This window comes from Pinus tabuliformis, chromosome 8, assembly GCF_031772625.1.
Source record: "Pinus tabuliformis cultivar Carrire ecotype Pingquan chromosome 8, CPIR1, whole genome shotgun sequence".
In the NCBI taxonomy this organism is placed as follows: domain Eukaryota; kingdom Viridiplantae; phylum Streptophyta; class Pinopsida; order Pinales; family Pinaceae; genus Pinus; species Pinus tabuliformis.
In genome coordinates this window covers 664422926-664495014 of record NC_142294.1, presented here as the reverse complement: position 1 = coordinate 664495014, position 72089 = coordinate 664422926, and the positions used below count along the sequence as shown (strand labels likewise).

Genomic DNA, 72089 nt, shown 5'->3' with positions numbered 1-72089 from the left:
AAGCTCTAAGGTACTAGAAAGGAGTTTCTAGATCAACTTCCTGGATAATGAGCTGAAGTTGACAGGAAGCGATCCGCTGAAAGAAGGTCATAATGAATCCTTCATCATCGACATGAAACAGGAACATAATGAATGAGAGTAATCCAAGATGATCAGACAATGTACAGGTAGGAAGACTTCTCTTGAACATATGGATGACACGACTCCAGAGTTTGGCAGCATTTGACATCATAGGATCAAAGGTCATGGTGACATGGCAGAGATCATATGAGAGGTTTAAAATGGATAACCCAAAACCCAGGGAGGCAAGTGACAGAGTGAGGATGTCCCAAAACCCGACATGAACAGTAAATGAGTGTCAATGTTCAAGAGCGACAGGCTGCCTCAAGTGAATACAACTGATGAAATACTTCCAATTTTCCCTCACCATTTCTAGCGAGTACCCCAGTTATTTTTACACAAGCTTGACGGGGATAGCATATGCTTGTAATATAAGTCCATCATTTGGATGAATCCAACCTAGTAAGATTAATAAGCCCTAGGAAGGATAAGCTCATGTTTGTCATGGTGATGAATCTGATGTCATTTAATGTTTTAACGAGTCCGACAAAGCTTTAACTCGGTAGCTTTTTCATGTTTAGAGAGTTTGAAAAAGACACGTAAAAGGAAATTCCACATTGTCCCTTTTCATACATTTGTGTCTCTCGAGCATGAAAAAGGTAGAAAACAATACTTGAGAGAACCGCTTGACCATTTCATTCAAGGAGTACCCTTTTCGTAAATAGTTCATCCCAGCTTGAAAAAAGGGTAAACGTATACTAGGTAAACGATGTTTCACAGCCTTTAAGGAGTTCAAAATGACAAGAGCTCGGCAGTCTTTTCGTGTTTAAAAAGTCAGAAAAGAGCTTAAAAAAGGACCCCCCATTTTTATTCTCTTTTACGAGTCAAAAAGGTAAAATTACTCAGCGATATTTTCATTTGAGTTTTACAAGTCAAGAGAAGAGCTTAAGGGTGACTCGTCTTGGAGGAACGAGTGGTATAAAGGGTAGCAATTGGTTTTGGAAATGGAGCAAATTCTCAAAACATGTAATGGGCAAGAAGCTGGCTAATAAAACCACTCATTTCTGTGGATCCTTAGGAAAGAAAAAATCAACCAAGTGAAAGCATATGATCGGCCAAAGAGATGGTGGAGATGGAATAAAACAACCAAGGCTCATCTAGCAGAAATCAGTTGATTAAAATGGCAATCATGAGATGTAAATCAGTCATGGGTTCATTTTTACACAAGCTTGAAGCATGGGGAAATCTGTTTGAATTCGGTTTCATGTTTACAAAAGCTTGAAACAAAAAAATATGCTTGAGTAAGGTTGCATGCCCCTAGCATAATGACTCAATTCGAGGTACATGCCCCCCAAACTTCATTTCATTCAACTAGGTGAATGGAATGAAGGTTCACTTTCGAGATATAAGAAAGAATTGACTAGGATTTTATGAGATATTAATCAAATACTCGATTCGGAAAAGGGAGGTGGTTCATTTCTTAATGAGGTTGACACAGTAAAAGAACTATCCTTGAGGGCCTTGTTTCATTTTTTAACGAGCTTCACACAAGACAAGGAACCATGTTCACACTCCTTGATTCATGTTTTAATGAGGTTGTCACAAGACAAGGAACTATGTTCGCACTCCTTGATTCATATTTTAACGAGGTTCTCATAAGACAAGTAACTATCCTCATGACTCCCTGTTTCACGTTTTAACGAGGTTGACACAAGACCAGGAACTATCCTCATGACATCCATTCATGACCCATAAGATAACATGGCTCCCAAGAGGTCTTCACTAAACAGAAAGAACCATGCTCTAGGAGGAATACATTTCATTTGGTACCAAAGACAAATCGGGTTCCAATGCTGCCAGTACAATTATCGACTAATAGTCAAATATACGTAAAATTTAGTCGTAATTTTTAATCGCAAATTTATCATTTGCAGTAGTCACTAAGACTCAGACTTAATAAAGAATCATCTAGCCTGGGACTCAGCAAGACTCAATAACTTTAGAAAGACTTAACAAACACTTTGACCAATAACAAGTTTCAAGGGAAGCCCTTATGCAAGACTCACAATTCTTAACCAACTCAAACTACATTGTTCTGAATTACTATAATCATCAATTTCAAAATCTTGGTCAAATTCAACAATGATAGAAGTGTGAAAAAAAAGTAATTACACTTTGATGTGCCACATATAGAGGTAATTTTATATAACGAAAGTGAATAACCATGATCATATTAACCTAGAGGAAATAATCTTACATATATCTGCATCATTGGTTACCATTAGGTGTAAACTTCAATCTCTGCACTTTCTCAACAATTGGGAAACATATCATAGAATAATATTGTACGTACTTGAAATAAAATTTAACAATTTCCAAACCAAATTATAAAGTACATGCTTAAACTAAAAGTACAATTTAACTAGCAGTCACCTACAAAGTCAGATTTAGACTGAGTTTTTTTTTTTATCTTAGAAAAGGGTGGAAGAATAATATGCATGTATTCATCGGGAATCTTCAAGCTACCTTTTTTGAATTTCATGTATAGATCTGCCAGATATCTTTGGTTCTAGACTTAATGAATCCTCATTTATTTATCAATTTGACCCCTCTACATGCCATGTGGAACATGTACACATTTAACATCCAAGTTAATTTGTTGCACCTTGTATATGGTTTTTGGTGATGCTCTTATCAGATTTTGATGTCTTTCATTGAACCTAATCTTGGTCACTTTGTATCACTAATCACATTCTTTTTTAAAAAGTATAATTCAGCCTTCCATTGGACAAATTCTAGCCTCTCTATAACTCATAGATTTTACCTCCTTTAGTCTTGTAGAAGACCTTAGCCCCAATAATTTTAGGCTTGATATTCAACATGTGGAAATATGTGAATTTAGCCCCTCTCTGTGAATTTTCGGCTCAGGATCGGACCTGTGGAAGGAAAAGAAATTGGCCCTCTTACAATGTGGACTTTAGCCATGTGAAAGAAGCATCCTAGGCCTATCTTTTACAAAAAATTTGGTAAATATTTGAGGAGACATGAGGACATTCTCTGAGCAGGATTGTAGACACCTTCTGGAATAGGATTGAAGAATTCTTTTAGAATACTTGAAGATCCTTGAAGCAAGAACCTTGGACACACCTTTTAGAGCATATTTGAAGAGTCTTGGAGTAGACTTGAAGAATTCTTCAGTAGCTTTTGAAGCATATTTGGAGTAGACTTTGGAGAGATTTTTGGATAAAATATTGAAGTAGTGTTGGGGTAAAGTTTTGAAGTATATTAGAAGTGTTTGTTTAGGTTAGAGCCTAAGAGGGTTGGTCTCCTCATTAAGACCAGGTTGATGCCTAGATTTCTGTTTGAGCATTAAAGTCCTCATTCCATATTGGTTCCTTGAAGAATTTGCACAAGTTGGAGCGTGAACTTTTGTACAAGAGGATTGGCCTCATTATCTTCATTAATAAAATTATTTTCTTATTCTACTTCTTCTTTTCTAGTTTAACTTGAGATAAAATATTAACTGACATAATATAACAATTGAAAGAAATACTTATTCACCCCCCTCTCATTATTTCAAACAAACCCAAAGTCTATCAGACAAATTGACTTCATTCTATATCTCTTTGAGACACTTAAAATTCAGCTCAAAGGTAATATAGGAAGAGGAATAAATAACCCAGGGGGAATTCAAATCCTTATATACTAGTTACCAGAATATTCTCTGGATAGAATCACAGAAGGATTGATAAGCTTTAGGTCATGGGAAAATATTTTATGATCAATAAACTGGATGAAGGAGGCTTTCAAGTTCAAAATAATTATCTTCTTCCACTAGCACATCCATTAAGGTTAATAACTAATCAGTTTCTTCAGGTCATCTACACTCATATTTATAGAGAGCACAACAAGAATGCACATGATATCTCAAAGGAACTTCAACTACATGAGAATTATGGTTACTTGGAAGAAATACAACATGGCCATACATTAGTCTTACAACAATTTTCATTTAATGATTTCTCAATGAACTAGGTGATCCTTTTTGGACAACACCTAGACCTGAGTATAGCATTATTGTTTATCTCCAATAAAAATACAGTTTTCTTCGAAAATACAAAACACTTAATAAAAATGATAAAAAACATGGTGAGAATAACAAAAATTTAAGTGAAACATTTGCCTATACTATTAGCATAAGCTTCCAGGAATCTATAAGAAAAAAGATAAACAACAGAAGAAAAATAATTGCATGCAAAAAAATTAATCTCTTTTCATAGCAACATAAAAGGAAAATGACATCTCTAATGTCCATCACAAAACTTAAACCCTGAGCAGAAGAAGTGTAACAAAACAATAGCTATTGTCATTTGTACAGAAACATGACAAATTATAGAGAAAGACTATACCCACAAACAAACCCATGAAAGGGAAGTTGTAAATAATTGACGAGAAAGACATGTGCAACAATTTACAACCATACCCATATCCTAATTTAAGATAGTAGTTTTCAATACATCTAGCACTAATTCACCACAATAAATTTTCTTACCACAGGACAAAAATATACCAAATGGATGATTCTTTTCTTTGTATATACACAAAAAATGTGTCCTTAAATTCTTCTTCTAGAATAATAATTTTCATCAAATTTGGACTATGAAAAAAAAAGAACCCATATTTTGGTTCACAACAAGACCAGATGAATATATCTGTCAGTACACATGATCTTGACATGTTAGGAAAAGCATACACAGAGGCATAGTATGCCAACTTATTTCCATTATTTCCAGATTCAGATACCAAGGAGCTCGGTAAAACTTAAACTAAATTCCAATCACTGTCTCAAACCCTCTCTGTTGAATACACTTATCACATACCCCTATATGTATCAAGCATGCCCCCTCTCGGATACCTCACACTACATTCTTTCTTGTGATTTTTTTGAATCAATTGCGGAGGGTGATTTAGATAGTACCTATTGTCACATTGACTACTATGAATAAGTAGTGGTCTTCTCACTATTTGGAGTATTGAAATCGCCTCCCTCATTCAACCTCCAACTCATCCAAGACAAGCAAGAAAAGTTTAGATCTATAATAAAGAGAAGTATAGATTCATATCTCATGAACCTTGTAGAAAATTGAAGAAGATACTCTTAGGATTTGGTTTCTATTTTTATGGAACTTGGGATATTGTTTTTGGTGATGTTATTATCATATTATGAAGTCTTTCATAGAACCTAATCTTGGTCACTCTGTAGCACTAATCACAAGTATTTTTTAAAGAGTATAATTTAGCCTATCGTTGGATAAATTTCAGCCCCTTTACAACTCATAGATTCTTCCTCCTTTAGTCTTGTAGCAGACCTCAGCCCCAATAATTTTAGGCCTAAGATTCAACCTGTGGAAATACATGAATTCAACCCCTCTCTGTGAATTTTGGCCCATGATCGGACCTGTGGAAGGACTAGAACTCAACCCTCTTACACTGTGGACTTCAGCCCTGTGAAAGAAGCAGTCTAGGCCTATCTTTTGGGGAAAATTTGGTAAATCCTTGAGTAGAGATGAGGACATTCTCTGAGTAGGATTATAGACACCTTTTGGAATAGAATTGAAGAATTCATTTAGCAGATTTGAAGAGCCTTGAAGCAAGAATCTTGGAGACACTTTTTAGAGCAGATTTGAAGTGTATTGGAGCAGACTTGAAGACTTCTTGAGCAGCTTTTGAAGCATCTTTGGAGCATACTTTGGAGATATTTTTGGATAACATCTTGAAGTAGTGTTGGGGTAATGTTCTGAAGTATGTTGGAAGTGTTTCTTTAGGTTGGAGCCTAAGAGGGTTGGTGTCCTCATTAAGACCAGGTTGATGCCTAGATTTGTGTTTGAGGATTGGAGTCTTCATTCAAGATTGGTGCCTTGAAGAAGTTGTAAAATTTGGGGCCTGAACATTTGTAAAAGAGGTTGGCCTCACTATCTTCATTAATAAAATTATTTTCTTATCCTACTTCTTGTTTTCTAGTTTAAGTTGAGATAAAGTCTTAGCTGGCATAGTATAATAATTGAAAGAAATATTGATTCACACCCCCTCTCAGTATTTCCAAGAGGCCCAAATTTTATGAGTGAGATTTACTTCATTCTATATCTTTCAGAGACACATAGACTTCAACTCATGGATAATATAGAAGAGGTATAAATAACCCAGGGGGAATTCAAGGCCTTATATACTACTTACTAGAATCTTCTCTCAATATAATAATAGAAGGATTGATAAGATTCAGGTCATGGGAAAATATTCTATGATCAATAAACTAGATGAAGGAAGTCTTCAAGTTTAGAATAATTCTCTTCTTCCACTAGCACATCCATTAAGTTTAATAACTAATCAGTTTCTTTTGGATAGCTGCACATATTTATAGAGAGAAAAACAAGAATGCAGATCATATCTCAAAGGAAGAACTTCAACTACATGAGCATTATGGTTCCTTGGAAGAAATACAACATGGCCATACAGTAGTATTACAACAATTTTCATTTAATGATTTCTCAATGAACTAGGTGATCCTTTTTGGACTGCACCTAGACCAAAGTATAGCATTTTTGTTTATCTCTAATAAAAATATAGTTTTCTTGGAAAATACAAAACACATAATAGTCATGATAAAAAAACATGGTGGGAGTAACAAAAATATCAGTGAAAAATGTACCAATATTTTTGACATAAGATTCCAGGAATCTCTAAGAAAAAAAGATAGACAATAGAAGAAAAATAATTGCAAGCAGAACAGTTCATCTCTTTTCATAGCAACAGAAAAGGAAAATGACATCTGTAATGGCAATCACAAAACTTCAACCCTAAGGAGAATAAGTGTAACAAAAGAATAACTATTTTCATTTGTACAGAAACATGACAAATTACAGAGAAAGTGTATACCCACAAACAAACCCATGAAAGAGAAGTTGTAAAGAATTGATGAGAAAGACATGTGCAACAATTTACAACCATTCCCATATCCTAATTTAACATAATAGTTTTCAAGACATCTAGCACTAATTCACCATAAGAAAGTTTCTTACCATAGGACATAAATATACCAAATGGATGATTCTTATTCTTTGTATATACAGAACAAATTTTTCCTTAAATTCTTTGTATGGAATATGAATTTTCATCAAACTTGGACTATGGACTAAAGGTAACCAAGATTTTGGTTCACAACAAGACCAAATGAATATATCTATCAGTACACATGATCTTGACATGTTAGGAAAATCATATACAAAGGCATAGTACAACAACTTATTTCCATTGTTTCCATATTCAGATACCAAGGAGCTCAATAAAACTTAACCTAAATTCCAATGAATGTCTCAAACCCTCTTTGTTGAATACATTTATGAGATACCCCTATATGGGTCAGGCCTATCCCCTCACTCATACCTCACATTTCCTTATTTCTCGTGATTTTGTTGAATAAATAAAGGAGGGTGATATAGAGAGTGCCTGGGGTCATAATGACTACTATGAATAATTAATGGTCTTCTTACAGTTTGGAGTATCAAAAATGAATGAGTTCAAGGAGGGTGTTCAAAATGAACACGAACTTTGTTTTTTCTTACAATTTTTACATCTTTGTAAATGTGAAGTTTGTGACTTTCTGAACTAATGTTAAAATAGATTTTGATATTCTTATGTAATGGCATCATGCCTTAGTCAAGTTTTGATGTATAGTTTATATAGTTTTCCAAGTGGGTCTTCTTTAGGATCATGGCGGTTTTTATACTTGTCTTTGTGCTACAAGAAATTGCTAAATGTACAATATTTGATCTAAAATAAAAATATTACTCTCTATCCCATAGGAAAAAAAACCAACACCTATTTATTTGGGATTAGGGAAATATTTATTAGGTAGCATTCCTTCTTTTTCATATCCATGAGGAGGATTGAACATTACATCATGAAGGACTAGGAATTTCTTTGTCTATGAGCTATTTGCCTTTAATTATAAAACTCACCAAGAAATGCATCTCATTTTGACTTGAAGGCAATAGAGAAAATCAAAGGCCATAATGTTTTTCTGAAATCTCTATAATGAAATGACATTGTGCAAGATCTAGCACTACTATGCATTTTCAATGACATAATGTGAAATGGGGCTTACTGCTACCTCTAAATTTTTCAATACTTCACAATCAAACATAATTAAAAATTCGTTTAACATGGAATTTGTTAGGATCCTATACCAATAGGAGTCATAATTTTTGAATGGTTGAGGTCAAATCTGTAATATGTACATACCTTTGCTTTCTACAAATGTTTTCCATATTCAAAAAATCAAAAAATAAAAAAAATGTAAAGAGGGTATGTCCTAAAAGAAAAATCAAAGGACAAAAAGGAATGAAGAAGGTCAAAAAGGATGAAAAATGAACCCCAAGAAAAAAAGAGAAAGACCATGAAAGTGTGCAAGTACAAATGCCACTACCATTTACTTTTATGCTTAATAATGATTGTGTGCAACTTGTTATTCATGCCACAATCGATGGTAATCAAACAGTTTAATCTTGGTTATTCCATGCATTGAATTTCACTCTTAGAGATAAAAAATAAAATCTGACCAAACTATTTAATCTTGGTAGATAAGTAGATAGGTAGAGTAAATAAAAGGAGCTCAACAGTTTAATCTAAGCCCTTGGATGTAATAAGGATAGACTTAGATTTTTATTGTAAAAGAAAATAAAAAGTTTTGATGAGGGTTTGCCAACTTAAGTGCACCCTAGTAAAGAGTAGAAAAAGTGGTAGGATGAGTAGATGGGTAAGCAATTGCATGGTTGTAGAATTATGATGACTGATTAGATAAAATCGTATCATTTACTTTCATCATCATGTTGCTAAAGTATGGATGATAATTGGGCATTTACACAAAGTTAAGTGATTAATTTCCCCATTCATTTTACCCCTAATTTTACTAATTTCCCATAAGCAAAGTAAAAAGTGCCTAAAACCTTAAGTTAAAGGGGCTCAAAGCATTTCTCTGACTTCTGGATGGACCGGACCCTCGGCCGAATAACTTATAGGTCCTAAGTACTAAAAATCCCCTCACAAACATTCACCCCCTTGAATTCATTCATTTTCCCTTAAAAATCCCTTTTCCTAAAGTAAAACCATCATTTTCCTAACGAGAGTAATCACCCCCAAGCAAACCCCTTTTCCACAAAAACCCACAAATGCACATTTAGCCTAAGTTATAATGTTCTATGTGAAAATGTAAATAAACTTAATATACATTATACTTAGTGCACTTCATTTTCCTCTTTTATTTCATATTTACTTCTAACATTATTTATTAATTCTCAAATAATCAACCATTTTCTGTATATTTTATTTAAAACCCATATGTTAATATCCCACCTTAAAGTTTGAAACATAAACTTATTAATAAACTAATTAATGGGATTAATTAAGTCAATTAGTGACTAATTAATAACCATGACCCACCACCGAAATAAAAATATTAATTAGTCAATCAGTGATTAATTAAATCTGTCCCGGCCAATGAAACCATACTCGACATCATTAAACCTTCGTAATCCTTCATTAATTAATCCCTCCGCACATTAAAACCCCATGAGCCCCTCCATTAAACCTCACATCAAATCATCGCCTTGATTGATCCAACAGTTGACACTCATATCGGGTGGCCTCCAAAGGCCGACCTTTACCTGCCCGATATGGGTGGTTTCACTATTCACTTCGCTGCTACATGGTGCCTGATGAATGGGATCGGGTTGCCTCTGCCCAAAACCACTTCATCCCAAAAGCGGTGCGATACGATCCCTCTTACCACCTCCCGCTAAATGACAAAATGTCACATCTCCCGTGTAACTCCAAGTGTCATTTTTCCCGTGTACCCACCAAAATCATTGACTTTATGAATAAAACTAAAAAAACTCATGGTTTTTTGTTTTATCGTGAAAAAAGAACACTCTGACCTCCATGCAAGCACCAGAGTACGTGCAACCATCAACCTACGTCCAACTGCCAATTTACCGAAGCTGCTGAAACTCTAGACCACCTTGCAGTCCTGTGCACTTCCAGCAAACAGTGCACAGTCACCATTACTCCGTCCAAAAGCTGAAACCAGGTATTTATCCCAATTCGCTGAGAAACCTTGTTTTTTTCCACAACCTGGACTAAATTTCTTCTAATTCCTAAGTAATTTAGTAAGAAAAATTGCCTGGTGACTCCAAAACACCTGAATTGGACCAGTTTTTCCCAAAATTGACTAAAATCCCTTTGCCCCCGTCCTTGTATCCATAAGAACCAAGAATGTTTGCCCTAATTGCATTGAATATCATGCCCATTTCTACTCCTTATAGGGATTTAGATCACCTCCCACTGGTTGATAAAGATTTCTAGATTAAAGATACCTCTCTCTCAGAATCCCCTTTGAAATTATTTTGCAGGTACAGAGACCAATACCTAAACCATGCAGACAATATAGGACTTTGGGAATCAGGATTACCCAAATACTAATTCCCCGGAGTTCACATCTTCCTAGAGATTGTACTTTACTGCCACATGAACTATGATCCCAACCAAAGGGCGGTGAGAACCCCTGACCAGTTTGTATTATTTACCATCACTAATGAGTCGATAAATGAACTACTGCAATTACAAACAAGCCAAAGCCTGACTCCTCTTTCTATTGGAGATTTGCTAAACAGATACCCTACACTCACCTCAATCCAACTTGCTCGGTTATACTAGACCTTCATCAGGGAAGAACAATACACTCCAAAGGACTCTCCCCCTTACCTGTGGACTATATTCTCTGACCTTGGCCGAGACACCATAGACATGATATCCAGTGTGTTAGGTTATACTACATGTGAATTTGTTGATGAAATCATTATAGCCTTTATGTCCATCTACTCTCCTGGGCAACCACCAGCCATCATGTTTGACTATGCTAAGTTCATTGCTGATAAAATGCATGATCAATTCATGAGGTTGGATAATGAAAGAGTATTTAAATATTCTTTAGTTATATATCATTTTTTCTTATATTATCAAGCTAATAAATTTCTAGTCACCCTCCAAAAGCTTGATACTAGAGGCAAGCCCAGATCAGTGGTCTTCTAGAGTTCATTGATCCACTAATTTAACTCTCAATATTCTTATACCGATTTCATAGATCTCTTTATGTACCCAGTAACAAATATGCTATTAGGAAGCCCTCCCCCCAAAATCAGTGCAGACATTAGGAGTGTCTTTCAGTTATCAAAACAATATAGAGTGGGGGATTGGTACCTATACCAAAACCACACTGAAATCAAAATCTATGGAAGTGAGCTAGCTCCCTACAAACTGCCCAGATACCTCCCTATGAGATTTTTTGTTCTGGAGTACTACAGATGAATGATTAATTCAGATAAGGTGCATTCTGTGAAAGCCAAGAAGAAAGCTCAGCTTAGGATAAATATCAGCTTGGTCCTTTCATATGTGACAGGAGGGAAGTAGGAAAGGAAGCAGAGGAAATCCTTCAAAGGTTGAGACTAAAACAAAGTTTCATCTGGAATTATGACCCCTTAGAGTTCATTTGCAATAGGAGGCAAAAGAATAAATTATCTCCTTATATCCACCATAGAATCCTTGAAATTGAACAATATGCAAATCAGTTTGAATGGATGGAAAGAACTTTGGTAGACTGGGATAGCACAGAAACTACTGTCAACAATGTATTGATTGATTTAGATAGAAGACTTGATGAGGATTCATTTGTACAGGTGTCAGGAGAAACTCAATCTCAAAGGCAATCACAAGGAAACAGTGGGCAAACAGTAGAAGAAGGACCTTCAGAGCAACTAGAAGCATCAAAGCACCGACAGGAAACAGAGCAGCTAGAGGAATCTGAATAGCCTGAGATTTCAGAATAACTTGATCAACCAGAGAAAATCATGAGAAATCCTCCCATTTTGTAGACTCCTCTAAATGAGGAGAGGAATCTAAAAAGAGACAGAGAGAAGGCCACCCCTTGTAGTAGACCTATTGCCCAAACCTATGTCAAGAGGCAAAGGTTGAACCCATTTTCAGAACAGGAGTTTACCGAGGAGACAACAAGAACTGTAGGAGTAGAAAGCAGGCAGACCACTCCTTTAGGAGGTACACAAGAACTTTCCACCTCACAAACTCAAATGCTAGAAAGGAAACAAAGTGTGGAAGTATCCTCCTTCAGGGATCCTACTGGCTAGAGCCAAGATATCAAAGAGAAATACAAAGAAATCGAGGCAAGAAATGAAAGATTAAAAGCCCAAAGTTATGCACACTACCTGAAAATGGCTCCAACAAATCAAACAAGGCTAATGTCAGCCTCTAACATAAAGGAAGGTAAATGCAAATGAGTTTTTTGAAACCAACTACACAGCAACCCAGATGAATGGCAGAATATCTAAAAACATATTTTGAAGTATTGGCAAAGGATATCCATCCTATTGACCAAATTGAGTTACATAAGAAAACTGGGGAAATGATCTACTCCACCTTGACCAGCAAGGCAATTGTAGCCCACCAGCTCCAGAATTCGCTGAATAATATTTCAGCACAATTCTAGTTGGAGAAGGCTTCTTCACAGGCCAATGACAATAGAATAAAGTCCTTAGAGGACTTGGTCATAGAGTCAGGACATGATCCTAAGGATGTGAAAGCTGTAGAAAAGCTTATCAAGAAGAAAAATAATGATATAGCTGCACTGAAGAAGCAACTCAAAATTCCTCTTCTACATCATCCTCAGACAGCTGAAGTGTTGGAAACACAGAAGGAGGAAGAGCTTATGGACTTAGTCCTTAAGCTCAATGAACAATTAAAAGAGACAGAAAATGAGCTAGATAACTTGATACAGCCTAAGCAAAGTGAGTTTGCCGCCACTCCTTAGATTTTAATTCCTACAGTCTCCACTACAGTACCCTCCACATTGGCTGCTGCCTTAGCACCCACAATTCCACCAGCTACCGCTTTGCTAGTAAAGGGTACATCAGCAGGCATAGGGGCATCTACAAGTGCAAGTACTTCCATAGAAAAAATAGCTGAATTGGTAAGGGCTAGGGAGGAAATGAGCATCAAGGCCAATGAACTTAAGAAACTTAGAGAAAAAGTGTCAAATCTAGAGACTGACTGTAAACTTGCCCAGATACAGCAAAAGGAAGAAGTTCAGAAGAACCAAAGAATGGTAGAAAGAATAAAAGTCCTTGAAAAGGACTTGACATTGCAAGAGCCACTGGGAGACATGAAAGAAATTCTTTGGGCCAACATCATTGATTCCATCAATGAGGTTTGGCCTTCTATTCAAGTTATTTTTGAACAGACTGAACTAGTAAAAGTGGCTACAGAAGCAGTCCACAAGACAAGAGAAGAGTTGGGAGATAAACCTGAAGAAGCCAACCAATTGATAACATTCTTGAACAGCAGAAATAGGTACCAGCTGGATGAACTAGAAATAGAGGATAGAACGGCAACCATCATAGAAATAAAGAAGGTTCTCACCAAAAGGAACCTAATGCTCAATCTAGAGAAAAGGTGTCAAAGCATTCAAGCAGACATTGACAGTTTTATGACAAAGTATGGAATTTTGAGAGACAAAGGACTTCCCAGTCCTATGGTAATAAATGACAAGCTGATGACTCAAGATGATTATATTGAAAGGCTAAACAAGCTAGCCAGAAGCCAAGCTAGTACCTCAGGAGTAAAATCTCTGCCCACTGGAAAGGTACTATATGACAGTCTTGAAAATTTGTTTTATATAGAGCATGAGGTAAAGCATTTGTTTACCAGTAGACCAAATTTTGCTAAGTATACAGAAGCTGACGAGATATACAGGAAAATGATAAGGATAAAATTACCTGACAGTGAATGGTGGACAAATCTAACTGATTTACTATAAAGTTACTGCAGTAAATCTATATGGTAAAACATTGCTGCCAGGTGAAACAGGTAAGACAGAGTCAAAGCAGAACAGGTAAAGAGTATCAGTAGGTAGAATATAGAAAGTGATTCCAGCACACAACTACAAAGCAACTGAAAGAGCCAAATCCAAGTTATAACAACCAGCACAGTCATAATAAAAGGGACAATAAGAAGAAAGTTCTCCATCTGTCTCTATATTCATGTTGAAGATATTTTCTAGTTTCCTCAAATAATTCTCATATTGTTATGAGATATTTTGTAGCATATTTTGTATAAATACTTCATATTTTGAGGTAATTCGTGCGGATTAAAATACATTTCTGTAGACATTTTATTTTTGAGCCAAGGAGCTATTGTACTCAAGACTGGATTGGTTTTGCTGGATATGAAATAAAGCTAATGACATTTCACTGGATTCTTGTGCACAGTTGGAACCAATAAGTATTATCTCTTTGTGTTTAAATATTGTTTTCTCTTCATGTTATAAATATTCATATGTGTCTCTTATGAAATCTATAAAGTAAACAAGGAATAATATCTCAAAGTTAGCTTAGATTCTCTCTGTTTTAACTATTTACTTTTTATATGTTTTCTACTAAACTATCTTGGTCTGGGAATTCTTAATTGCTCCCTTACTTCTGTAGTTTAACCCCCCTTTGGTCCATAGTAAAGGATTCTTCATTGCCCTTTGCTACTGATCATCCGGTTAAGGATTCTTCATTGCCCTTTGCCCTGGTGAGGACTACTTCATCCATTTGAACCCCAGATTTGCATTTTGCTATGCTAACCTACCCAATGGAATCCTACGTTAGTGTTTGATCAGATCCAGTTAAGCCACTGTTGATTCACTCCATAGCCTAATGGACTGAAAATTTGCTCTGCCCATATGTTTTCTTAATTCCACCACCCAATCAAAACAAAATACCTTGAGCACTAAGAACTAGCCTGAAATCTACCCAAAACAATGTTAAATTATAAAGAGAGAGCCCTCTCTGGACTTAGGTTACCTAGAACCCGAGTTTAAAAGATTAGGTTTGTGGTTACCTCAGACTATTGCTTCTTTGATAACTTCTAGGGAAGACATCTAAGTGATAACATAGTGGCGACCATACTGGGGACTCAAACCCCCAGTCTTAATAAACCTTTGAGAAATTCAAATTTTTATTTTTAATCATCTTAAAGGGTTTATTAGAAGTTATTTCAAAATTTCATAAAAGAAAAGAAGTAGAAAAAGCTCAAAATCTGGCTTCAGGGAGAACTCACTATACCAGGGCCAATCCTGATCCAAATCCTCCCCCTGTATTTGACAATCCCAACCTTATTCCGAGAATAATTAGAAGACAAGAAAGTTCAGTAAGCCCAAGACCTTTATTCAGATCCAATTCATGCCCTGTTGAGTGGTTGTTCATAGAAGACCTCCCTTTTGATGAGTATTTTGATAATTCCCTATTTAGAACTAAGTCTGAAAGTGAACTTGAGGACATAGTTCTAGATCCAGAATTCACAGTTGAACTTGAAGTCCAAAGAGAAAACTTGTCAATTGATCAGTACCTTCTGAATTCCCCTCAGTCATCCCTTACTTCTGATAGAATCCCTGAACTTTCTGAAACTGCTTCGACTTCTTTTAGCTCACCATCATTTCCCCACATTTCTAAAGATCGTCCCTCATCTCCATTCATACCTTCACTCCCTGTTGGGTGAAACTATGTTCGTTTAGTTCCGTTGTAGTACTTACCCAACTATTTAATTTATCAATCCGAGGTCCGTAGACTTACGAGACACATGCACTATATATGCAGGACTGAAGTGGAACTAATCTAATCTAATCTAATCTAAATTACTGAAATCAAATTAAAGCATTGAAACACTAACTAGGAAAGCATGAAATTGCATAAAGGAAAATAAATACATGTGAAGAAGTGAATGGCAAACAACGGATATGAACTCATAACAATAAAACTATGTCAAATTATATTACAATAACAAAATTACAAATCATGAAAGAATCAAAGTTAATCTCCATTCTCTATTATTCATTATTCCAATGAAGAGAGAGCACTCTCTTATATACATGAGGAAGATAACCTTTCCATAATTACATATCCAATATTCTCTCAAGCACTCTCAACTAGTTTCCCGTTATTACAAGATATCATCGCACAAATCTCTCTCATATCTTGGATAAGATATGTCTTCATGATTTTCTCCTTAGGATAAGATATGCCTCCATGATTTTATCGATATGCCTCCATGATCTTCTCCTTAGGATAAGATATGCCTCCATGATTTTCTCGATATGCCTCCATGATTTTCTCCGTAGAAAAAGGCTTGCATAATTATCTCCTTGATATGGTGGAGGAGATATTAATTCTTCACATATTTCCTACATCACAAAACTCACATATTCTTGAGATATATATAAAAATATGTACATTTTCTAATAATTAATCATAAATTCACTTATAATACAAAAATGAATAAAATGGAAAATAAGAAGGTGAAACCCAAGTGTATGTAGGAAAGTGATATGATAACAGGTTAATGGGATGATGAAATGTAAGGAAAAAGGTGGATGAAAATATGACATTTCTGAGTCCCAACATCCTCCCCAACTGAACTTGTTGCATGTCCTCATGCAACCATGCATGGGTATCTTTTAAGAACATTTGGCATATTGAACTTTGGCTTTACATGATGATGTCTTAAATGTTTCCAGGATATGTGAGAGACATTGGTAACAATTTACATTTTCTTATGGTTGGTTCTTGTGTGACAACCATGAATATGGTTGGTTCTTGTGTGACAACCATGAATACAAAGAATGTTGGTTCTTGTGTTAACAACATTCATTTCATTTTCTGTTCTCTTTTCTTCAATAATGTAAACATTCACTGGAAATCATAATGTGCATAAGAAAGCCCTTTTTGTAATATTAATAAAGCATGCCAATATTGTGTATGAAACAAAGTGCAACAAAGTATCATTGGAAAATAAATGTTTGTGAATGGTAAATGGAGTGATAGTGGTGAAGAAATGGAATCATGGAAGTGAATATGTAGTGAATGTAGTTCCCCCCCCCCCCCTCAACTGAATTGGTTGCATGTCCGCATGCAACTTAACATGGCACATGAAAGGAAATGTAGCATGGTGAGGGAATTTTCCAAAATATTCAAGTTAGCATATAAGGAATTGCATGATTAAAGATTAGAAAACAACATACCTCTACTTACCCAAGAATGATGAAGTATGCAATAGGAATGTAGCTGCTGCTGCTGCTGGATCAGGAAAATGTGACTAATGTAACTGGATCCTGGAGAATGAAGGAATCTGAACTGCTGATGCTGAATCATGGAAAAGATAAAAGCTGAAAGTGGTACTGTGGTACTCTCATAGATCAGAATGCATACTACTGTAACTGTTGAGGGAGTCATGAAAAAGTGTATAGTCTTCACCCGCTACAAACCCGATGGTACAATTCTAAACATGCGAATGAATGTGTCGATGTCGAACATGAATAGAAATCATTGGATTACCAGCCATTGATGTATGCCGTTAACCAATGCGAGGCAAATCACCATTGATGTCAATGAGTGCCAAGGTACCGGAGTACATCTTGCAAAGTGCGAATGGATGTGTCGAGGTCGAGCCACTTGCAAGATCTGAAGATCAAGGGACATTGATGTATTCCCATGATCGCCAGCGAGAGAACTTGTCATTAAGGCATGCAAGCCTCTAGGTACTCAAAATGAACTCTAGTCTATTTCCTAGATAAGGTGCTGGTGTCGATGGGGCAAGACTTGTTGAAAGGTGGGCCTTAAGGAATCCCACATCAGTCAACGCGAGTTTGTACAAAAAGATTTGGTAGGACTATAAATGGAAAGAACTCACGGATAAGCAGTGTGGATCAGCATGGCTAGGAAATCAAGGTAATGTGATCATGGAAAGGGAATGAGTTTTATTCAGAAGGCAAACTAGAAGGAAAAACTAAACTGAAAAGGATAAATGGATGTATGCGATTCAGAAAAATAGGCGTGCATGAAGTTGTGAAAGATAAGGAAATGGAAGATGGGTTGCAACACAAGGATGGTCTAGGTATGTGGAAGGAAAAAGTGAAGTAATCATGATGCAAAAGGTGTGTAATGGAAAATGTCATGATATGTGCAGTGAAGAATTTGTTCCTTCAAGCATCCAATGATGCATGTTTCATTGTGATTTGGAAAAATCACTTTGCATACTCTGAAAAACTTAGCACCATTCTTGCATAAAAATTGTCATCTTCGTGTGCCATCTCCATCGATCATTCCTGTATGAAGTGACTCAAAAACAAATTAGCGCATTTTCAAGAATTTACAAAATGTCCATTTTTTTAATTATTTTCCGAAATAACTCTAATTGTGGATGAAAAAGGTGTCGCATCGTAATGTTGAGCTTTCTGCATAAGCTTCTTGTTGTCCTACACATAACACCAATCTCATTTCACTTGTTAGTATATACATCCTACTTTTGCCCACAAATTCACAAAAAGTCCAACATACTTTTATTTCCCCCCAACTTAGAAATATTGCATGTCCCCATGCATTGTACATATTGATGGTGCAATACTTTTTCAAAATGTTTTTAGTGGCTTGCAGAAAAATTCATTTAAAACATTTGAAAAAGCATTGTATTTGTTAAGGAACAAGTAGTGAGTGTATGAATGAATGAGGGCAATTATTATTTATTTATTTATTTTTCTTTTTATATTATGTTTTGTGTTTTTTTTTTTATTATTATTATATATATTTTTTTATTTTATTTTTTTTTTTGTTACAGAAAACAATTTCATAAATTTGGAACAGAATAAACAATGAATGGAAGAAAGGTTTTCATAAACGAGATATCATTATCAAAACCCCAAAGGTGTACAAATCAATGATGATAAAAATGAAACCAAGAAATATGGAACAACCACTCCATTGATACCAAGCACCATGCCGCTTTAGCATTAATGAGAATTTGTTGCTGCGCTAATATCATTATTTGTCTGGGCTAGTGCTTCAATTGCGAGATTTCTATCAAAGCTCATTATAACCAATGTGGAAACAGCTTCTTTAGATGGATCTATAGTTACATGAAGAAGTGGAGTTGCAGCAGCAAACTCATCCTCAAATTCCGTGTCATATGAAGTAACAGCCTCCCTTGTAACATTCTCTCTTGAAGAGGTGTTAGATAGCCCCATTAACAAAGTCGAAAAGGAAAGGCGAGAAACAATAGAAGCTAATTGCTCAGGGAACTCAATTCTGCGAAGCCCAAAGACATGCAGTCGATAAGACAATCCAGCGATGATTTCACAAAGACCTGATATTTTCCATGATGAAATAAGTGGCTGAGGACCAGCAAGGTAGACAAATGATTTGTCAGAGAATTGGATCCCAAAAATACGAAACCATGTTGAAACCGGTATATCGAAATAAAAATGTATAAATGAGGAAAATATCAAGCACTATCACTCACTAAGCACTCGTAATGGAAATTTGATTGGGAGCAATTAAGTGAAAACCTCTGAGAACTTTTGGTCTGGACATTATAGCAACGATTGTTTTTGGCATCCATGCAAAATCAGTGGCATGATACTATGATGAAAGGTTCTTTAAACGCTGGTATAAGGAATGTAAATACTGAAATGTCAAAATGGCACGCTGGTTTGAATCACCACAAACATGACTAAAATTAACCATCATCTCTACTATCAACTTGACGAGTAAATTCAGCTTTTAAATGAGAGTAATAGAGAGTGTAAGGAGGCATTGGGATTGCGCTGAAGCATTGAACATGACCATATAAAGGAGCCATGGTAAAAAGGGACAGCGCCAACGCTAACCTTGCCAATGGAGGATGCAATTATATCCGTCAACAAAAGGCTATGCATTCAGTCTCGAAACATCAACATCACATGAATCATTTTATTGATAATAGGCAGAAGTAATAAGCATAGTTGTGCATCATCCTCAGGAAATTGGGGCATCGAACGTACATTGCAAATACACCAAAAACCAAGCAGTGTGGTAAAGTGGCTCTCAAAACGCCGGAGTCGGAGCTCGATGATCATGCAGGACTTGAGGGGGATTTTCACAGCTGCAAAGATATGATACTTGACATGCAACAATGCATAAAGAAAATGGCAATCAGCCTATCCACCTGACAGAGCCTTCAAAAGACAGATGTACAAAACCGTTTTTATTCACGCAGTTACCAAAATAGGGTCTCGAAGAATCGCGATTCCCTCTCAAACCGTTAGGAATTCAAGCAAACAATTTCTGGGTTTTATAATTCATTCTATTAGGGAAAAAACCCATGTCTTCTTTTTTCTAAATTTGTCCTGGTTTGATCACAAACCGCTTTTGAAAACTGACGTTTGCAGGGATTGCGTATGGATGGCCTGTCAAATCCAACAAAATTCAATTGGCTTTGCCAAGCCTGTGACTTGACTAATCAGAATCAGAAGGTTTTCATTGCCATAAGATTCATGCATTTAACTGGAAAACCCAGCGATTGGATCCCTGGCATCTTGGGCTTGGGTTCTGGGTGAGGATGATGTGTATTCTTTGGACTTGGTGGATGAGAACTGAATTTAAGAACCAAGAACTTAAAGCAGGGAATAAAAACAAAATACAGTACAACCAAGATGAAGGGCGCTGCAACCAGCGAGCCAAGCATCAGTGCATCTGAAGTCAAAGAAAAATGATCCCCGCCAGTAATGACTTCACCAAGACGCAAGAAAGGCACCACCAAACTCAGTTCTATGGGTATGGCAACAAAGTTGGCAAGCATCAGGGTGGGTGTGTGAATATTGGATCCAAGCAAATCAGCAGCAATCCCACATAGTATCACTGTTGTACCGCAATTGGTTGAAGACAGGGCTAGTTCTTTGGTTCTGCACCCCTTTTGAGAATTACGAGAAGAGCCCAACCAGATCCTCGGCTACTACCCATCCTGAAAATTCCATTATTTTACTGTTTTTTATTTTTTATGTTTTAACAATATGGAGACGCTGGCTTCATTTGGTTTCTCTCTGTTAGATTTTAAAGCCGGGTAATTGGGTTCTTCTGCTTTGAAAAAAACAATCATCCCCTCTCTCTGTGTTTTCTTTCCCATCTGTGTCATTGAATTATGCATTGGGTTTTATTGAATGAAGTTTGGCAGTAGGTTATCTTGAAAATCCCACGGTCCATTGATGTGTTTGAAATCATGATTGCTAATATTGATTTAATGGCATGCGGGCTTTACAAATGGATGTCTAGAGTCGAGTCCTCGAAAGAGGATAAAATCCCAGATGGATCCTCCCTGGATTCCACAGTCCAATATGTTTCCTCCCCAACAGAATATTTTACATTTGAGATTCAAATCCTCGATAACAAGAATGTTCGTCGCTGATTTAGAGCTTCCAACTATCAAGCTATAACCCGTGTGAAACCATACATGAGTGCGCTGGTTGACTGTTTTATTTTTATTTTTTTATTATTTTATTTTTATTTTATTTTTTATTATTAACAGTCTAGAAAATGAAATTAATCCTATCTTTAAAAACAAAAATGGTTAGTTTTAAATTTTCTTTTTAACAAATGGACACAAAAATTTGCATATTGAAAGATATTTTTGATGAAACATATTGCAAAACATTTATTTATTCCTGAAATTGGTCGCCTAAATCATCCCTATTTTCTGATCCTCAAGATCGTACAAAGACGCAGGAGGAGAGCATACTTATTCTAAGCAAAACTAAAACCTATTTTCTGATCCTCGAGATCGTACAAAGACGCAGGAGGAGAGCATACTTATTCTAGGTAAAAGCATAACTGAAAATTAAATCTAAAAGCCTACCTACTCTATACTAATTAGAATTTACAAATTAGCTACGTGTAGTTAAACTTCCAATGAAGCCATTCGCGTAGCAGTGACAACAATAGATTCAGTAGCAATTTGTCAAATGATGGATGAAAATATTTGACAGTGAATGAGTCTGGTTGCTGTAACTGCAAATCAACTAAAAAATTAAAAGATGAATCTAATCTAGTACTTACCTGGAACCATTGTTCGATGAAGCTTTGATAAGCACAGTTACTCTCACTCAGATTATGTTGTAATTCCTGTTCTTCTTCTCCGATCTGCTGCTCTTCTTCCTCGATCTCCTGTTCGAATGGTTGTTCGCCATCAGATACACAGGATTCTTCAGATGTTGAATCTTCATTTATTTCTTGGGGAGTAGTTGAACTTTCAATTTTTGTCCAGATCTCCTTTTCCAGGGAAGAGGAGATTCCAACTTCTGCAAGGATCTGAGTGAGTAGTTCCAAGCTGACACTCATTATAAAACCATGTTGAAAGGAAAAAAAAACAAATAAAAATCAGCACACTAAAAACAAAAGGACCACAGAAATAATCTTGAATTCAATACTCAATTAAAACCTCTTACAAGGATTGCTCATTAATTGAGTAATTGAATGCTTCAATTATAACCATGAACCATGAATTCATCACACATTCTTCACAGTTGCGAAAATCAAACACACTTGCAGAAATTGAAATTCACACTTGCATAAATGTAAACACGCCCTACATGCCCTGATCCATACGAGGTCGAGCCCATTACGGTATCTCGAATGCGATGCGTAGGTTGTTCCCCACGTCTTACTGCCTTAACACCTCGGAGTTAGGAACATTTCTAAACACACTTGCATAAAAGAAATCAAACTAAACTTCAATCCATCGTGCCTCCCCGGCAACGGCGCCAAAATGTTGGGTGAAACTATGTTCGTTTAGTTCCGTTGTAGTACTTACCCAACTATTTAATTTATCAATCCGAGGTCCGTAGACTTACGAGACACATGCACTATATATGCAGGACTGAAGTGGAACTAATCTAATCTAATCTAATCTAAATTACTGAAATCAAATTAAAGCATTGAAACACTAACTAGGAAAGCATGAAATTGCATAAAGGAAAATAAATACAACATGTGAAGAAGTGAATGGCAAACAACAGATATGAGCTCATAACAATAAAACTATGTCAAATTATATTACAATAACTAAATTACAAATCATGAAAGAATCAAAGTTAATCTCCATTCTCTATTATTCATTATTCCAATGAAGAGAGAGCACTCTCTTATATACATGAGGAAGATAACCTTTCCATAATTACATATCCAATATTCTCTCAAGCACTCTCAACTAGTTTCCCGTTATTACAAGATATCATCGCACAAATCTCTCTCATATCTTGGATAAGATATGTCTTCATGATTTTCTCCTTAGGATAAGATATGCCTCCATGATTTTCTCGATATGCCTCCATGATCTTCTCCTTAGGATAAGATATGCCTCCATGATTTTCTCGATATGCCTCCATGATTTTCTCCGTAGAAAAAGGCTTGCATAATTATCTCCTTGATATGGTGGAGGAGATATTAATTCTTCACATATTTCCTACATCACAAAACTCACATATTCTTGAGATATATATAAAAATATGTACATTTTCTAATAATTAATCATAAATTCACTTATAATACAAAAATGAATAAAATGGAAAATAAGAAGGTGAAACCCAAGTGTATGTAGGAAAGTGATATGATAACAGGTTAATGGGATGATGAAATGTAAGGAAAAAGGTGGATGAAAATATGACATTTCTAAGTCCCAACACTCCCCCATCAGCCTATCACTACCCTTCAAATACACATTACCCCTACTACCCCAACTCCCCTTGTTGTCCTGAATCCCCTTGTTACCCCAACTCTTGTTCTCAATCATGTCCAACTTAGATCTATGGCACTCAGATATGCCCCTATTATCATGCCTGCTCCTTAGGGTGTCTTACCAACTAATTATCAGAGTAAAATTACCTTATTTGATGGCACTGGAACTTACACTACACAATAACACACAAAGAAAATGATAGATTATTTCGAACTGCATGAAATTGACATAGGAGATGTCCAAATGAGAATTTTTGCCCAAACTCTAACTGGAGATGTGAGAACATGGTTTAGATCTTTGCCTCTTAATAGTATAGATAGTTTAGAGATTTTTTACCAACAATTTTTACATAGGTGGGAGAAGAAAAAGAACCCTCTTCAAATTCTTTCTGAATATGAAAACCTTAAGAGGGGACCAAACGAAGCCATTCAGGACTACTGCACTAGGTTTAACAATGTATATAATGTAATACCACTTGACCTTAGACCTCCACTCGGCTTAGCACTAATTAAGTTTCCAGACGGATTTGACACAAATATGGCTTTTCAACTTAGAGAAAGGAATCCCCCTACACTAGAAGATATGCAAAGTGTTGCAGTTAACATAGAAGCTAATCTACTATCTAAAAGGTCTAGGGTTAGAAATGAGAGAAGAACACCCATGAAAGATGAGAATTCACCCTCTGATCAAAAAATGGATGCTTTAGCTAAAGGAATGGAAAAATTGATGGAAAAAGTAGAAAACATTGAAAGGAAACCTCACTGGGATAGCCAACAGGCATCTCCAGTAAGGAATTTGAACTTTAGAAAGAACCAGAACCAAAACACTAGTAAAAATGGGCCTGATCAGAACATTAGACCACCTTTCCAAGAAAATTATGCTGAAACCTCCCATCAAGAAGACCCTGAGCTAGACACCCAAATCAACTTAATGGGGTTAGATGAAGAAGAAACTATTTTTCTAACTCAGGATGACCAAGAACTATACATGCTTCAACAGTTACAGACCCAAACTGGAGAATATTTCGATTACAAGAAAGGGTATGACTCTGCTATTTTCGAAGTGCATAAATAGTACAATTTGAGGAGCAAAAAGAACACTGATGTTCCGGACCAAAACAAAAAAGCAGTACCTAATCAGCCTAAGAAAGTAAAAGCTGCAAATCAGAATCCTCCAGTTACAAAAACCCTGCAAATCCTTTCTAGACCAAGTCAAAATCCTCCCAGTCCTATCATTGAAGATGTAACCAACGACCAACCTTCTAAGGAGAAACCTTCCACTTCAGTTCCCCTCAAGGAAACAGTGGAACAATCTCTAGAAATTGCATTAGAAAATCCAATTAAAAAGACTCCAAATAATGAAAAAGAAGAACAAACCACTCAGAACCCAGGTGCTAAGATTTCAAATGTTCAAACAGACAAATCCCCTCTGCCTTTCAATTTGGGAGCAGAGGTGGCCAAACTTAAAATCTCAGTTCCTTTAACAGAACTAGTTAAACATGAAACTTACAGATCTCAAATAAGCAAATCTTTAAACTTCGTTGAAAATGAAGACTCCGTTAACCTATTTGATGATCAACCTAAGTTAATTTTTGGACCTGATGTTAATGGAAAACCAATGGAAGGAGGGATACCACCCTTCTACATTAGCCTTAACATCCATGATAAAATCCTACATAATGCCATGCTAGACTCTGGGGCTTCACACAACCTTATGCCTAAATCCATTATGGAGAAGCTAAACTTGGATATCACCAGACCCAAGCCAAGTTAAGTGCCTAGGACTTATAAAAGACCTGTGTGTTTCCCTAGTGCAGTACCCTGCCAAAACCATTCTAATGGACATAGTTGTTGCTGATATACCACCTAAGTATGGTATGTTGTTGTCTAGATCTTGGGGTGCCAAACTCCAAGGATCTCTGCAACTTGACATGTTGTATGCTACCATTTCAGTCTTTGGACATCCTAAGAAACTGTATAGAGAAACTCTGATGAAGTATGTAGTGAGTACATAGGAGAGGCCTCAAAACTTTCCTATATATTCAATGCATTTTGATATTGATTCTTTCATTCTTTATAATGCTGAATCTAACCAAGAAAATACTTCAGACAACACTATAGCAGAACCAAAAGAAATTACAGTAATAGAAGAAAATCAAAGTGTCCAAATTCATGAAATTTCAGATAATAAAGATGACCTAGATACTTTAGTCAAAAAAGATTTCATTCCCCCAGATAGTGAAAATTATGAGCATGAAATCCTATGGCATCTTGAATTTGATGGGTCAGTAAACAAACTAGGTGCAGGAGCAAGAGTATGGATTTACAACTTAGAAAATGATCATTCAAAGGGTCATGCCTACAGATTGAACTTTAAATGTACAAACAATATGGCAGAATATGAAGCACTCTTGTTAGGTCTGAAATTGGTCAAAAGGTTAGGAGCCATAAGAGTCTCTATTATGGGAGATTCTGAGTTGGTAATAAAACAAATTAACGTTGTTTATATGACTAGAGATCCTAGATTAGGATTTTATAGAGGAACAGTTGTAGAAATACTAAATACTTTTTTAGAAACCAAGCTTGTTGTTATTCCAAGAAAACACAATATGCAAGCTCACAGTTTAGCAATGTTTGCTAGTACTTGCAAGTTGCCATTTCAACCCAACCATCAGTACACTGCTGAGGTTAGGCATAGACCTGCTATTCCTAACAACTTAAAGAACTGGAAAGTGTTCGATAATGATCAGCAAATTAACAACTTTCTAAGTTTAGATGATGAATTTGTGAAGAGTAACATAGACATAGACATGACATTAGATTTTGATTGCACTAATGAAGTAGAAATTAACAAAGTAGAAGATGAAAAGATAGATAATTTCTATCCCACAAAGTTTACAAAATCTGATATTCAAAACCTAAAACAAATGGAAATTGATGAAGCAATCAATGAACAATCTGAAGTCATCAATCTGAAAGATAATTTGTTGTCCAAAGGATTAACTCCTTTGGAGGACTTATTTGATTCAAACGATGTTCCTAAAAAGCCTAAAATGGAACCCTTGAAATCAGACATTGAAGAATATAACATAGGCTTTGAAGAAGATCCCAAAATGATAAAACTTTCAAAATATTTGCCTCCCAATGAAAAAGTGAAATACATAGAACTGCTAAAGGAATTCCAAGATGTTTTTTCCTAGAATTATGAGGACCTTAAGTCCTATGATACCAACATAATATAACACACCATCTCATTAAAAGAAAATCAAAAGCCTTTTAGACAGAAGCTTAGAAGGATTAACCCTATTCTACTGCCTTCTATTAAAAAGAGATCAAAAGAATGTATGAAGCTAAGATTATTGCACCAATTAGATTCTTAGATTGGGTTTCTAATTTGGTACCTACAAGAAAGAAAACTGGTGAAATTAGACTATGTGTTGACCTTAGGAATTTGAATAAAGTTTCACTGAAGGATAACTACCCTCTTCCTAAAATGGATCACATATTACAAAGGGTAGTAGGTTCCACCAGAATCTCACTGCTAGATGGGTTCTCTGGTTATAACCAAATCCTAGTCCACCCAGATGATCAGGCAAAGACTGCATTCACTACACCATGGGGCACTTTCATGTATGTGAAAATGCCTTTTGGGTTAAAAAATGCAGGGGCCACCTTTCAAAGAGCAATGGACATAGCCTTTTCAAAACAAATCCATGACTTCCTGGTAATATACCTAGATGATATCACAATATTCTCTAAATCAGATCAGCAACACCTGGATCATCTTAAGCAGGTTTTTACCAAGTGTAGGAAGTATGGAATTTCCCTGAATCCTAAAAAATATTTATTTGGATTGAAAGAGGGAAAAATACTAGGCCACATAATCTCCAAAGATGGTATCCGGATTGACCCAACTAGAATTGAAGCCATTTTTCAAATACCACATCCTAGGAACATCAGAGAACTACAAGCATTTCTAGGTAAAATAAACTTTTTGAGAAGATTTGTCTCTAACTTAGCTGAACTAATTAAATTACTAAAAAGTATGTTAAAGAAAGATTCGACTATTAAATGGAATCTAGAGGCTAAAAAGTCATTTGAAGATATAAAGCTAGCCTTAACACAAACACCAGTCCTCATCAGTCCAATGTTTGATAGGGATTTTATCATTTTTTCTTTCGCCTCAAAACATACAATTGTTGCAGTCCTACTACAAAAGAATGATCAAGGTTTTGAACAACCAATAGCTTTCTTCAGTAAAGCCCTGAGAGATGCACCTTTAAAGTATAATATAATGGAAAAGAAAGCTTTTGCTCTAGTTAAAGCTATTAAAGATTTCAGAGTTTATATCTTGTACTCTCATATAGTAGCTTATGTTCCCAATGCTATAGTCAAAGACATTCTAACATAGGATGGACCAGATGGAAAGAGAGGGAAGTGGATAGCTACCATATTAGAGTATGATTTAGAAATTAAACCTACAAAATTGATTAAGGGCCAAGGTTTATCCAAGCTCATGGCTGAATCAAACTGTCAAGCCCTAAACATAAATTTCATTGCAGAATTGGATAACGAAGAGGAGATGGCAACTCCACAGATCAGCCAGGCCTTTATAGACTCACCATGGTATGCTGATATAATATACGTTCTACAAAATCTTCAAGCTCCTCCTGAGTTGTCCAGAACTAAAAGTAGGTTCTTAAAAATGAAATCTTTGAAGTTTTTCATAATTGACAATGCTTTATTTTGGAAAAATCATGAAGGCATCCTTCTTAATTGTTTGTTAAAGGAAGAATCTGACAAAATATTGCAAGAATTTCATGCAGGTGACTGTGGGGGACATCTTTACTGGAAGACCACAACTGATAAAATCTTAAGAGCTGGTTTTTACTAGCCCACTCTATTTTCTGATGTGAAAAAATTTGTAACTTCATGCCACAAATGTCAGATCTTCGAAGGAAAAAGAAAACTATTGCCATTACCTTTGAAACCTATATCTACCGAAACACCATTTCAATAGTGGGGCCTTGACTTCATTGGTGAAATTCATCCCCCTTCCTCTACCCAACATAGATGGATCTTAACTACCACTGATTATTTTACAAAATGGATAGAAGCCATACCCTCGAGACAAGCTATTGATACTTTCATAATAGGTTTCCTTGAGGCCAACATTCTATCCATATTTGGTTTCTCTACCAAGATTATCACATACAATGTAGCAGCCTTTAAATCAAAGAGGATGATTGATTTCTGCAACAAATATCACATAACCCTGGGTCATTCCACTACCTACTATCCCCAATGAAATGGACTAGCAAAGTCTTCCAACAAAATCTTAGTGAATATCATCAAAAAATTGTTGGAAGATAACAAGAAAACCTGGAATAAGAAGCTAGTAAATGCCTTGTGGGCAGATAGGCTGACCACTAAGAAGTCTATTGGTACCAGCCCTTACCAGCTAGTCTATGGAATGGAGGTTGTCTTCCCATCTTCTTTGGGAACACCAGTAATGAAACTACTTCAAGAAGCACAGGTTGAGCCAAATGACATTCAAAGGAGGATCAACCAGACAATACATTTGCAGTAGACCAGGGAAGAAGTCTATATCTGATCCCAAATTGTGCAGGAGAAAATCAAAAAGGCTTTTGACAAAAGAACCAAGGTAGAAGATTTCTACCTAGGAGATAAAGTTTTGAAATGGGACTCAAGAAGGGAAGAAAAAGGTAAACATGGGAAGTTTGACTTCTTGTGGAAAGGCCCTTACATTATTTATTCTTTTAGAGGTAACAATGCTTATTTTCTCAAAGAATTGGATGGTGAAGAAATATAAGGAGGACCAGTTAATGGTCGAATGCTTAAGCACTATATAGATACCAGTTACTAATTTCACTAATCACTTGTACATATTATATCCTTTACAAAGTTTAGTGTGGATTAGATGGTAAAATATCGGAGTTGAAGCCTGAAGAGAAGGCGCTAAGCTTCAAAAAGTTTCACTATCATAAATATCATTAAAGCAACAAAGTAAAAAGGGAAAGTTGCAGAGTAAAATCACAGTGATTTAGAAGCCATTGATCTACTAGTTCTTGACATTTCATCAGGAAATGCCATCCCTAAGTGGAGCCACTACTAGGTTCCTATAACAATAGGAGTCATAATTTTTGTTTTGGTTGAGGTCAAATCTATAATATGTACATACCTTTTCTTTTTGCAAATGTTTTCCATATTCAAAAAATCAAAAATTTAAAAAAATGTAAAGAGGGTATGTACTAAGAGAAAAATCAAAGGACAAAAAAGACTGAAAAAGGTCAAAAAAGATGAAAAATGAACCCCAAGAAAAAAAAAGAGAAAGACCATGAAAATGTGCAAGTACAAATGCCACTATTATTTACTTTTATGATTAATAATGATTGTGTGCAACTTGTTATTCATGCCACAATCCATGGTAATCAAACAGTTTAATCTTGGTTATTCCATGCTTTGAACTTCATGCTTAGAGATAGAGAATAATATCTTACAAAACTGTTTAATCTTGGCAGATAAGTAGATAGGTAGAGTAAATAAAAGGAGCTCAACATTTTAATCTGAGCCCTTGGATGTAATAAGGATAGACTTAGATAGATTTTTATTGTAAAAGAAAAGAAAAAGTTTTGATGAGGGTTTGCCAGCTTAAGTGCACCCTAATAAAGAGTAGAAAAAATGATAGGATGAGTAGATTGGTAAGCAGTTACATGGTTGCAGAATTATGATGATTGATCAGATAAAATCATATCATTTACTTTCATCATCAAGTTGCTAAAGTATGGATGATAATTGGGCATTTACACATAGTTAAGTGATTAATTTCCCCATTCATTTTACCCCTAATTTTACTAATTTCCCATAAGCACAGTCAAAAGTGTCTAAAACCTTAAGTTAAAGGGCCTCAGAGCATTTCTCTGAATTCTAGAGGGATCGGACCCTCGGGCCAATAACTTATAGGTCCTAAGTACTAAAAGACCCCTCACAAACATTCACCCCCTTCAATTCATTCATTTTCCCTTCAAAATCCCTTTTCCTAAGGTAAAACCATCATTTGCCTAAGGAGAGTAATCACCCCCAAGCAAACCCCTTTTCCACAAAAACCCACAAATGTGCATTTAGCCTAAGTTATAATGTTCTATGTGAAAATGTAAATAAACTTAATATACATTATACTTAGCGCACTTCGTTTTCCACTCTCATTTCATATTTACTTCTAACATTATTTATTAATTCCCAAAGAATCAACCCTTTTCCGTATATTTTATTTAAAACCCATATGTTAATATCCCGCCCCAAAGTTTGAAACATAAACTTATTAATAAACTGATTAATGGGATTAATTAAGTTGATCAGCGACTAATTAATAACCATGACCCACCGTCGAAATAAAAAGATTAATTAGTCAATTAGTGATTAATTAAATCTGTCCCCGCCAATGAAATCATTCCTGACATCATTAAACCTTCGTAATCCTTCATTAATTAATCCCTCCACACATTAAAACCCATTGGGACCCTCCATTAAACCTCACATCAAATCATCACCCCAATCGGCATGTGATCTGACCCCGATTGATCCAACGGTTGACACTCATATCGGGCAGCCTCCGAAGGCTGACCTTTACTCGCTCGATATGGGTGGTTTCACTATTCACTCCACTGCTACGTGGCACCTGATGAATTGCATTGGGTCGCCTCCCCCCTGTTGGATACCTATAGTAATAGGTTTCATATTTCATGACTGGCAAGAGAAAAGCCAAATATGCTCTGCTCTGGTATCCCAAAGATCCCATATTTCCTAGAAAGCAAGAGCTGGGTTAAGTGTTTCAAGTACTGAGGACCTTATTTCAAATTTTGTGGATGATTCAACAGTCTAAACTGGATCATGCCATGTTTCAATTTTGAGTTGTAGAATAGGGAAAGAGGTCTGTCCAAACAGCTTAATCTTGGCAGACAAGTAGTTCAGGTAGAGAAGCAAAGGTTCCCAAAAGTTTAATTTGGGACCTTGGAAGACATAAGGGTAGAAGTAGATAGAGAGAAAAGGAAAAAGCCAAAGAAAAGAAAAGGCAATTGAGGGTTTGCAAGCTCAAGTGCACCCTCCAAGGAGAAACAAAAAATGCTAGGCAAAATAGCTGGGTAGGCAGTTGTGGTTGCAGAAAGGATATGATCACCATTACACAGTTGTCAAGAGGTGTTTTGCCAAGGCAAAAATTCTATCAGCAAAGAGCATCACTAACTTCTCTTTTCCCTCCCTACTCCATTGCTAACACCCCCTTTCTTTCAGCTGAGATTTATGGAGAGAGATCATGGTTTTATGATGGTTCTAGTTCATTCAGAATCCACATATCTTGTCTAAGATCTTTTCATTTTGATCTACTCTCAAAACCAAGTCAATTTCAAATAAACTCAGTAAAATCCCTTTCATTTGCCCCCTTCATTCATATTAACCTCTAATTTTACTATATAACTCCCCTATTTTACCCCTTCCCCTAATAATACTAACACTAAGGTGTACAAAGCCCCAAATCTTATATATACTCCCTCCCCTTGGCATTATAGCCATATGGTCTTCAAAAGGGACCAAAGTGACATCTGGTCACTTTGGTGAACCTGTCCCATCCTATTCCCCCTTGCTGCAAGTCAAACTGCTCCTCCAATCACCATTTGCATTGGAAAACCCTTACAAAACCCTATTCCGCCTTCAAATCCTTTGAAAAAATAACCAAAGTTAAAAAAAAACCCGCCTCTGGCGCATTTCCAAAGGGTTAGCGCATTATGGGTTTAATGAAAAAACATTCGAAAAAAACCAATAAAAAACCCATAAAACCTAAAGTTCCCCGCCCGCATATAACCCGAGCACCTTTCTCCTCCGCCAGCCGTCGGATCAAGCCCATCAGATCCGACGGTCCACATCAATATCGGAGCACATCCTATGGCGGCACTTTAACCTCCGGGAAAGTGACGTTGCGCCTTGTCACGCCTCCTCCACGCGTCAACCGATGAACCATCTCGGAGCCGACTCTGACAGCCTCTGCGCCGTACCTAAACCGCCCCGAGAAACCGCGGCGGTTAAGGCCTTAACCGTAACCGCTGCGGTTTGACTGCCACCTACCCGTCACTGACTCACCGCCACGTCCTTATCTGCGCGTACCTGCCTTTGTCATTGGTCCACCTCACTGCTGACTGGGTTGCCACCTCACCGCCCCTTTGACCAGTCACCCACTGCCACGTCGCCCGATGACGTCAGCTGACGTCACCTCACCATGACCCACCAATGACGTCATGCTGACGTCAGCAGAAAAAAGCGCCAAATTGGTAAAATAACCCATATTTACCAATTTTCCTGTGTTTTTTACCACTTTCACTGTTATTTCTGTTGGACGCTCTGCATGACCGTTTGCACTCCAATTTTCGCCAACCAGTCTATTAGCCCGGGCAACCTCCTCAAGCAGCAATCGTGCACCTTTGCTTCAACCTCTGCTCGTCGAATTACAGGTATTTAGACCGTTTCGCCCTCCATACGACCTTCATTAAGCTTGAAATTGCTCAGAGGGATAGTAGAACCATAAAAACGCTATTTGCACCGTTCATTTCCATTTGCTCATCCACCATTGTCATTGTGAGGGCCAACAAGTACCTGTAGAGCTTTAGAAACCTGCAATTCACATAAAACCTCTGTAATTCTGCGTTTTCCCGGCAGAGCTCCTAATAAATATAATTCACCCGGTTGGAGAGTTCAGTTAGACCACAGAGAAGTTCTGTCACTAGACTCCAGTAGTATTTCAATTGCTATTGAGAGAATTCCCCTTGGATACTCAAAACATCAACTGTTTACACAGAGAACTGCCTCCAGACTGTGTTTTTACCATTCCACCTGTCCACCTGCAATTCTTGCAACTTAAAGAGCTATGGAGACCCCTATTGCACTCAATATTAAGCCCATCAATGCTCCTCACCAGGAATTAGCATGGAAAGCCCTGGGAGACATGGACTACCAAATGCTGGATTGGTTCCCCATGGGAACCAAGTACAATATTCACATGTTGAATGAATTAAGAGCCCAGCACCTCAGTGGGGCAGATATCTTGGGGATTTGGGAGTCAAATTTGCCCATATACAACCTTCCCCAAGTCAATCCTATGCCAGAGCTCATTTATAGCTGCTAGGAATGCTATGACCCCAGCCAAAGAGCAGTCATGAGCCCCACAGGCCTAGTCCTGTTCCAGATCACCCAAGAGAGCATAAACCAGATGCTGCGCTTCAATACAGCCAAGAAATTGACCCCTCTATCTATGCAGAATCTGATAAACAGAGGGAGCAAGCTGTCCAGTGACCAGATTGTCAAAATCAACCAACTGTTTGTCACACCGGGCTCTGAAACAGTCAGAACCCCTCCTATTGGGTACCAATATCTAAATGAGTTGGGCAGAATGTTGGTGGATCTAATTGGCTATGTCCTAGGATTCAGGGGGTTGGAAGATGTAGATGACAGCATAATGGCAATGCTGTCTATATTTGCCCCGGGTAAGCCTCCAGCTGTACAGTATGATTATGCAACTTACATAGCAGAGAAAATCCATGAGCAGTTCGTGAATTTGAGAAGGGAGAGACTGTTCAGGTACTCCTCCTATATATATCATTTATTCCTTTTCTACCAGCCAGATACCTTCTCAGTTCCTTTGAGGCCACTCAATGCCCAAGGAATCCCAAGATCAGTTGTTTTCTGGACCTCTGTTTTTCATTCTACCTCAGTATCACCCTATACATACTGTGAGTTTATTGATTTATTTTTTCATCCAGCCCTAACAGCGCTGCAAGGTACTCCTCCTCCTAGATTAACCGATGATATGAAGAGGATTCTACATTTGAACAAATCTTACAATATTGGCAACTGGTACTTCTACCAGAACCACACAGTCATTAGGATATATGGCTGTGAATTGAACCCATTTAGGTTGCCGAGGTATGTCCCCATGAGGCTTTTTGCCTTAGAATATTTCAGGCAGTTTGGGAACTCAGATTACCTTCACTTTCAGAGTAGAAACAAGAAATCACAATTGAAGGTAAGAAACCAGCTAGGTTCCTTCCTATATAACAGGAAAGAGGAAGGGTGGAAAGAGGCAGACATCATCCTGGAAGGCCTCAGATTGCAGACCAGTTTTGAATGGATTCCCTATGACCCCAATCATTCTATCTCCCTCAGGAGAATTAGATACAAATTGGGCAACTATGCACATAAAAGACAACCTGAAATTGAAAAGTATGCCAATGCACTAGATTGGGAAGAGGGCACACTAGTAGAACAAGTCACTGAGGTAGAATTACTTGAGAAAGAAGCTAGGAATGTGCAAAAAGAAGCTGACTTGGAAACTTGTGGACAGGTGCCCCTCTCCTACAGAAAGCAAATTGGAACAGCTGCTAAATCTTCAGCAGCACAGCAGCAAACTACTGAGAAGACACCCCAGGCAGCAAGCAAAGACAAAGGAAAACAGGTGGAACAGCCACCTATATTGACAGAAGAACAAGTTGACACCTTGCTACAGCAGCAAGAAGAAATGGAAGAGCAAGAACTGGGGCAGCAACAAGAAGAAGCACAGTCCAGTGAACAGCAGCCCTTGCAGCAGGAAAAGGGGACAGATCTACCTAGTTACATTGAGCAGCAGCCCCAAACAGAGGTGCCTCCCAGGACAGACACCAATGTAGACACCTCAGTCCTCCAAACACCACAGAAGGAGGACTTGACCAGGAAAAGGGAGAGAGAGACCCCCCAGACCTCATCCTTCATCAGAGGAGAGAAGAGACAAAGACTGAATGACTCCCAAGAGGAGGACATAGCAGTAAGGCAAGCCATGGGCATGGGCCCACCCAGTGGAGAACTTTCGGCCAGCTCATCTCAGCGTGGACATGACATGACTATGGGAGGAGAGGTCAGCTCCTCCGGTCAACATAGAGAAGGGCAGTCAAGTATAAAGCAGCAATTCATTGACATCAAAAGGAGGAGTGATCCCATAAAAGTGCAGCTCTATGATCACTTGTTAAAACTAGCTCCTAGCAACCAGCAGAGACTCATGTCTGCTTTCGATGTGAGCGAAGGCAAAATGATAATGAGCCACTTCATGCCCACAACTTTGCATCCTCAGTCCACCTCGGACTATCTAAGAACCAACATGGAGGTTCTTGCCAAAGACATACACCCTATGGACAAGATTGAATTACATAAGCAAACTGGTGAAATGGTGTATGCCTCCCTGGCAGATGAGACATTGGAGAACTACAAACTAAAGAGCAGCCTGAATAACACAGCTTCTCAGCTGGAATTAGAAAGAGCATCATCACAAGCCAAGGACAATAGGATCAAGTCCTTGGAAGAGGTAATTATAGATATAGGGCATGATCCTAAAGATGTCAAAGGCATCCAAGAACTCCTGAAGATAAGGGATGCAGACATGGCGGCCCTAAGAAAGAAAATCAAACTCCCGGCCACCATCCATCCACAAACAGATGAAGTTGCCCAGCAAAGGCAAGAAAAGGATACTACAGACCTGCTGGTATCCCTATACAAAGAGCTGGTTAGGACTCAAGACCAGCTAGGACAAACTGAAGCTGCAAAGGCGGCACTACAAGAAGCACTGAAGCAAAGAGAAGAGGGCCAACCCTCCCAGCCTCCTCCTGTGATAATAAATCTTGAGGAAGTCCCTCCAAAGACTACTCCTCCTCCTCAGCAAACAGAAGCTACAGCACCAACTACAGCGCCATCCACAGCAAAAACAACTACAACATCGGAACAGGCTACTAGTTTAGACATGCAAAAGCTGCAAGCTGAGATCCAAGCCATGGAATCTCAAATGAAAGAGCTGGATGAACTTAAGAAAACCTTGGCTAAGGTAAATGAAAAGTTTGACAAGAGCAAACAGAATGAGGTAGCCAAGGAGAGAGAGGTAAAAGCTCTTAAGAGGAGAATTGCTGAACTAGAGAAAGAGCTTGCACTAGAAAAAGTGACAGCTCAAATGAAAGCAGTGCTATGGAGCAACATTGGGCGGTCCATTGCCAACCAGTGGCAATATATTGAGACCATGGATGAGCAAATGGTGCTCATCACTAAAGCAAACAGAGAAATACAGAGAGCCAGGGCAAGCCTTGGACACATGCCAGAAGCTGCTACTAGGATGATCAATATTCTGAACTATAAGACTAGCTCTCAATTAGCTGTCATGGGAATCACCAACAGGACAGAAACAATTGCTGTAGCCAAAAGAGTCATAACATTGAGGAACTTAGTTGGAACACTGGAGAGGAGGACACAGGATATGCAGACTGAAATCAACAGATTCCTGGAAAAATTCGTGACACTACAGAACAGAGGCCTCCCCAGCATTTTAAGCAGTGTAGGAAGACTGCTCACCCTAGACAATTACAATAAGAGAATTGATGCCCATGCAGTAGCAGAGATTGCAAAACCGCCCAGCACTTCAGCAGAGCCAGGGCCAGCCACCGGGCAGACTATGTATGACAGGGTGGAGAACCTATTTTTCCTCATGAATGAAGTCGAGCATCTGTTTGATACACCACCTAACTTCTTCAAATTCACAGAAGCAGATGAAACTCTAGGGGCAATCTTAGCACACCAACTGCCCACACAGGATGTCTGGAGGAATTTGACACAGACAATTTTGTCAGGCCAGAATCAGTAGCGCTAATTCTCCAGGCAAATGAGCATACATGCGCAGGCACAATTTTGAAGAAAATATCTACAGGGAAGAGGCAGAGGCTGAGCCAACTCAGCAGGACCATTGACTCACCACAAGCAACAGTCACAATCACAGGTGACAAGTCCAGGATACAGCGTACAAGCCTTAAAGACAGGTCTTCCAGCATTTATTCAGGATATCTCGACCGACTTAGCTGTTTCCAAAGGCTAAAATATCTTCTGACAGAGCATTGAAATGCCTGTACTCTGTAATCAATGCTGTATTAAATTTTGGTCATAATATCTTAAGTGGTTGGTAAGAATGTTAAATCTGAGATAATTCAGAACTCAGATATTTTGTAAATCACCGCAAGTATATATTCACCCTTCACAGCAGTTGAAGGGGTTGTTGTAATTTCCTTTTGAGAACTCTCTCTTACTGTAATATTTTCAGAGAAGTAATACAAAGGAAGAATGGAATTTCCAAGGCTTGGTGTACTTTGAAGTATTGTGGTGAAAGATGAATGTTACAGGATTCCAGGGTGTTGCATAAAACAATAAGTATTCTCAAATCTCTTTGTTGTATGTTTTCGAGTCTTTTGTTCTCTTTTGTAGTTTAAATGTTTTACACTTGATAGCAAGGTGAAAGGATAGTTCCAGGACTTAACCCATGATTACCCTGGACTCAAACTGAGCTATTATACATGTTTTCCTCAGATACAGTGACAGAATTGTAATTCTTAATTGCTGCATTTCAAAACTGTGTCTTTTGCTGTGATAGACATTCCCAGGGATTCAATTTTTGCCCCTGAGACATCTGTCTTCTTCTCTTAAACCTGTCTGTTGGAAATATTTAAACAATAAGTGAAAATTCTTAAATGCTTTCGCTGTTTGTGTTACCTGTTTCCAGTCATTTAATCAAAAAACTGTTCTATTAAGCACTCAAATGGCCCTGTAAGTCCCATCTTTCATCTCAAAGTTTCAAACACATATAGCCACAGACTCCATTGCCCAATGGTACTCAACTTCTCTGAAAACTACATCACTGGAATCTAAAAGGAGTTTCATCAACCAAAACATAAACAAAACCTGTGCATAATAGCTAGCCTAAAACCCTACCATTGTAGATACAAAATCATAAAGAGAGAGCCCTCTCTGATCACAGTTTGGCTAGAAACAGTGATCCAAAGATTGGTTAGTGGTTACCCCGGCCGTATTCCCTTGGGAGTCATAGGGAACAACCTGGGTGTTAACATAATTGGCGACTCCGCTGGGGACTTTAAGATTTTGCAGTTTCTATCTATCTTCCAAAGCTACCATCAAGCCTGAAACTAGCCAAGAGGCCTTAGGACTGTTTCTCTAATACAGGAACAGCTTTAGGGAAGAGCTAGCTAGGGAAACTTCATCTTAGCTTTGAGACCTATATAGTCATTCCAGAATGCTTGTTCAGTCCTTGTACATATAAAACTTCTGTATAAAGTTCTAAAAGAATACTTAGAAGCTGGCTCCCAAAAGAAACCCAAGGCACACTAGGGCAAACCCTGACCCTAATCAACCCATCATTGTCGATAACCCAAATATCATACCAAAGAACATAAGGAGACAGCAAAAGCAGGACAAGCCTGCTGATTCAAATATAAGGTCAGACCAACCCATCCTCATTCCCACTCCTTGCAAAGTTCTTTTTCGTTCCACACCCAATTCCCCTAGTTCATCATCGACACCTCAAAGCCCTCCTCTCCCATCTTCACCATCTGCACATACTCTTTCAATCAGTTTCCCGCTTGTTAACCCGGTTACACCTGTAATCCCTGTTGTCCCATTTGTTCCTATTAACCCCATAAACCCCATAAATATGGCTAACAGATATGCACCTCTGCAGATACCAGCCAATGCTCCAGCTCTACCCCAAGACTACCAAACCAGACTCTCATTTTTTGACTCCCATGGCCCTTTGACAGCCATCCAGCATGCTAAAAAGATGCAAGACCACTTTGAGACCTATGAAATAGATGATGACAGTGTCAGGATGAGGATCTTTGTCCAAAGCTTAACTGGGGATGTCAGAACTTGGTTTAGATCCTTAAATGCAAATTCCATTGCAACCCCTGAAGTTCTATACCAGGAATTTACCAACAGATGGGAGAAAAAGAGAGATCCGCACCATATACTTGGTGAATATAACACTATTAAAAGAGGTCCCCAAGAAACGGTTTTGGAGTATTGTGCTAGGTTTAACAACATATACAATGCTATCCCCCAGAACTTAAGGCCCCCTCCTGATTTGGCCCTTTATAACTTCCCTGATGGTTTTGATTCTGATATGGCCTATCAGTTGAGAGAAAGAGACCCTCCAACCCTTGCAGAAGCCCAAAGGGTTGCAGTCACTGTAGAAGCCAACCTAATTGCCAAAAGAAACAGGGCAAAGCTGGAAAAGAAGACTGGTTTCAAAGAAGAACCCTCGGGTTTTGATCAAAAGTTAGATGCAATTCTAAATAGCATGAAAAGACTAGGTGAAAGAGTGGAATTAGTAGAAAGGAAATCATCATGGGAGGCACCACAAAACAACCCTCCTAGAAACCCAAATTTTAGGAGAGTCCAGAACACCAATATAGGAAAAACAAGTGCAGACCAAGATATCAGACCCCCTTTTCAAGAAAATTATGCAGAAACTTCCTCAGCTAATCAGCTCAATGAAGATCCTGAGATCAACTTAATAGGTCTGGATGGTAAAAGCCAGGTTTTCTTAACACAAGAAGACCATGAGGAAGATGAAAACAAAACATTCCAAACACAATCAGGAGAATCCTTTGACTTTAAACAAGGATATGATACTGCTGTCTATGAAGTCCATAAGCAATACAAACTAAGGAGTAGGACTGTGAATGTGAATCAGCCCGAAAAGATAAAAGAGAAACTACAATCTAAAGAAACCTTAGTCACTGAACCTAATGTCAGAACAAACTTACCCACAAAAGAAGTAGTGGATGAGGAGGTCACTGAAATACTGCCCCCACCACAATAGCCCATGGCAGCCTCGTCCTCTCACCCTAACCCAAACATTAACCCTCAAGACATCAATATAAGGGGCAGGTTCCAAAATCAGGATGAAATCCACCAAGAAGATCTAATGAACAGAGAAAGAACTGCTACCCGCGACTCCAAAATCCAAATCGATAAACCCTTTGACCTAGGAATAGAGATTGGCAAGTTAAAGGTAGCAATTCCCCTTTCAGAGCTAGCCAAGCATGACATATACAAACAACAGATCAAAAAATCCCTTCAGCTCACCAATAGCAAAGATGATGTAAATGTGCTAGATGACACTCCAGAATTGCTGTTTGGCCCAGAGGTAGATGGAAAAACAGTAGTCACAGGGGTTTCACCTTTTTATGTCAGCTTGCATATTCATGATAAAATACTGCATAATGCAATGTTTGACTCAGGTGCCTCTCATAACCTGATGCCAAAAGCAGTCATGGAAAGATTAAACTTAGACATCACAAGACCATACAAAGACCTGTTTTCTTTTGATTCTAGTCAAGTCAAATGCTTGGGCCTAATTAAGGATTTATGTGTGTCCTTGGTTCAATTTCCCAACAAAACCATTTTAATGGATGTTGTTGTTGCTGATATCCCACCCAAATATGGGATGCTCTTATCAAGATCATGGGGAGCGAAACTCCAAGGCTCCCTGCAATTAGATATGTCATATGCAACTATTTTTGTCTTTGGGCAACCAAAAAGACTTTATAGGGAAACACTCATGAAATATATGGTCAGCAGTGAAGAAAAGCCTCAAAATTTTCCAATATATGCTGTCCATTCGGACATAGACTCCTTCATCTTCTTCAATGACAGCGCAAGTTTCTCAAACAATGACATTAAGACCGAAACACTCATACAAGAACAAAACATTGATCAAACAAGTAGCACCTGCCAAATCTCAATTAGCCCAACAATACCCATTAACCCTCCTCTAGTTGTCAAAGATTGTCAAACAAATGATGAAATTATCCTAGGAGACAAATGGGAAAAGAAACCTCAACTCATGCTCACATTGCCATCCCATGAAAAGAATGTTAAATCTCCTATTCAGCAAAATAGTCTGTGGGTCCTAGAGTTTGATGGCTCAGTTAACAAGTTAGGGGCAGGAGCTGGAGTATGGATACATAACAAAGAGAAAGGCTATGCAGAAGGCAGGGCTTACAGATTGAAGTTTAGATGCACTAACAACATAGCAGAATATGAAGCGCTGCTATTGGGTCTAAAGCTAGCAAAATCGCTACAAGCTCCTAAACTCTCCATCATGGGTGACTCTGATCTAATAATTCAACAAGTAAAAGGGAATTTTGTCACCAATGACAAAAGGCTGAGGTCCTACAGATCTGCTATAATTGAAATACTAGAGACTTTCTCCGAGTTCGTTATCACAAAGATTCCAAGGGGCCACAATCTCCATGCACATAGCTTGGCAACATTTGCCAGCACCTTCAAATTCCCACTACAACCCAACAATTGTTTCACAGCAGAGGTCAAATATAGGCCTTCTATTCCAAACAATGTCAAAGAGTGGCAAGTATTTGAGAATGACATGCAAATAAACAACTTTTTAACCTTGCAACAAGAGTTTACAGGATTAAATATTGACCTTGAGACAGCAAGTCAATCTCAAATAGTTGACGGAGCAAGTCAATCACAATTACAGTTTCAACAATCTGCCCACCCAATGTCACCTAGAACAGCCAAACAATTACTCAGTCCAACCATTTTCAACAAAGAAAACATTCAGCAAATTCACCAAATTGACTGTGAAGAGGTGAGCAACGCTGAAGATGAAATCATACAACTCAAAGACAATCTCCTTCCAGCAGGCCTTACCCCTCTAGAGGACATTTTTGACTCAAATGATGTCCCCAGGAAACCAAAGATGCAGCCATTAGATGCAACAATTGAAGAATGTAACATTGGTACCACTGACAAGCCTAAAATAATAAAGCTATCTGCTGCTTTGCCCCCTAATCAAAAACCTAAATATATTGATCTCTTTAAAGAGTTTCAAGATGTCTTTGCTTGGGGTTATGAAGATCTAAAGTCCTATGACACGTCTGTCATCCAGCACACCATTCCCCTCAAGCCTAATCAAAAACCATACAAACAGAAATTGAGAAGAATCAATCCTGTGCTCCTTCCTTCCATTGAAAAGGAATTACAAAAAATGTTCAAAGCTGGTATCATAGCACCAATCAGGTTCTCTGAATGGATTTCAAATTTGGTCCCTACAAGAAAGAAAACTGGTGAGATCAGGCTTTGTGTAGACTTAAGAAATCTGAATCAAGTATCACTCAAAGACAACTACCCCTTACCCAAAATGGACCACATCCTTCAAAGAGTAGTAGGAGCCTCAAGAATATCATTGTTGGATGGTTTCTCAGGTTTCAATCAAATCCTGGTACACCCTGATGATCAAGACAAAACTGCATTTACTACCCCATGGGGCACTTTCAAGTATGTGAAAATGCCCTTTGGATTGAAAAACGCAGGGGCAACATTTCAGAGAGCAATGGACATTGCTTTTGCAAAAGAGATTCATGACTTCTTGGTCATTTACTTAGATGATCTAACACCCTTTTCAAAATCTGACCAAGAACACTTGAAACATTTGAGACAAATCTTCATAACATGCAGGAAATATGGCATTTCCTTAAACCCCAAGAAGTCATTATTTGGCTTGGAAGAAGGGAAACTTCTAGGGCATATTATTTCGAAAAATGGCATAAGAATTGATCCAGATAGGATACAAGCTATCCTACAAATGCCTCACCCAAGGAATGTCAAGGAGCTGCAAGGATTCTTAGGAAAAATCAACTTTTTGAGAAGGTTTATCCCAAATTTAGCAGAGTTAATCAGATTACTAAACAATATGCTAAAGAAGGATTCAAAGGTTAAGTGGACTGTTGAAGCAAAACAAGCTTTCGAAAGCATAAAATTGGCCTTGACTCAAACCCCAGTATTAACTAATCCTCAGTTTGACAGAGACTTCATCATTTTCTCCTTTGCCTCCCAGCATACTATCGCTGCTGTATTATTACAGAAAGATGACCAAGGGAATGAAAAGCCCATTGCTTTTTTCAGCAGAACTCTTAGAGATGCTCCTCTAAAGTACCAAATAATGGAAAAACAAGCCTATGCCTTAATCAAAGCTATCAAAGACTTTAGGATTTACATCCTTTACTCCCATGTTGTGGCTTATGTACCAAGTCCCATTGTCAAAGACATTCTCACCCAAGAAAACTTAGAGGGTAGAAGAGGAAAATGGATTGCAAACATACTTGAATTTGACATTGAAATAAAGCCTACAAAGCTGATAAAAGGGCAAGGTTTGGCCAAGTTAATGACAGAAGCAAATTTCCAAGCCTTAGATATTAACCAACTGGACAGTGAAACAGAGCTGGCGACTCCAAAGATCAATGTAGCCTTTGAACAATCTCCTTGGTATTCTGATGTCTGTTATATATTACAAAACCTGTGTGCTCCCCCAGGATTGTCCAGAACTAAGTCTAGGTTCCTAAAAATGAAAACATCTAAGTTTTGTGTGATAGATGAGAATCTACTCTGGAAAAACCATGAAGGTATTTTGCTGCACTGTCTTCTTGAGAGTGAAACTGACAATATCATGCAAGCATTCCATGCTGGAGACTGTGGTGGACATTTGTACTGGAAGTCCACTGTGGACAAGATATTAAGGGCTGGTTATTACTGGCCCACTATGTTCTCTAATGTGAAGAAATTCACAACATCATGCCACAAGTGCCAACTGTTTGAAGGCAAAAGACAGTTGCTGCCACTTCCTTTGAGGCCCATTGCAACAGAGAGACCTTTTCAACAATGGGGCTTGGATTTCATTGGAGAAATTCATCCCTCATCTTCAGGACAACACAGATGGATTTTGACAGCAACAGACTACTTCACCAAGTGGATTGAAGCTGTCCCATGCAGACAAGCAAATGATTCAGTAATCATTCAATTTTTGGAGAACAATATACTGGCTAGATTTGGCTGCCCAGACAAGATAATAACAGACAATGCTGCTGCCTTCAGATCCAAGAAGATGGTGAACTTCTGCCATAAATTTCACATTTCCCTGGGCCATTCCATAGCTTACTATCCTCAAGGAAATGGTCTTGCTGAATCCTCAAACAAAAGCCTGATAAACATCATAAAGAAAGTGCTGGAAGAGAACAAAAAGAACTGGCATAAGAAACTAGTAAATGCTTTATGGGCAGACAGATTAACCACTAAAAGATCAATTGGGACCAGCCCATATGAGTTAGTCTATGGATTAGAGGCTAGATTTCCTTCATCACTAGGAGTACCGGTTATGAAACTTCTACAAGAAAGTCAAGCAGAGCCAAATGACATGCAAAGAAGGATTAACCAGATAATCTGTTTACAGCAGACCAGAGAGCAAGTTTTCAGCAGAGTGCAGATACTACAAGAGAAACTAAAAAGGGCCTTTGACAGAAGAACAAAAGCAGAAGATTTCAATGTAGGGGACAAAGTTCTAAAGTGGGATGCAAGAAGAGAAGAGAAAGGAAAACATGGGAAGTTTGATTCTTTATGGAAGGGACCATTTTCTGTCCAAGCAGTACAAGGTAATAGCACCTACTTCCTAAAAAGTTTGACTGTAACTGAACTGGATGAAGGTCCTGTCAATGGCAGGATGCTGAAGCACTATTTTGACTGTTCACTATGATAGAAATTCAGAGGTTCGTTGTATATATGCAGCCTTACATATTATCTTCTATTTTAGAAAGTAAAAAGAGGTTTTTCCAAATGCTGCACCTAGCAGCAACAGGCAGATAGAATCAGAGGTTCTCCAAGAAAAAAGCACACTATTTTGACATATTCATGCAGCAGATTTCAAAGACAAAGATGGGCAGTCAAGGAACAAGGCAATCTGACCTGCTGTTCTTGATCTTTCAAAAGAAAAACCATCCCCATGTGGAGCCACTGTTGGATACCTATAGTAATAGGTTTCATATTTCATGATTGGCAAGAGAAAAGCCAAATATGCTCTGCTCTGGTATCCCAAAGATCCCATATTTCCTAGAAAGCAAGAGCTGGGTTAAGTGTTTCAAGTACTGAGGACCTTATTTCAAATTTTGTGGATGATTCAACAGTCTAAACTGGATCATGCCATGTTTCAATTTTGAGTTGTAGAATAGGGAAAGAGGTCTGTCCAAACAGCTTAATCTTGGCAGACAAGTAGTTCAGGTAGAGAAGCAAAGGTTCCCAAAAGTTTAATTTGGGACCTTGGAAGACATAAGGGTAGAAGTAGATAGAGAGAAAAGGAAAAAGCCAAAGAAAAGAAAAGGCAATTGAGGGTTTGCAAGCTCAAGTGCACCCTCCAAGGAGAAACAAAAAATGCTAGGCAAAATAGCTGGGTAGGCAGTTGTGGTTGCAGAAAGGATATGATCACCATTACACAGTTGTCAAGAGGTGTTTTGCCAAGGCAAAAATTCTATCAGCAAAGAGCATCACTAACTTCTCTTTTCCCTCCCTACTCCATTGCTAACACCCCCTTTCTTTCAGCTGAGATTTATGGAGAGAGATCATGGTTTTATGATGGTTCTAGTTCATTCAGAATCCACATATCTTGTCTAAGATCTTTTCATTTTGATCTACTCTCAAAACCAAGTCAATTTCAGATAAACTCAGTAAAATCCCTTTCATTTGCCCCCTTCATTCATATTAACCTCTAATTTTACTATATAACTCCCCTATTTTACCCCTTCCCCTAATAATACTAACACTAAGGTGTACAAAGCCCCAAATCTTATATATACTCCCTCCCCTTGGCATTATAGCCATATGGTCTTCAAAAGGGACCAAAGTGACATCTGGTCACTTTGGTGAACCTGTCCCATCCTATTCCCCCTTGCTGCAAGTCAAACTGCTCCTCCAACCACCATTTGCATTGGAAAACCCTTACAAAACCCTATTCCGCCTTCAAATCCTTTGAAAAAATAACCAAAGTTAAAAAAAAACCCGCCTCTGGCGCATTTCCAAAGGGTTAGCGCATTATGGGTTTAATGAAAAAACATTCGAAAAAACCAATAAAAAACCCATAAAACCTAAAGTTCCCCGCCCGCATATAACCCGAGCACCTTTCTCCTCCGCCAGCCGTCGGATCAAGCCCATCAGATCCGACGGTCCACATCAATATCGGAGCGCATCCTATGGCGGCACTTTAACCTCCGGGAAAGTGACGTTGCGCCTTGTCACGCCTCCTCCACGCGTCAACCGATGAACCATCTCGGAGCCGACTCTGACAGCCTCTGCGCCGTACCTAAACCGCCCCGAGAAACCGTGGCGGTTAAGGCCTTAACCGTAACCGCTGCGGTTTGACTGCCACCTACCCGTCACTGACTCGCCGCCACGTCCTTATCTGCGCGTACCTGCCTTTGTCATTGGTCCACCTCACTGCTGACTGGGTTGCCACCTCACCGCCCCTTTGACCAGTCACCCACTGCCACGTCGCCCGATGACGTCAGCTGACGTCACCTCACCATGACCCACCAATGACGTCATGCTGACGTCAGCAGAAAAAAGCGCCAAATTGGTAAAATAACCCATATTTACCAATTTTCCCGTGTTTTTTACCACTTTCACTGTTATTTCTGTTGGACACTCTGCATGACCGTTTGCACTCCAATTTTCGCCAACCAGTCTATTAGCCCGGGCAACCTCCTCAAGCAGCAACCGTGCACCTTTGCTTCAACCTCTGCTCGTTGAATTACAGGTATTTAGATCGTTTCGCCCTCCATACGACCTTCATTAAGCTTGAAATTGCTCAGAGGGATAGTAGAACCATAAAAACGCTATTTGCACCGTTCATTTCCATTTGCTCATCCACCATTGTCATTGTGAGGGCCAACAAGTACTTGTAGAGCTTTAGAAACCTGCAATTCACATAAAACCTCTGTAATTCTGCGTTTTCCCGGCAGAGCTCCTAATAAATATAATTCACCCGGTTGGAGAGTTCAGTTAGACCACAGAGAAGTTCTGTCACTAGACTCCAGTAGTATTTCAATTGCTATTGAGAGAATTCCCCTTGGATACTCAAAACATCAACTGTTTACACAGAGAACTGCCTCCAGACTGTGTTTTTACCATTCCACCTGTCCACCTGCAATTCTTGCAACTTAAAGAGCTATGGAGACCCCTATTGCACTCAATATTAAGCCCATCAATGCTCCTCACCAGGAATTAGCATGGAAAGCCCTGGGAGACATGGACTACCAAATGCTGGATTGGTTCCCCATGGGAACCAAGTACAATATTCACATGTTGAATGAATTAAGAGCCCAGCACCTCAGTGGGGCAGATATCTTGGGGATTTGGGAGTCAAATTTGCCCATATACAACCTTCCCCAAGTCAATCCTATGCCAGAGCTCATTTATAGCTGCCAGGAATGCTATGACCCCAGCCAAAGAGCAGTCATGAGCCCCACAGGCCTAGTCCTGTTCCAGATCACCCCAGAGAGCATAAACCAGATGCTGCGCTTCAATACAGCCAAGAAATTGACCCCTCTATCTATGCAGAATCTGATAAACAGAGGGAGCAAGCTGTCCAGTGACCAGATTGTCAAAATCAACCAACTGTTTGTCACACCGGGCTCTGAAACAGTCAGAACCCCTCCTATTGGGTACCAATATCTAAATGAGTTGGGCAGAATGTTGGTGGATCTAATTGGCTATGTCCTAGGATTCAGGGGGTTGGAAGATGTAGATGACAGCATAATGGCAATGCTGTCTATATTTGCCCCGGGTAAGCCTCCAGCTGTGCAGTATGATTATGCAACTTACATAGCAGAGAAAATCCATGAGCAGTTCATGAATTTGAAAAGGGAGAGACTGTTCAGGTACTCCTCCTATATATATCATTTATTCCTTTTCTACCAGCCAGATACCTTCTCAGTTCCTTTGAGGCCACTCAATGCCCAAGGAATCCCAAGATCAGTTGTTTTCTGGACCTCTGTTTTTCATTCTACCTCAGTATCACCCTATACATACTGTGAGTTTATTGATTTATTTGTTCATCCAGCCCTAACAGCTCTGCAAGGTACTCCTCCTCCTAGATTAACCGATGATATGAAGAGGATTCTACATTTGAACAAATCTTATAATATTGGCAACTGGTACTTCTACCAGAACCACACAGTCATTAGGATATATGGCTGTGAATTGAACCCATTTAGGTTGCCGAGGTATGTCCCCATGAGGCTTTTTGCCTTAGAATATTTCAGGCAGTTTGGGAACTCAGATTACCTTCACTTTCAGAGTAGAAACAAGAAATCACAATTGAAGGTAAGAAACCAGCTAGGTTCCTTCCTATATAACAGGAAAGAGGAAGGGTGGAAAGAGGCAGACATCATCCTGGAAGGCCTCAGATTGCAGACTAGTTTTGAATGGATTCCCTATGACCCCAATCATTCTATCTCCCTCAGGAGAATTAGATACAAATTGGGCAACTATGCACATAAAAGACAACCTGAAATTGAAAAGTATGCCAATGCACTAGATTGGGAAGAGGGCACACTAGTAGAACAAGTCACTGAGGTAGAATTACTTGAGAAAGAAGCTAGGAATGTGCAAAAAGAAGCTGACTTGGAAACTTGTGGACAGGTGCCCCTCTCCTACAGAAAGCAAATTGGAACAGCTGCTAAATCTTCAGCAGCACAGCAGCAAACTACTGAGAAGACACCCCAGGCAGCAAGCAAAGACAAAGGAAAACAGGTGGAACAGCCACCTATATTGACAGAAGAACAAGTTGACACCTTGCTACAGCAGCAAGAAGAAATGGAAGAGCAAGAACTGGGGCAGCAACAAGAAGAAGCACAGTCCAGTGAACAGCAGCCCTTGCAGCAGGAAAAGGGGACAGATCTACCTAGTTACATTGAGCAGCAGCCCCAAACAGAGGTGCCTCCCAGGACAGACACCAATGTAGACACCTCAGTCCTCCAAACACCACAGAAGGAGGACTTGACCAGGAAAAGGGAGAGAGAGACCCCCCAGACCTCATCCTTCATCAGAGGAGAGAAGAGACAAAGACTGAATGACTCCCAAGAGGAGGACATAGCAGTAAGGCAAGCCATGGGCATGGGCCCACCCAGTGGAGAACTTTCGGCCAGCTCATCTCAGCGTGGACATGACATGACTATGGGAGGAGAGGTCAGCTCCTCCGGTCAACATAGAGAAGGGCAGTCAAGTATAAAGCAGCAATTCATTGACATCAAAAGGAGGAGTGATCCCATAAAAGTGCAGCTCTATGATCACTTGTTAAAACTAGCTCCTAGCAACCAGCAGAGACTCATGTCTGCTTTCGATGTGAGCGAAGGCAAAATGATAATGAGCCACTTCATGCCCACAACTTTGCATCCTCAGTCCACCTCGGACTATCTAAGAACCAACATGGAGGTTCTTGCCAAAGACATACACCCTATGGACAAGATTGAATTACATAAGCAAACTGGTGAAATGGTGTATGCCTCCCTGGCAGATGAGACATTGGAGAACTACAAACTAAAGAGCAGCCTGAATAACACAGCTTCTCAGCTGGAATTAGAAAGAGCATCATCACAAGCCAAGGAAAATAGGATCAAGTCCTTGGAAGAGGTAATTATAGATATAGGGCATGATCCTAAAGATGTCAAAGGCATCCAAGAACTCCTGAAGATAAGGGATGCAGACATGGCGGCCCTAAGAAAGAAAATCAAACTCCCGGCCACCATCCATCCACAAACAGATGAAGTTGCCCAGCAAAGGCAAGAAAAGGATACTACAGACCTGCTGGTATCCCTATACAAAGAGCTGGTTAGGACTCAAGACCAGCTAGGACAAACTGAAGCTGCAAAGGCGGCACTACAAGAAGCACTGAAGCAAAGAGAAGAGGGCCAACCCTCCCAGCCTCCTCCTATGATAATAAATCTTGAGGAAGTCCCTCCAAAGACTACTCCTCCTCCTCAGCAAACAGAAGCTACAGCACCAACTACAGCGCCATCCACAGCAACAACAACTACAACATCGGAACAGGCTACTAGTTTAGACATGCAAAAGCTGCAAGCTGAGATCCAAGCCATGGAATCTCAAATGAAAGAGCTGGATGAACTTAAGAAAACCTTGGCTAAGGTAAATGAAAAGTTTGACAAGAGCAAACAGAATGAGGCAGCCAAGGAGAGAGAGGTAAAAGCTCTTAAGAGGAGAATTGCTGAACTAGAGAAAGAGCTTGCACTAGAAAAAGTGACAGCTCAAATGAAAGCAGTGCTATGGAGCAACATTGGGCGGTCCATTGCCAACCAGTGGCAATATATTGAGACCATGGATGAGCAAATGGTGCTCATCACTAAAGCAAACAGAGAAATACAGAGAGCCAGGGCAAGCCTTGGACACATGCCAGAAGCTGCTACTAGGATGATCAATATTCTGAACTATAAGACTAGCTCTCAATTAGCTGTCATGGGAATCACCAACAGGACAGAAACAATTGCTGTAGCCAAAAGAGTCATAACATTGAGGAACTTAGTTGGAACACTAGAGAGGAGGACACAGGACATGCAGACTGAAATCAACAGATTCCTGGAAAAATTCGTGACACTACAGAACAGAGGCCTCCCCAGCATTTTAAGCAGTGTAGGAAGACTGCTCACCCTAGACAATTACAATAAGAGAATTGATGCCCATGCAGTAGCAGAGATTGCAAAACCGCCCAGCACTTCAGCAGAGCCAGGGCCAGCCACCGGGCAGACTATGTATGACAGGGTGGAGAAACTATTTTTCCTCATGAATGAAGTCGAGCATCTGTTTGATACACCACCTAACTTCTTCAAATTCACAGAAGCAGATGAAACTCTAGGGGCAATCTTAGCACACCAACTGCCCACACAGGATGTCTGGAGGAATTTGACACAGACAATTTTGTCAGGCCAGAATCAGTAGCGCTAATTCTCCAGGCAAATGAGCATACATGCGCAGGCACAATTTTGAAGAAAATATCTACAGGGAAGAGGCAGAGGCTGAGCCAACTCAGCAGGACCATTGACTCACCACAAGCAACAGTCACAATCACAGGTGACAAGTCCAGGATACAGCGTACAAGCCTTAAAGACAGGTCTTCCAGCATTTATTCAGGATATCTCGACCGACTTAGCTGTTTCCAAAGGCTAAAATATCTTCTGACAGAGCATTGAAATGCCTGTACTCTGTAATCAATGCTGTATTAAATTTTGGTCATAATATCTTAAGTGGTTGGTAAGAATGTTAAATCTGAGATAACTCAGAACTCAGATATTTTGTAAATCACCGCAAGTATATATTCACCCTTCACAGCAGTTGAAGGGGTTGTTGTAATTTCCTTTTGAGAACTCTCTCTTACTGTAATATTTTCAGAGAAGTAATACAAAGGAAGAATGGAATTTCCAAGGCTTGGTGTACTTTGAAGTATTGTGGTGAAAGATGAATGTTACAGGATTCCAGGGTGTTGCATAAAACAATAAGTATTCTCAAATCTCTTTGTTGTATGTTTTCGAGTCTTTTGTTCTCTTTTGTAGTTTAAATGTTTTACACTTGATAGCAAGGTGAAAGGATAGTTCCAGGACTTAACCCATGATTACCCTGGACTCAAACTGAGCTATTATACATGTTTTCCTCAGATACAGTGACAGAATTGTAATTCTTAATTGCTGCATTTCAAAACTGTCTTTTACTGTGATAGACATTCCCAGGGATTCAATTTTTGCCCCTGAGACATCTGTCTTCTTCTCTTAAACCTGTCTGTTGGAAATATTTAAACAATAAGTGAAAATTCTTAAATGCTTTCGCTGTTTGTGTTACCTGTTTCCAGTCATTTAATCAAAAAACTGTTCTATTAAGCACTCAAATGGCCCTGTAAGTCCCATCTTTCATTTCAAAGTTTCAAACACATATAGCCACAGACTCCATTGCCCAATGGTACTCAACTTCTCTGAAAACTACATCACTGGAATCTAAAAGGAGTTTCATCAACCAAAACATAAACAAAACCTGTGCATGATAGCTAGCCTAAAACCCTACCATTGTAGATATAAAATCATAAAGAGAGAGCCCTCTCTGATCACAGTTTGGCTAGAAACAGTGATCCAAAGATTGGTTAGTGGTTACCCCGGCCGTATTCCCTTGGGAGTCATAGGGAACAACCTGGGTGTTAACACCCCCAAAACCACTTCATCCCAAAAGTGGTGCGATACAATCCCGCTTACCGCTTCCCGCTAAATGACGAAATGTCACATCCCAGAGTACGTGCAACTGTCAACCTATGTCCAACTACTAATTTACCAAAACTGCTGAAACTCTAGACCACCTTGCAATCTTGTGCGCTTCCAGCAAACAGTGCACAGTTGCCATTACTCCGTCCAAAAGCCAAAACCAAGTATTTATCCCATTTCGCTGAGAAACCCTATTTTGTTCCAAAACCTAGACTAAATTGCTTCCAATTCCTAAGTAATTTAGTAATAAAAATTGACTAGTGACACCAAAACACCTGAATTAGACTAGTTTTTCCCAAAATTCACTAAAAATCCTTCACCCCCATCCTTGAATCCAAAAGAACCACGAATGTCTGCCCCAATTGCATTGATTATCATGCCCATTTCTACTCCTCATAGGGATTTAGATCATCTACCACTGGCTAATAAAGATTTCCCGATTAAAGATACCTCTATCTCAGAATCCCCTTTGAAATTATTCTACAGGTATAGAGACCAGTACCTGAACCATGTAGACAATATAGGACTTTTGGAATCAGGATTACCCAAATATCAATTCCCCATAGTTCACATCTTCCTAGAGATTGTACATTACTGCCACATGAACTATGATCCCAACCAAAGGGTAGTGAGAACCCCTTACCAGTCTGTATTATTTACCATCATTGCTGAGTCCATAAATGAAATGTTGTAATTACAACCAAGTCAAAGCCTGACTCCTCTTTCTATTCGGGATTTTCTGAATAGATACCCTACACTCACCTCAATCCAACTTACTCAATTATACCAGAACTTCATCAAGGAAGAGCAATACACTCCAAAGGACTCTCCCCCTTACCTGTGGACTATATTCTCTGACCTTGGCTGAGACACCATACCCATGAGATCCAGTGTGTTAGGTTATACTACAAGTGAATTTGTTGATGAAATAATTATAGCCTTTATGTCCATCTACTCTCCTGGGCAACCACCAGCCATCATGTTTGACTATGCTAAGTTCATTGTTGATAAAATGCATGATCAATTCATGAGGTTGGATAATGAAAGAGTATTTAAATATTCTTCAGTTCTATATCATTTGTTCTTGTATTATCAAGCTGATAAATTTCCAATCACCCTCCAAAAGCTTGATACCAGAGGCAACCCCAGATCAGTGGTCTTCTGGACTTCATTGATCCACCAATTTGACTCTCAATATTCTTATACCGATTTCATAGATCTCTTTGTGTACCCAGTAACAACTATGCTATTAGGAAGCCCTCCTCCCAGAATCAGTGTAGACATCAGGAGGGTCCTTCAGTTATCAAAACAATATAGAGTGGGGGATTGGTACCTATACCAAAACCACACTGAAATCAGAATCTATGGATGTGAGTTGGCTCCCTACAAACTGCCCAGATACCTCCCTATGAGATTGTTTGCCCTGGAGTACTACAGACAAATGATCAATTCAGATGAGGTGCATTTTGTGAAAGCCAAGAAGAAAGCTCAGCTTAGGATAAAAGATCAGCTTGGTCCTTTCATATGTAACAATAGGGAAGCAGGAAAGGAAGCAGAGGAAATCCTCCAAAGGTTGAGACTAAAACAAAGTTTCATCTAGAATTATGACCCCTTAGAGTTCATTTGCAATAGGAGGCAAAAGAATAAATTATCTCCTTATATCCACCATAGAATCCCTGAAATTGAACAATATGCAAATCAGTTTGAATGGGTGGAAAACACTTTGGTAGACCGGGATAGCATAGAAACTGTTGTCAACAATGTATTCATTGATTTAGATAGAAGACTTGATGAGGATTCATTTGTACAGGTTTCAGGAGAAACTCAATCTCAAAGGCAATCACAGGGACACAGTGGGAAAACAATAGAAGAAGGACCTTCAGAGCAACCAGAAGCATCAAAGCACCCAGAGGGAATAGAGCAGCCAGAGGAATCTGAATAACCTGAGATTTCAGAAGAAATTTCTCAACCAGAGCAAATCATGAGCAATCCTCCCATTTTGCAGACTCCTCTAAATGAGGAGTGGAATCTAAAAGGAGATATAGAGGAGGCCACCCCTTTTAGTAGACATGTTGCCCAAACCTATGTCAAGAGGCAAAGGTTGAACCCATTTTTAGAACAGGAGTTTACTGAGGAGACAACAGGAACTGTAGGAGCAGAAAGTAAGCATACCACTCCTTCAGGAGGTACACAAGAACCTTCCACCTCACAGACTCAAATGCTAGAAAGGCAACAGAGTGTGGAAGTATCCTCCTTCAGGGCTCCTACTGGCTAGAGCCAAGATATCAAAGAGAAATACAAAGAAATCAAGGCAAGAAATGAAAGATTAAAAGCCCAAAGTTATGCACACTACCTGAAAATGGCTCCAACAAATCAAACAAGGCTAATGTTAGCCTTTGACATAAAGGAAGGTAAAATGCAAATGAGTTTTTTGAAACCAACTACACAGCAACCCAAATCAATGGCAGATTATCTGAAAACATACTTTGAAGTATTGGCAAAGGATATCTATCCTATTGACCAAATTGAGTCACATAAGCAAACTGGGGAAATGGTCTACTCCACCTTAACTAGCAAGGAAATTGTAGCCCACCAGCTCTAGAATTCGCTAAATAATATATCAGCACAATCCTAGTTATAGAAGGCATCTTCACAGGCCAAGGACACCAGAATAAAGTCCTTAGAGGACTTGGTCATAGAGTTGGGACATGATCGCAAGGATGTGAAAGCCGTAGAAAAGCTTATCAAGAAGAAAAATGATGATATAGCTACACTGAAGAAGCAGCGCAAAATTCTTCCTCTACATCATCCTTAGACAGTTGAAGTGTTGGAAACATAGAAGGAGGAAGAGCTTATGGACTTAGTCCTTAAGCTCAATGAACAATTAAAATAGATAGAAAAGGAGCTAGATAACTTGATATAGTCTAAGTGGAGTGAGTTGGCCACCACCCCTCAGATTGTAATTCCTACAGTCTTCACTGCAGTACCCTCCACATTGGCTGCTGCCTTAGCACCCACAATTCCACCAGCTACTGCTTTTCCAGTAATAGGTACATCAATAGGCACAGGGCACAGGGGCATCTACAAGTGTAGGTACTTCCACAGAACAAACAACTGAATTGGTAAGGGCCATGGAGGAAATGAGCATCCAGGACACTGAACTTAAGAAACTTAGAGAAAAAGTGTCAACTCTGGAGACTGACTGTAAACTTGCCCAGATATAGCAAAAGGAATAAGTTCAGAAGAACCAAATAATGGTAGAAAGAATAAAAGTCCTTGAAAAGGACTTGACATTGCAAGAACCACTGGGAGACATGAAAGAAATTCTTTGGGCCCACATCATTGATTCCATCATGAGGTTTGGCCTTCTATTCAAGTTATTTTTGAATAGACTGAACTAGTAAAAGTGGCTACAAAAGCAGTCCATGAGACAAGAGAAGAGTTGGGAGATAAACCTGAAGAAGCCAACCAATTAATAACATTCCTGAACAGAAAAAATAGGTACTAGCTCGATGAACTAGAAATAGAAGATACAACAGAAACCATCATAGAAATAAAGAAGGTTCTAACTAAAAGGAACCTAATGCTCAATCTAGAAAAATGGTGTCAAAGCATTCAAGCAGACATTGACAGTTTTATGACAAAGTATGGAATTTTGAGAGACAAAGGACTTCCCAGTCCTATGGTAATAAATGACAAGCTAATGACTCAAGATGATTATATCAAAAGGCTAAACAAGTTGGCCAGAAGCCAAGCTAGTACCTTAGGAGTAAAATCTCTGCTCACTGGAAAGGTACTATATGACAGTGTTCAAAATTTGTTTTATATAGAGCATGAGGTAAAGCATTTGTTTACCAGCAGACCAAATTTTGCTAAGTATACAAAAGTTGACGAGATATACAGGAAAATGATAAGGATAAAATTACCTGATAGTGAATGGTGGACAAATTTAACTGATTTACTATAAAGTTACTACAGTAAATCTATATGGTAAAACATTGCTGCTAGGTGAAACAGGTAAGACAGAGTCAAAGTAGAATAGGTAAAGAGTATCAGTAGGTAGAAGATAGAAAGTGATTCCAACACACAACTACAAAGCAACTGAAAGAGCCAAATCCAAGTTACAAAAACCAACACAGTCATAATAAAAGGGACATCAAGAAGACAGTTCTCCATCTGTCTCTCTCTTCGTGTTGAAGATATTTTTTGGTTTCATGAAATAATTCTCATATTGTTATGAGATATTTTGCAGCATATTTTGTATAAATACTTCATATTTTGAAGTAATTGATGTGGATTAAAATACATTTCTATAGACATTTTATTTTTCAGCCAAGGAGCTATTGTACTCAAGACTGGATTGGTTTTGCTGGATATGAAATAAAGCTAAGGACATTTCACTGGATTCTTGTGCACAATTGGAAGAAATAAGTATTATCTCTTCATGTTTAAAGATTTTTTTCTCTTAATGTTATAAATATTCATATGTGTCTCTTATGAAATCTATAAAGTAAACAAGGAATAATATCTGAGAACTAGCTTAGATGCTCTCTGTTTTAATTGTTTACTTTTTATATGTTTTCTACTAAACTATCTTGGTTTGGGAACTCTTAATTGCTCCCTTACTTCCGTAGTTTACCCCCCCTTTGGTCCATAGTAAAGGATTCTTCATTGCCCTTTGCTACTGATCATCCTTCCTTTCTTCATTCCTTTCTTCATCTTAATCCCTGTTAAGGATTCTTCATTGCCCTTTGCCCTCATTAGGACTACTTCATCCATTTGAACCTGCAGATTTGCTTTTTGCTGTGCTAGCCTGGTGAGTGGACTCCTACCTTAGTGATTGATTAGATCCATTTAATCCACTCTTGATTGACTCCATAGCCCAATGGACTGAAAACTTGCTCTGCCCATCTATTTTCTTAATTCCACCACCTAATCAAAACAAAATACCTTGAGCACTAAGAGCTAGCCTGAAATTTACGCAAAACAAAGCTAAATTATAAAGAGAGAGCCCTCTCTGGACTTAGATTGGCTAGAAGCCGAGTCTAAAAGATTAGGTTTTTGGTTACCTCAAACTATTCCTTCTTTGATAACTTCTAGGGAAGACATCTGAGTGATAACAGAAAAAACACTCTACCTTGAAAGTGAGAGAAAATCACCTTTATAAAAGAATGTTAAAATCTAAATTACAACAACTTGATAAAGAAAATGGCATTTTGGATCCAATGCCATTTTGTTATAATGTTATGTTACTTGTTTTATTTATTTCTTCTTTAGCAAGAGGAAGCCCTAGGCACTCCTTATCTTGTTATTTTACTTCACAATATTTTTCAATTCCTTTGACTTGTTTTGGTCATCAAAGTTGATCCATAAACAAGGAACTATATAGCCAAATAGGTTCACCAACATGAATACTTCATCAAATTCATTTTCTATTCTGGTCTTAGTCTTAGACAAAGATATCAGTCTCGGAACGGCTATAAGGCTTCTATTCTTTTTGCAATTTTGGGTTCAAATACTTCACAACACTACTCAAGACTGGTAAGATGGGTTTTTCTCTGGTGTAACCTTGAAAAAAGGAACCACTAGTTGAAAAATACAACAATAATCATATCTCTACAATTATCTTGTCATTGAGAATTGTCTTCAGTGCAACCCCTTTGCACAATGATATCAAACTAAACTAAATCTTTCAAGTTTCTTGAAGCTGAGACAACATCATGGTTTTAATTGTGTGTGTTCAGTTCTAATTCTAGTGGCTTAACCGATGATTGGTTCACACGTCATAATGGTTTCTTCATTGAAACTAGGTAATGGATATCTCCTCCTATGTTTTACAACTTCACAATTGTAAGAAGGCCATGTTGTGAGATGACATAATATTTTACCATCCACCAAGGTTTCATTCACATGATAGTCTGCCTCATCTACATGGCATGAATTTTCAAAGAGGTGAGGAATGGTGAAAACCTTAGTGAATTTTGGCAAAGTAGGTACCCCTCATTCCTAGGGGTAGGCACCGAAGTCAAAACCTTGTCTTTTGCAGTGCAGGACCTCAATGCGTGTACTTAAAGCAATTAAAAAAAATTGAAAATTCAGATTATTGTCAGGCAAAAATTGATAGTTCCTTGGTATGCGAGAAATTATGAAAATCCATCAAAGTTTGTAAAGAATGTTTTATGTATAGGAAATACTTGGAAAATACCCCTGTCATGGTTAAAAAAATAGTTATCGATCGGAGCTTGGTTAGAGGGTAAAGTAGGGGTGTTTCACAACCCCTCACAGTTACACAATATTTTGTCACACCTCCTGCACTTCCCCGTGACATACCCCTAAGTGCCTAAAACATGACCATAATGCAGTGTACTCATTCATACATGAATTTCACAGCCTTCCTAAGACATTGATTGGAAAATGCCATGAGCTTCCCCTGTAGGAAATAGCTCTTAAACCCTAATTTGAGAATCATCACCCTTATGAGGCTAAAAACCATGATGGTCGCATGTTGCACTATACCAAACCCGCAATGGCATCGCTCTATTTAATCATATACCTGCAATGATCCCAAAATGGAAATTTTCCCAAAGCGGATGAGAAGCTTCGTGATCTAGAAGCTTCCAAAGCGGCGAGCTAGAGGTTGTTCCGTATAGATGAGGTCAAATTCTCCTAACTTGGCCTCTTGGTCTTATCCCTATGAGCTACCTCCTTGAGATGAGGGCCTAATCCTATCCTTGGAGAAGTCCTAACTCCCTCTCCTAGCCTATAAATTCATCTTCTCCCATTCCCAAATGGTTGGTAAGGTTAGAGGCTAGGTTGGTCTATGTCTATTTGCACCCTTATGCTAAGCTTGTGCCTAGAGGCTATTCATTAGACTTCGAGGAGTGCTTAGAGATTTCTTGGCTTGGACTTGGATTACCACTCAAGGAGAGCCTTTCAACATCAAGGCTTTGGTTGTAAGATTCCATTTATTTCCTAATAATACACAACTGCTGGTTCATCTTCCCAAAATATATATGTTCATATATTATTTAGCTTGACATTCCTTGATCAGTTAAGTAGGTTGTTATTGGATTTTCTATTGGTTTTGGCATGCTCTACTGTCTCTTAATCACTTGTGAAGGTACATAAATGCTGAGAGAAGTAGTAACAAGTCCATGTTACAAGCCGTTCGAGGCCCTCAACAAAGGAAATCGAAATAGCATCAGAACGAGGTAGGCCATCTCTTTCATTCTACTTTTCAATTACAACCTAGGAAGATGTCTAGTTGATTGTCACTTCGGTTTCTAAACCCACTCATTGGGCTAGACAAATTGTCTCTATCCGCAGAGAGGATTAACCTTGTCAACAAAATGGTAACTCCACTAGGGATCCTATGATCCTTTCCATCCAATCCTTCCCCTGATCTTTTGACTAGTTTGACCAACCGTTGATTTTTCGGCTTATCTGCATCATTCTGGGAGTATACCATCACTGATTCCTGCCTTAGGGTGCTAAGTCTGGATTATTTCTTGGAATATTTTTAGTTTTTCCCATATTCCTCACCCATCGTAGTGTCAGCCTTAACAGTCGCGTTGGAATCATGGTTTTTACTTTTACAGTCTCGATGAATTTTTTTTCTTCATTATTTGGTCGTGCTGAAATCATCACTACTTTTTCTATACAAAGTAGTAATGCCATCGAGGGTTTTCTTATGCAAAGTAGTGATAATCACAGATTGGGGTATATAAAGTAGCAATGATCCTTGAATGTGAGAATTTTTTAGGTTTCTTCCTAAGAATCCAGTGTGTCTTGGCCCCTAAGGTATTTTCCCATCCAATATGCTTGGATTTGTCAATAGTTTGATTGATTTCCTTGATTAATTTGCAAAATTTATCTCATTGGGTTCGAAGTGAAATCTGATTGAGTTCTAGGGTTTCTAGTCAATTAGCCATCACTTGCTGCTTGTTGGTGTCATTGAGATGATTGTTTTGTTGATGCCTTGAGTGTTGTTTTATGTAGAAATAATTAAAAACATCATTTTCATTTGTTTTAGCTTGTATTTTTGAAATCTACTTTTCGTGAAAATGCGTTAGATTAGTTGAATTTAATAGTTATTTTTTGAGATTGATCATTGAAAATAGATCACATTTTTCAGTGACTGAAAGCTAAAAATTGTATTAGGTGCATCAAATCATTCAAAATGGAAAGAAAATCATAATTCATATAAGTGAATCTTTGTAAATTAAAATGATTTTGCTTTCAAAAAGTTGCATTTAGGATAGTGAAAAGTGAAAATAATTTTTAATTTTGGTACTGCATTTAGTGAAATGAAAGGTTAGATTTCATTTTCACATTTTGCATTTGGAAGACAAAAGTGAAAGTTAGTGGAAGACATTTTACATGATGCATTTTGTTTGATGCATTATTTATTGGAATTTCTTCCCTTGATTAGTTTAACTTTCATTGAAACAACAGATTTCCTTTTCTCATATAGTTGCATCATAGGTGTTCAAGTGACATCATTTTAAGCCTCAAAAGTGAAAATTAATTGAATATAAACTTGAAATATGTCAATTAATCTAAGGAGCATTTGAAACATTAATGCTTCATACTTACTAGTCTAGGCTAGAGATGTGTTCTGGTGTCTTTAAATCTTAGCAATTGTCGTTTGCTTCGGCATTAGACAGCGCTAGCATGGAATTGTGCTCCCTGTATTGTCGAGTATATAAAGGGTGACCCCCATAGGTTGAAAACCTTTATTTATAGGAAGCCGAGTCTGCCACCGTGTAAACGTGATACACCGAACATAGCATTCGGGGAGATTGCCTGGACATATGTCAAGTCCTTGGTAGATTTATTTGCTGAGGTACATATTGCAGTTCACGATTATGTGGTACTCCTTTTGCCTAGAGTTACCTGAGTGGTCATTTCGATCTTTTTTTACTCTTTAAATTTGAAAATATCATCGAGCACTTTTCCTTTCAAGCTCGCTAAACCATTGAAAGCAACTAGAGTCACCTTTTTGTCCTTTTATTGACTCTTAAAACATCAAAAGGAAAAGTTTTTGTTTCAAATTATAAAATCAATTGATCGCGGAACAACATCCTTCTAGTGGAAATACTCCTTAGTATATCTTAGGTTGATACCAATGGCAACATTTCTTGTGTCTACCAATCAAGAAAACCCCTTTGATTGGAATCCTAGTCCTTTTCCTTCTTTCAGAAATACTGTTGCTCCCTATATGGTGATGTTGTCCCTTCTCGGATTGACCATTGGTCTTATAGTTTGGTTGTTTTCAACCTCAGTGGTTCCGAGCGTCGAAACTAATTTTCAACCGAGTTCTCCTCCACTTGAACAACATCAACCTCATGTGGATCCTAAATTTGACCCCTCGCCTTCTTCGCCTATTTATTCACCTCGCTCTTCCTTATCACCTAGTGAAAGTCTGGATTCTAGTAATGAGGAAGCTAAGAAGAAGAAGAAGAGGACAAAGAAGAAGAAGCAAAATAAGCAAGGGGGAATCAAGCGCTAATTGCTATGGATGCAATTGATGTAGAAAAATCTTCCAACAAGCCCCATAAAGTAAAATTCCCTTGCATTCTATGTAAGGGTGACCACCTTCTTCGGAATTGTCCCGTATTCCTAAGGTATTGGAAGTGTGTTCTAAAGGTTCACATTGACCTTTTTCATCATCCTCTGGTAATCATTCTCATGAAAAGCCCTCAACTAGTAGCGGTAAAGCTGATGGGAAAAAGGGAAAAGTCAAATTTCCATGTAATTTGTGTGAAGGTAATTGTCCCATTCACCATTGTCCTCTTATGGATGATGCTTCCAAAGAGTTGGAAACCGTTATAGCTTCTTGACCTCGTCTTTCGATTGGGTATCGAAAGCTTTCCCTCGATCCTTTGCTAGTTTATCCTGTGATTGATCAAAAGCCATCTTTGGTCAACCCCTCTCTCTCTAAAAGTGAGTCTCGCAAGTCCATTATCGATCAACCATTGGTTGAGAAAACGATAGGCATGGCTCCACCTTAAGTTAATCGTACCTTTCTGGTAGAGAGTGAACCTCATACTTCTCAGGATCTTCTGGTCTCTTCATTTTCAAATGAACTGGAGGTAAATCCTCCTATTCCCGAGGTGCATGAGAGAATTTCTCCTATTCCCATTGAGCAAGAAGTCACATCTCATGTTCCTATGACACCCCCTCTACGTATTTTAGTCACTTCTTTTGATTGGAGTCAACTGCCATGGTATCGCCTTCTATTTTATCTGCCTTTCCATATTACAATATAGGCTTACCATATAGCCATGCCTAGCATAGTCATAGACAAGGGTGCATCTGTTAGTATTCTGTCCTCAACTGCTTGGCAAGCTTTGGCTTCTCCTCAGCTTGTCCCCATCACCCAGAATCTATTAGATTTTAACTGAGGAACTAGTTAACTGTTAGGGATCCTTCCTAAGTTATCTATTACTTTTGGAGGAAAGACTGTTTATATAGACATGATGGTTGTCCAAGCCGCTTTATATTTTAATCTAATCCTTGGTCGTGACTATATTTATGTCATGGGAGCCCTTGTTCCTTCCCTCTTTCAAGTAATGTGTTTCCTAGATGAAGGAAACATTGTGATCATTGATCAGCTTGCGTTCATTGGTCTTGAATCAGCTCCACGTCAACCATAATCTCTAAATGGTTCTTATGTGAAAGCAGTATCACCTTTGCCACAGGTTAATTACATGGCCACCTGTTCCATGCCTACATTTACTAATGATCTAGTAGGTGATGTAGTACAACATGTACTAGGGGCATTGGAAACTGATTTTTCATTTCGATCCCTGGACATGTATCCCTTCCAGAGTTTTGATCTCCCATTTGATGAGAACCTCTTGGAAGGCATGGCCTATTTTGGTCTATGATCAAAAGATTTAGAGCAAAGTTCCTTGTCTTGTGTCAAGCTCCTTAAAAAATGAAACAAGGGATTTGGAGCAGAGTTCCTTGTCTTGTGTCAAGCTCGTTAGAAAATGAAACAAGGACCATGAGGATAGTTATTTTACTATGTCAACCTTGTTAAAAAATGAAATGGGTTATGAGGATAGTTATTGTTGGGCATGGAATCCCCCCATAGCATGTTCTGGGGCTCAAGGCCCAAGTTTTTAGTACTATTGTTGTCAAGACTCTAGGAATTGCCGGCGCAGAGTGCAAATTATATGTTAGAGTCATAGGGTTGTCCACACCAAGTTTTGAATGTAGTGTCAGTGTAGTGTCCTATCTAGGGTGCTAGATTAGTCCATATTTATTATCGACCAGGATAAGTAAACTTCGAGGCATGCGTCTACAATCTATAGACATAAAGGATTCCTAACTAAGTGTTCATGATGGTAGGTTACAGAACTTCTTTACGAAAGGTTGAGGTATGCTCCCTATCACCTGGACACTCAGGTCACTCAATTCATCTACCTATTCTAAAAAAAAAAACCTTGTGCATTACTTAAACCAAGATTTCAATCCCCTTACGAGGATGTTGTGCATAAAACCCCTGTTCAGTGAACACTCAACATTCAATGTTTATCATTCATGAAAGATTGAAACATACTGAAATCATAAGCACACTTAAAATTCAAATACATGAGAAACAGGGTTCATGAAGATGCTTTTAAAAATAATGAAAGATCAGATCCCTTACAGGATACAGCTCAACGATCTCAGCAATGAATCCTTCAAGCCACCATCATAAACTTCACTCATACGAATTGCTAATTAAATCAATGAAAGCATAAACCAAACTCTAATCACTGTGCATACAGAAGTTGCTAATAAAATAAAATGACAGTATACTCGTTCTACGCAGGGTCCGTCCGCGTTTCAAAGGTATACTGGACTGCACTCAAGCAACTATAGAATCAATGAAATAACAAAATCGTGACTGCAACTGAGTTTTGGTATTAAGTTCAAAAGCTCTATTTTTCAAAACGATACACAGATAACAACTAACTAACAACACATGACTGTGTTTACATATGTCTTTTAAAAAACTAACACCGTTTACATTTTGGAAAAAATGTACATTCGTTATGCGGCTATTGCCGCTTTTGTTATGGAATAGTTTTTAAGTTGTTTCCATTCTGAACCGATTTCAAAAAGGAACAAAACTAAATCGGTTTAGAACCCTATGTTGTTGCTGCTTTTGTCGCCAACATGCTGTTCTTTGACCATCATTGACCGCGCATTCAGGAGTGTTGGTTCTGCTGTAGGATAGGTGTTTGTCCATGCTTGTACATTCTATTTTTCATCCCTACCCTTTGCTTTAGCTTAGCTGTCATGCCATATGTCAAACAATAAACCAATTACAGGATTTTGTAACTTCCTGTAGTCTTTTTATCAAAAATCCCTAATTCTTTAACATAAAACTCATAAATCAATTTTAATGCATCTAACAACTATAATACTATTAACTAATCAATTTCAAGGGGTCTAAGAGATGTATGAAGGAAAAAGGTAGGCAAACAATGTGTTTCAAGAGGAAAAAGGAGGTCATGGAATGGTACCAACATCTCTCCCCGACTTAATGAATTAGCATGACCTCATGCTAACCCCAATGTGCTTCCTCTAAACTCTGTCTCTGCCTGTACCTCTGCTGCCTTCAACAATGTATCCACATTCTTCTTCACCTGGGCATCCTTCTGACCATGGAGCTCATGCTTTAAACTTTTGTACTTTTCCTTGAGGGCCTTCTTTTGGTTGTACCATTTAGTGGCCCGCTGACAAATATCTGTTTGTTCAGCTTCAAGTTCATTGATTCGTTCCCTTAACTTTTCATTTTTCTGTTGAGTTTCTTTACTCTGTGCCCTTAGCAATTCATTTTCTTTCTTGATAACTTTTTCCAGCATATTGGCCTCCATTAGTTCTTCCTTTAACTTCTCAATTTGCTTCTCCAGTTTCTTCTGTTTCTTAATGGCAGGTTGTGAATCTTTTTCTTGCCTGTTATTGCTTTCAACCTCCATCTCAGCTCCTGGTCCAGGTTGTGAGTGGGCACTACTTTCAATATCCATCGGTATAGGTGCATTTGATTCAAGCTGGTCTTCTTGTAGCTGGGCCTTTGATGCTCTCCTGGTTCTTCTTCTATAGGTGGTAAAAATTTTATCTTGCTCTGCTTCCTGAGCTTCCTTTTTTCTCATTCTCCTTGTCCTCACACTGCTAACAGGTGGAGGTACCTTGCTTGCTTTGTGTATAGGAATCTCTTCATCGATATCATTCATAAATCCTGAGTTCTCCTGTGGTTCTTCCTTGTCTTCTTCATCTTTAATTTGGTTGGCAGCCAAGAATTCCTTCCACGTTTTCCCTCTTCTCTGTAACTCATACTCAATAAGAATTTTAACTAGCCCAAAGTGATATAAGCTCTTGTCTTCGTTACCTTTCTGCTTTTGGATGGTCTTCGACATTTTGGTTAGGCTTTGCAAGAGGAAGTATGGCAAACTGATAACACACTGTCCTTTCAAATGTAACAGTAATTTGATATGGTACAAGTAAACAATACTGTAGCGGCCTTCACAAGTTACAAATTTTTGGATGATATAGACCATCTCGTCCCAGGGATGCACCAGCCAGCTCCTTGGGACGCCTTTCTTCCAATTGACGGATGAAACCCTTGATCTGGACATAAATTAAGTCCATGACTTCTCTTTAAATTGCTTTGTATTGAAGTACTTCTCCCCTTCTGGGCTGATCCCTAGGGACTGGGCTATGGTGTCTTTCGACACCCTGAATGAAAAATTACCTATCAGAGCTTTCTCTTCGTTGAATGTAAAAGTGAATTGTTTGGTGATCTCTTCATTACTTCCACGAAATTTCTCTAAAAAGGGGAGCCACTATATTTCTTTAAGAATTGAAATGCAATCTTCGTGATACTGGGAACTGTCAAATATGCTTGGTTCGACCCTATTGGTCATTTTGGCAGAGAGTTGTGCTCTAACTCTTCTTTGTTTATGTTTTGCAAATTCAACAAAGAAGTTTTGATTTGTTACCTTTTGTCTTCCACCCCAACACTGCTGACCTGGTGGCGTCCTCGGCTCTTTAACACTAGCTCCTTTAGTAACCCAAGCGATGCTCGATTGACTGTCTTGTAATTATGGTGGAGGTCAAACCCAAATGACTACATTTTCCTTTCGTGGTGCTTTCTACTTTCAGTCCTTACTGTTGAAGTCACAGGAGTCGAATACTAACATAGAATAACTGAGAATGATAATGAAATAACCGGCTTGACTTAATTCATAGCATATTCATCTTTTGAAACAGAGGAATGGCTGTACTGGTCGTATGGATGCCATCATAGAAGCGCTAGAAGCATATATGAAGTACTGGGATATGATTTCAGGTAGTCGTTTGCATCATTTGGCTTCGTCGGGTGGTTAACCGTTTCAAACATAATGAACAAGCCCGCATAACATTTGGCTTTCAAACAATTCACCACGTGTCCTGCTTCTGTTGGTACCCGGCCAAATAGAAATGTTGGAATGGTTGTAGGTTTTGATTGGTTGGTAACAGAGATTGAAACGGTGATATGAGAGGGGATAACAAAATCATATAAGTATGAGATAGGTTGGAGTATTGGAAGATGATGGGGATTAACAATAGGATAAGGAGTGATAGGTATGTAGATGTCTCTGAAATTGATCATAACAATCACAGTTATTAAATTTAACATTAAAAATTAATCTAGGAATTTAAATGTTAAGAATAAGGAATACATTACACTTTTGTTGGTTGTTCAAGCGTTGCATTGGCATGCTAGGTAGGACTAGTCTCTTTTGACTACTCTTTGCTGTTCATAACAGGTCCCCCTAGAATAGATTCGACTGCAACAGGTCCCTCTGAGATTTGGAAAATGTTGATGCAGCTTCTTTGAAATCCGGAAAAGAACTATATGTATACAGGTTCCTTGATCTTTGGTATTTGATGAAGTCTTGGTGACAAGCAACCTGTGGATCCTGGTTGAAACTTGATGAAGCTTTGTTGAAGTAATCTTGAAGTAACAATCTCTTAACAGGTCCCTCTTATATGTCTTGAACAGGTCCCATTACTGCTGGTGTTGGTAACATGATCTTCTGGACAGAACAGATCCCCCTGCATAATGTTTTTAACCAGGTCCCTCTGAGATAAAACAATGACAAAACAACTTCTTTATTGAAATCTGGAGTGTTGAAACAAACTTCTTTGGAAATTTATAGTGAGGAGATGAGATAAGAAATCTGTGAGAATTTACAATGAGGAGATAAGAAAACAAAATGCTGATGCTTCTCCCCCCCACTAAAGTTTTGACTTGTCCTCAAGTCATTATTCAGTTGATGAATCAAACAGGAAACAAAATAAAAGGAATTCTTACCCGCCAACAAATTGGTTTTCAAGTAAGAATTCTGGGTTAGAGTGTGCCAGAGTCTGGTTTTCACATCTAACCCATTTTTATTATTTTATTTTTTTCGTTGTGTTTATTTTTCTTTTTTAGATTTTGTTTTGTTTTTTTTTTTTTTTTTCTTTTTAAGTTCTTTTGAATTTATAAATTGAAATGAAATGAACTAAGGTAGAGATACTCCAGCTGGAGGCTGCAGTATCTCAACCTCTCTTTGTTGAGATACTGTTTGGAGAAAATTTTTCTTGCTGATGGGCTTAGTATAAAGTTTCAGGTGATGACCATTGACAGTAAAGGAATGACCTTCTCCATCAATAGTTTTGAGCTTGACTAAACCATTGTCATAAGCCTGAATAATTTGGTATGGGCCCATCCAATGTGTGGTAAACTTGGCTTTATGATCTCTGAATTTAGAATCAAAAAGTAAAGCCCAGTCTCCTTCCTTGAACTATTTCTTCTTGATATGTGCATCATGCCACTGCTTCCTTTGTTTTTGCATGAGGATTGTTGTTTCCTCTGCTTGCTGCCTCATTTCATCCAGCTGGTTCAACTGTTGAATTCTTTCTTGTTGTGCTTGGTTCAGGTCAATTTGCAAATCTGCAGCCAGTTTAAAAGTATGTATTTGAAATTCAATAGGAAGCATTACCTCTTTGCCATACACCAACTGGTATGGTGTAAATCCTGTAGTATTCTTCCACGTAATTCTATAAGCCCAGAGTGCATCTTTGAGCTTCTCTTCCCAATTCTTTCTGTTCATTGCCACATTTTTAGTGATGATCCCTTCCAAAGTTTTGTTTGTGGATTCCACCTGCCCATTGGCCTGTGGATGGTAAGGTGTACTTCTTCTGTGCTTGATTTGGTATTTGTCTGTGACGTCCTTCACTAACTTTGAAGTAAATTGAGTACCTTGATCAGTCACTATTTCCCTTGGTACTCCATACCTTACAAAAATCTCTTCAAAAAGGAAGTTTACCATTGTTTGTTCGGTGGCTCTAACTAGTGCTTTTACTTCAGCCCATTTTGTTACATAATTAGTACATACTAAGATGTACTTCTTACCATTGGAGGTTGGGTTAATGGGTCCTATAAAATCTAGAGCCCATTTTTCAAATGGCTCTAGGTGAACTTGGGGCTGAAGTGGCATCTCATCTGTAGTTGTTGGCCTACCCATTCTTTGGCAGCTATCACAACTCTTCACATACTTCTTGGAATCCTTAAAAATGGATGGCCAGTAGTATCCAAGACTAAGAATTTTGAATGATGTTCGCTTAGCTGCAAAATGCCCACCACACGGTTCATCATGGCAAGATTTTAAAATATCAATTATCTCATCATTTCTTACACATCGTCTAATAATCATATCATAACCAGTGTAAAATAAATCGCCATTAATCCATGAGTATCGAGCACTTTGTTTGACTGGTCTCTTCTTTTCCTTTGGAGTAAAGTATGGAGGTGTCCTTCCTGTAGACAAATAATTGGCCAAGTCAGCATACCAAGGATTCACTATGGAAATTGCAAATAAATTTTCATCTGGGAAAGAATCTTCAACCGGAACAGTCTCACTTGGATTTTGCAGTCTAGAAAGAAAATCTGCCACCTGATTCTCTTTACCTGGTCTATCTAACACTGTGATGTTAAATTCCTGTAACAATAATAACCATCTGGTAACTCTGCCACTAGTTGTTAGTTTATTCATTAAACGTCTAATGGCGGAATGGTCAGTATGTACAAAGATTTCATAACTAGTTATATAATGTCAGAATTTATTCACAGCATATATGATGGAAAGTGTTTCCTTTTCTGTGACTGTGTAGTTTAATTCTGCAGGTGTTAGATTTTTGCTAATGAAATAAATGGCATAATTACAAGATTCCTCTTTTTGGCCTAATGAGGCACCTACTGCAGTGTCATATGCATCTGTAAAGATATGAAATGGTAGCCTCCAGTTAGGCCCTCTTAAGACTGGTGCGGTTGATAAATTCTTTTTGAGTGCTTCAAATGCTTGCTGGTAGTTCTCATTCCAGTTGAAAAGTACATCTTTTGTTAGAAGCTTAAACAAAGGTAAAGCTATTTTACTAAAATGTTCAATAAACCTTCTGTAATAGCTTGCATACCCAAGGAAACTTCTTACCTCTTTTTGATTCTTTGGAATTGGCAAATCAACAATGATCTGGATTTTTGTTGAATCAACTTTAATGCCTTGAAAAGAAATATAGTGGCCTAATACTATCCCCTCGTTTAACATCATAAAGCACTTTTCATTGCTTAGGGATAGATTAGCTTCAATACATCTTTTCAAAACTCTTTCAAGGTTCTCTAATGCATGTTCAAATGAATTGCCGTACACTTTAAAATCATCCATGTAAACTTCAACACAATCATGAACTAAATCAGCGAAAATAGCTAATACAGCTCTCAAAAATGTAGCTAGAGCATTGCAAAGTCCAAATGGAAAAACATTATAAGCATAAGTGCCCCAAGGACAAGTGAATGTGGTTTTGTCCTGGTCTTCTGAGGCTATCCTGATCTGGTTGTAGCCACTAAAACCATCAAGAAAAGAGAATGATGATTTCCCAGCTAATGTGTCTAACACTTGGTCAATAAATGGTAGTGGGAAATAATCTTTGAGCGTTGCTTTGTTCAATTGTCTGTAATCAACACAAATGCGCCACTTACCATTTTTCTTGGGCACTATTACCAATGGGGATACCCACTGACTGTCAGAAATAGGATATATAAAATTAACTCTCAACAGTTTTTGCAATTCTTCTCTAACAATATCCTGGAGCATGGGGTTCATTCTTCTCTGCAGTTGCCTCACTAGTTTGATAGTACTATCTGTATAAATATGGTGAGTGCATGTGTCGGGGTGAATCCCATGCATATTGGTGTAGTCCCAAGAAAATGCTTTCAGGTATTTTCTCAATAGTCAAATCAATTTCTCTTGCTGAGATGAGTCTAGGTGATTGCCAATGTTCAGAGTTTTCCCTGGACTAATCTCTATGATCTGACTCTGTGTGTTTGTGATGGATTGAACTGGAAAAATATCGTGAAATTTTGTTTGCAAAGATTGGATGGTGCATGTTTCCTGAAAATTTTGGGCTAAAAGCACATCTGCAACATGATATTGGTCGTTTCTCAAATTTTCAGAAATATCAGGTTGAGAAAGGAACAATTCTACCAAATCATTATTATTTTGTTCTTGGAAATCATAGATTTGGTCGATGCTAAAAACAGATTATACTTCTTCTTTATCATTGTATTTATCATCAAGCCATAAATTGTGTGTTACTGCTGGTGATTGTGCCGATGGATAAAGAGTGAGTTGTTTTCTTTCAGTTCCTCTTGAAATGATCATGTTGCCCAATCGACATCCTATAAATGCATCAGCAGTCGCTAACCATGGTATACCAAGGATGATAGGGTGCCCTCCTAAATTGGATTTGGGTTGAAGAACTAAGAAGTCCACTGGATACTCCCAAGAGTCTAGTGAAACAATTATGTCCTCCAAAATCCCTTCAGGAATCACTTTAGACCTATCAGCTAGTTCTAGAACAATCGTTGTGTGTTGCAAATTTATGAGCTGGAGTGTTCTCATGGTTTCAAGAGTCATGATATTTATTGCGGCCCCAAGATCTATTAAAGTGTTTGGAATATGTATGTTGTTAATGATTGTAGTAACTCCGGGGATACCAGGATCAACATACTTTTCCATTGAGATGGTATTTGTCATAAGGCCAGCTAAATGTCCTATAACATGAATGGTTTGTGGATCAATCCTTTTCCTAGTGGGATTCTTAAGGCACATTTCTTTGATTTCTTTAGTATATATGGTAATGTCTTTTATGGCTTGCAGTAGCGGAATTTTTATATAGACATTCTTGAGCTCATCTAAAACATCAAACTGTGGTATAGACATTGGAAGTTTCATTT

General features: G+C 38.4%; 1 protein-coding gene across 1 annotated transcript; it reads right to left on the bottom strand.

Moving 5' to 3' along the window:
* Window positions 1-19003: 19003 nt before the first annotated feature.
* Window positions 19004-55855, bottom strand: LOC149237332 (rhomboid-like protein 20). The gene is made up of 3 exons (XM_089369233.1): window positions 55745-55855; window positions 22080-22187; window positions 19004-19501 (listed from the first exon to the last, which is right to left on the bottom strand). Exons 1-3 carry the CDS (start codon window positions 55853-55855, stop codon window positions 19004-19006), a joined length of 717 nt encoding a protein of 238 aa, XP_089225359.1.
* Window positions 55856-72089: the final 16234 nt, after the last annotated feature.

Bases quoted from the DNA above. Each gene is read 5' to 3' on its own strand.
- LOC149237332 (XM_089369233.1), bottom strand. From the start codon at position 55,855: ATGCCCCTGTGCCCTGTGCCTATTGATGTACCTATTACTGGAAAAGCA. The intron at 22,188-55,744 runs GTAGGAATTACA...CCATTCGAACAG, and splicing joins AGGGTACTGCAGTGAAGACT to GAGATCGAGGAAGAAGAGCA. The intron at 19,502-22,079 runs GTAAGTACTAGA...AGTGAGTGATAG, and splicing joins TCATCGAACAATGGTTCCAG to TGCTTGATATTTTCCTCATT.